Raw genomic sequence first — 72089 nt, 5'->3', positions numbered from 1 at the left:
TGTTATATCGGGTCGCGTTATAATGGGGTAGAGGTGTATTTTAGTCTATTCTATACAGTTTCTTATACCGCACTCATCACGGAAGTACCTGTGATCCACAGAAGAAAAGCTCTGGTGTCCAGTTACCAATCTCCCAACTGTTTTGTAAAAAGAATTATATGTGATCACACTTACCCCAAATGCAAGGCTAACATGTACATTACATATTAGCAGCTTTTTAAACAAGAATTGTCAAAGAATTCACAGCCAGATTCTGCTCCTCTTATCTATCTATCACACTTATATGGTCCTCATTACCATAGCACTGAAATAGCACCTCACATTCTTCAATGTATTTATTCTCACATTTTTGATTATCTCTATTTTGCAGTCACACAGGCAGTTTGTGGCAGAGCAGGGAACAGGTCTTCCAAGTCCTAGGCGAACACCCTACCCATTGGATTGTCCTTCCTCTCATTGAGTAGTACCTTGTTCCTTGAGTAGCCTCAGTAATGTCAATGGACATTCTCATTCAGCAAAATGTTTCTCAATCTGAGAAAGTGAACAGACCCTGAACTAAAGGCTGGGCTATAAATATACATTGTTGTCAGCAGAAAAGTGATCATCGATAATGATAATTATCAGATCATTTCTAAAAAAAAAAAAAAGTTACTTTGTCTCCCCTACGCTTTCCTTTCTCATTAGAGTAACTCCTCACTTAACCTCATCCCGGTTAACATTTTGTTTCATTATTACATTGCTGATCAATTAGAGAACATGTTCGTTTAAAGTTGCACAATCCTCCCTTATAACGTTGTTTGGCAGCCGCCTTCTTTTTCCACTGCTTGCAGGAAGAGCGGCCAGTTGGAGCTAGTGGGGGGGGCTTGGAACCAGGCTGGACCGGCAGCCCCCCATCAGCTCCCCTAAGTTCCCTGTGCGCAGCCGCTCAGCAGGCTCTCAATTGCTGGGCAGTTCAGCTGCCCCTCCCCCCACTGCGTGTGCTGCTCCTGCCCTCTGCCTTGGAGCTGCTCCCGGAAGCCTCCTGCTTGCTGTGCGGAGTGGGGGGAGGGGAGAGGGGTGCTAATGTCAGGGTGTCCCCCTCCCCCCGTTCCCTGTACCTTATCTCCACAGAGTAGGGGACAAACAGGGCTCAGGAGGGAGGGAGCTTCCTGGCAGCAGCCGCTGTCTCAACTTGCTGATCTACTTAAAAAAGGCAATGTACTTAGAGTGGGGTCAACATATTTAAAGGAGCGATGCACGTCTCTCTCTCTCTCTCTGACACACACGGTGTGTGACTCTGTCTCTCCCTCTCTCTCTCTTTCACACACACACATAAACACAGGTCCGTCCTTAGGCCGTACGCAGCCTACGCAGCTGCGTAGGCCACCCGAAAATTTGGGGCACCTCTGGGTCTTAGTGTCCACCCTCCCACTTCTCCCTATCCCTGTTCTGACCCTTCCTGCAGGCTCCCACAGCTAGCTGCTGCAGCCTGGTGAGTCTTCCTCCAGAGGGAATCTAGTAATTAAAAGTGAAAAAGTCTTCCAGCCTGCCAGACCTATTAGCACAGGGGTGGGCAAACTACGGCCCAGGGGCCGCATCCGGCCCTTCAGATGTTTTAATCTGGCCCTTGAGGTTCCGCCAGGGAGCGTGGTCCGAGGCTTGCCTTGCTCCGGCACTCCAGCCGGGAGTTTGCCCTGCTCCACACGTGTTGTGGCTCTGCGCAGCTCGAGGAAGCAGCGGCATGTCCCCACTCCAGCTCCTACGAGTAAGGGCAGCCAGGGGACTCTGCACGCTACCCCAACCCTGAGCACCGCCCCCGCAGCTCCCACTGGAACCACGGCCAACGGGAGCTGCAGGGGTGGTGCCTGCTGACGGGGCAGCATGCCAAGCTGCCTGGTTGCGCCTCTGCACAGGAGCCAGAGGGGGGACATGCCACTGCTTCTGGGAGCTGCTTGAGGTAAGCGCTACCTGGAGCCTGCACCCCTGGCCCCAAACTCCCTGCCCCAGCCCTGATCCCCCTCCCGCCCTCCAAACTCCTTGGTCCCAGCCCGGAGCACCCTCCTGCACTCCCAACCCCTCATTCCCAGCCCCAGCCCAGAGCCCGTACCCCCAGCTGGAGCCCTCACCCCCCTGCACTCCAACCCCCGCCCCAGCCCAGAGCCCCCCCCCCTCACCCTGAACTCCTCCTTTCTGGCCCCACCCCAGAGCCCGCACCCCCAGCCAGAGCCCGCACTTCCTCCCGCACCCCAGACCCCAATTGCATGAGCATTCATGACCCACCATACAATTTCCATACCCAGATGTGGCCCGCGGACCAAAAAGTTTGCCCACCCCTGTATTAGCACAACATTGAAACTGTTAAATCGCCATTTAAGTTAAAGAGATGTTCAAGTAATGAAGCCATTTAACAGGCATTTGCCAACCCCTAGGTATATACTGTCAGTTTCTGAATTTACTGACAAAAACAGTTGTGCATTACTGTAATATTTACTCAGGACATGTTAGTCTACAGGACCTTAGTTTAAAATTTGCTTTAAAAATATTTCATTAGAAGATTGCTGAAGATTATAAAATCATATCTCTAAAAAATCCTTGCACAGATTTTTAGATACACAATCTGAGTATTCATCTTTAGCCTTAAATGCTTGGATCTTCAGACATATCGTTTTTTAAATAAATCCTTCAAAAGACCACCCTTATCTAAAATACACATTTTAATTTTAATTGCTATAGTACAAAAAAACATGCTTCTAAAGTCTTCCTATCCTTTCTGTCCATCCCTTTCTCCCTTCACCCCCCTGTTGAAGAGAGCCCTTAAAGGGACAACACCCCTTTCCTTCCAGATATCTGGAATGGAATGAGTTTCCCTTTCTTTACTTCTGACTATTTGATGAAGTAGTTTTAAGAGAACCCTCTAGCAAAATCAGTACCTTAGTAAGATATAAAATCCTTTGTTATGCCTAAAATCTTTGGAAACATATTTTTTAAAGTTGGTGAAACTTCATAAACATGTCTATTTATTGTTATGGAGATCACACAAAGTAAATTAGTGTTCCCTTTTTCTAAAAGCAATGAATATTGTTATGAACACACTAAACCTCTGTGACTGATTAATTTAAAATAATGTCTTTGTTTCAATGAGTTAAATATGTAGTAATCTGGAATGATTACTTTATGAAGGCTTAAGAGTACATTTAAAATATAAAATCAACTTAGAAATACTGATTAAGAAAATGTAAAACAGGGAAGAGCTGCATCATGCATTCCATAATATTTAATACTGTATTCAGCAGGGGATGGTAATCATATGATTATACAGTAACTCCTTGCTTAATGTTGTAGTTATGTTCTTGAAAAATGCGACTTTAAGCAAAACAATGTTAAGCGAATCTAATTTTCCCATAAAAATTAATGTAAATGGGGGGGGGGGGGGGTTAGGTTCCAGGAAAAAAAAATTTGCCAGGCAAAAGACATTATATACATGTACAGTATACGTTTTAAACAATTTCAAACAAACAATATAATACTGTACTCAGCAATGATGATTGTTAAGCTTGGTTGAGATGGTGGAGTCAGAGGTGGAAGAGGGTAGATCGTCCGGCTGCTCCTCTTGCTGTTCTTCCTTAACCGTCACAACTCGAAAAAACATATCTAGAGATGGTTGTTTTGCTTTCCTTTTTTTTTCTTGGTAAATTTCTTTATAGCAAGTCATTAGATGACCAACTCCCCTAATCACTTTGGAGCTGCGTTCCCTGTCAGGATCGTCATCACTAAGGATCTGCAAGCCAGCTTCAATCATTTGGAAAGCTTCAGAAAGACGTTTGGCAGTCAAATTTTGATGGGTTGGTTCTTCTTTTACTTCTTGGCCCTCGTCTTCCATTGCTCTCATCATGTCTAGTTGCATCAGATCTTCATTGGTTAGCTCTTCTCCATGTGACTGCAGAAGTTGTGTAACGTCGGCTTCTTCCACCTCATCAAAACCCGCTTTCTTGGCCAAGCTGAGAATATCTTTCTTCATAGCAGGAACAACATCTTTAAATCCTTTTACGTCATTGACACATTCAGGCCACAACTTCCCCCACACACCGTTCATGCATGCCTGAGTAACTTCAGCCCAGGACTCACCAATGTTATTGATGCACTTGAGGATGTTGTAGTCACGCCAAAATTGCCGAATCGTAGGCTTGCCTTCTCCATCAGTGCCTCTGATGAGCTGGTCGAAAGTACGGCGTAAGTAATATGCCTTAAATGCAGAGATGGCTCCTTGGTCCATGGGTTGGATGAGTGATGTGGTGTTAGGTGGCAGAAAGACAATTGTGACGTTTTCGCACAGGTCGTCCAGATTGATTGGATGAGCTGGTGCATTATCAATAAGTAATAAAATCTTGAAATCAAGATTTTCGTTGGTACAGTATTCCTTCCATGCAGGGACGGCATAGAGAGTCAGCCATTCTGAAAAAATAGCTCCAGTTATCCATGCCTTCTTATTGGATCTCCAAATGACCGGAAGGTCTTCCTTTGAATATCCCTTGAGAGCTCGTGGTGTTTCAAATTGGTACACTGTCAGCGGTTTCATCTTCATGTCTCCAGCAGCATTACCACCTAGAAGTAAGGTTAGGCAGGCTTTAGCTGCTTTAAATCCAGGCGCTGTCTTCTCCTCTCGGGAAATGTAAGTCCGTTCAGGCATCCTCTTCCAGTAGAGGCTCGTTTCATTGACATTGAAGACTTGCTTAGGTGAATAGCCTCCTTCCTCAATTATTTTCTTGAGATACTCTGGGAATTTTTCAGCTGCTGCAGTATCGGCACTAGCCACCTCACCGGACATCTTCATGTTGTGCAGGTGGAAGCGCCTCTTGAACCGATCAAACCATCCCCGACTTGCCATGAACATCTCTGTCTGTGATCCTTCACCTTGGTCTCTCTTTAATTTGTCATACAAACTTTTTGCCTTAGCTTGTATCACAGGCAAACTTAGAGGTATGTTCCGCTGGTTTTGGTCCTCTATCCACACTGAGAGAAGACGCTCCATGTTTTCCATCAAACTACTTCTTGATCGACTTATTTTAGTAGCACTAAGCGGTGTTACACACCGAGCACTAGCCCTGATCTTGTTGGCATTACTCCGAATTGTTCTCACAGTGGTCGGAGTGAGACCTAGAGTGATGCCAATGTCTACCGCACGCTCACCTGCATCAAAATGCCTTAAAACATCTAATTTAGTACCCAAACTAATGGTTTTCCTGGTTTTCTTACTGCTAGTGGTACTGCTACTACTAGGCACTCCACTATGACTTGCTTGGCGTTTTTGACTCATGATGCTGGGTGATACTGTACAGTACAATCACAACAAGCCCTTCACCATTACATTTAAAACAGACTTGCACAGGGTCACTGGAACAATGTCCTATGTCAGCTCCTTGAGCCCCTTCTGTTTCTTGCTCACGCACGTTAGCAGCGGCTTCCCTTTCCCCAAATCTCCCTGCAGTCACTAATCAGCGGTTTGTCTGCGGATCTGCTCATGAACTTCTCCTAAAGCAGCGTGTCGATATCCGGTGGGATATTTCTTAGGGAATGCCTTGCTGCTAAATGATGAAATAGCACTTGGCTGAACCCTCAAGGGTTAACACGTTGTTGTTAATGTAGCCTCACACTCTACATAGCAGCACAGATGGAGGCAGGAGCGAGGAGACACAACAGACTCACGGCAGTGGCTGCAAACACTTCCCTGCAGAAACTGAAGTGATGATGAACCCACGCTATCCCGGCCTGCTGGAGCGCACCACTCCCTCCTTCGGACAGCGCATGCACTTGCTACTCTTCACTCCCTTCAGCCTGGAGTGGTTGGGGTCATGCAGCATCAATCAACTATTGAAAGGGAAAGAATTTGGAAAACCCATGTCATTCTCCATGGTAATCTGCTCCCCTACTGAAAGCCCTTTGGGTTTAGGCTAAGACTAGTAATGGAGTCAGTTTCACTTGCAGGTTCTGCTGGAGGACCAAAGGCCTGTCTTCCAGTGTGCCCTGGAAAAACCAGCCCTGCTGTACCTCCCATAGTAACCATGCACGCAACACCGGGGCAGCACTGCAGCCAATGTAGCTGTGACTGTTGTAAGAGGAGAAAAATAATGTTTGCTGCAGGGCTGTGCCCATCCCTGCTGTGTGCAGGCGGGGGCAGAGACATGCAGCTGGCATTGAAGTGAATGGCAAAGCTCCCATGGATTTCACAGACTTTCATGGGAGTAGGGCCAGGTTCTGTGCATCCCTACACCGCTTCTCCCCCTTGCTAGAATGAAGCAGGCGCTAGAATGCTATTAACTTGCTTTGGGCGGGCTGCCACTCCCTGTGTTCCTACCCCCCTCCCGCAAAGGGGGGGAGCGGATGGAACGTTGTGTCGGCAGACGCACGACAGTAAGGCGGGGCTACCACTGTGCAGCCCCTGCAACTGCTTTGCAGGTGGCCGGTAGCCTCGGGCGGAGCCTCCGCAAGCGCTCGGCATGGCGCCCTAGTCCCAAGCAGTTCCATCATGACTAAGGGAAACCATCCAGGGCCCATCCCTTTGGGATTTACCATGATGAGATGATGACCAAGGTACCAAGAACTGTTATTTGATGGCAAAAATCCTTTGGATTCTGCATGTCTCTCTTTACCCCATCTACCTTGTTACGTACTGCCTGGCTCGTAGAAATCCCACAGAGAAATCAGAACAGCCTAAAACACAGAAACATGAGTCCTGCAGTAACTGTCACTAATCCCATCAAGCTTGATTGTGCACAGCCCTCAGGAATGACTCAGAGTGTCACATGTGATGGCGGCTTTTATGATGTGAATTCCTGTTCCATAGCAACTGGACTAAAGCCACCCCTTGTTTCACATGGGCCACCAAACATGGTAACGCCAGCTATAACATGCTAAGACTTTTCAGTCACTGCCAGTCTGCACTAGATTTAAACTACACCTCTATCCCGATATAACGCTGTCCTCGGGAGCCAAAAAATCTTACTGTGTTATAGGTGAAACCGCGGTATATCGAACTTGCTTTGATCCGCCGGAGTGCGCAGCCCCGCCCCTCCGGAGCACTGCTTTACCGCGTTATATCCGAATTCGTGTTATATCGGGTCGCGTTATAATGGGGTAGAGGTGTATTTTAGTCTATTCTATACAGTTTCTTATACCGCACTCATCACGGAAGTACCTGTGATCCGCAGAAGAAAAGCTCTGGTGTCCAGTTACCAATCTCCCAACTGTTTTGTAAAAAGAATTATATGTGATCACACTTACCCCAAATGCAAGGCTAACATGTACATTACATATTAGCAGCATTTTAAACAAGAATTTTCAAAAAATCCACAGCCAGATTCTGCTCCTCTTATCTATCTATCACACTTATATGGTCCTCATTACCATAGCACTGAAATAGCACCTCACATTCTTCAATGACAGGTTTCAGAGTAGCAGCCGTGTTAGTCTGTATCCGCAAAAAGAACAGGAGTACTTGTGGCACCTTAGAGACTAACAAATTTTGTGTATATATATCTCCTCAATATATGTTTCACTCTATATGCATCCAAAGAAGTGGGTTGTAGCCCACGAAAGCTTATGCTCTAATAAATTTCTAAGGTGCCACAAGTACTCCTGTTCTTTTTTACATTCTTCAATGTATTTATTCTCACATTTTTGATGCAGAGAAGTGTTACGATCTCTATTTTGCAGTCACACAGGCAGTTTGTGGCAGAGCAGGGAACAGGTCTTCCAAGTCCTAGGCGAACACCCTATCCATTGGATTATCCTTCCTCTCATTGAGTAGTACCTTGTTCCTTGAGTAGCCTCAGTAATGTCAATGGACATTCTCATTCAGCAAAATGTTTCTCAATCTGAGAAAGTGAACAGACCCTGAACTAAAGGCTGGGCTATAAATATACATTGTTGTCAGCAGAAAAGTGATCATCGATAATGATAATTATCAGATCATTTCTAAAAAAAAAAAAAAAAAAAGTTACTTTGTCTCCCCTACGCTTTCCTTTCTCATTAGAGTAACTCCTCACTTAACCTCATCCCGGTTAACATTTTGTTTCATTATTACATTGCTGATCAATTAGAGAACATGTTCGTTTAAAGTTGCACAATCCTCCCTTATAACGTTGTTTGGCAGCCGCCTTCTTTTTCCACTGCTTGCAGGAAGAGCGGCCAGTTGGAGCTAGTGGTGGGGGGCTTGGAACCAGGCTGGACCAGCAGCCCCCCCATCAGCTCCCCTAAGTTCCCTGTGCGCAGCCGCTCAGCAGGCTCTCAATTGCCGGCAGTTCAGCTGCCCCTCCCCCCACTGCGTGTGCTGCTCCTGCCCTCTGCCTTGGAGCTGCTCCCGGAAGCCTCCTGCTTGCTAGTGGGGGGAGGGGGGTGCTAATGTCAGGGTGTCCCCCTCCTCCCGCTCCCGTACCTTATCTCCACAGAGAGGGGGGCTCAGGGCTCACCACACCACAGCACACCACACCACAGGGTTCAGGATGGAGGGAGCTTCCTGGCAGCAGCTGCTGTCTCAACTTGCTGATCTAATTAAAAAGGCAGAGTACTAAGAGTGGGGTCAGCGTACTTAAAGGGGAAATGCCCCTCTCTCTCTCTCTGACACACCACAAACAGGGTCGCCCTTAGGCATACGCAGCTGCGTAGGCCACCCGAAAATTTGGGGCACCCCTGGGTCTTAGTGTCCACCCTCCCACGTCTTCCTATCCCTGTTCTGACCCTTCCTGCAGGCTCCCACAGCTAGCTGCTGTAGCCTGGTGAGTCTTCCTCCAGAGGGGATCTAGTAACTTAAAAGTGAAAAAGCCTTCCAGCCTGCCAGACCTATTAGCACAGGGTGGGCAAACTATGGCCCACGGGCCGCATCCGGCCCTTCAGATGTTTTAATCTGGCCCTCAAGCTTCCACCAAGGAGCGGGGTCCGGGGCTTGCACCTCTCCAGCCAGGGGCTTGCCCCGCTCCACGCGTGCTGTGGCTCCGCATGCCTCCCGGAAGCAACGGCATGTCCCCACTCCGGGTCCTATGCGTAAGGGCAGCCAGGGGACTCCCCTGCAGCGCCGCCCCCGCAGCTCCCATTGGAACCACGGTGCCTGCTGACGGGGCAGCACGCCAAGCCGCCTGGCTGTGCCTCCGCACAGGAACCAGAGGGGGGACATGCCGCTGCTTACGGGAGCTGCTTGAGGTAAGCGCTGCCTGAAGCCTGCACCCCTGACCCCCTGCTGACCCCCAACTCCCTGCCCCAGCCCTGATCCCCCTCCCGCCCTCCAAACTCCTTGGTCCCAGCCCGGAGCACCCTCCTGCACCCCCAACCCCTCATTCCCAGCCCCACCCCAGAGCCCGTACCCCCACCTGGAGCCCTCACCCCCCTGCACTCCAACCCCTTGCCCCAGCCCAGAGCCCCCTCCCTCACCCTGAACTCCTCCTTTCTGGCCCCACCCCAGAGCCCGCACCCCCAGCCAGAGCCCGCACTTCCTCCCGCACCCCAGACCCCAATTGCATGAGCATTCATGACCCACCATACAATTTCCATACCCAGATGTGGCCCGCGGACCAAAAAGTTTGCCCACCCCGTATTAGCACAACATTGAAACTGTTAAAGAGCCATTTAAATTAAAGAGCCGTTCAAGTAATGAAGCCATGTAACAGGTATTTGACAACCCCTAGATATATACTGTCAGTTTCTGAATTTACTGACAAGAACAGTTGTGCATTACTTAATATTTACTCAGAACATGTTAGTCTACAGGACCTTAGTTTAAAATTTGCTTTAAAAATATTTCATTAGAAGATTGCTGAAGATTATAAAATCATATCTCTAAAAAATCCTTGCACAGATTTTTAGATACACAATCTGAGTATTCATCTTTAGCCTTAAATGCTTGGATCTTCAGACATATCGTTTTTTAAATAAATCCTTCAAAAGACCACCCTTATCTAAAATACACATTTTAATTTTAATTACTATAGTACAAAAAAACTTGCTTCCAAAGTCTTCCTGTCCTTTCTGTCCATCTCTTTCTCCCTTCATCCCCCCGTTGAAGAGAGCCATTAAAGGGACAACACCCCTTTCCTTCCAGATATCTGGACAAATGAGTTTCCCTTTCTTTACTTCTGACTATTTGATGAAGTAATTTTAAGAGAACCCTCTAGCAAAATCAGTACCTTAGTAAGATATAAAATCCTTTGTTATGCCTAAAATCTTTGGAAACATATTTTTTAAAGTTGGTGAAACTTCATAAACATGTCTATTTATTGTTATGGAGATCACACAAAGTAGATTAGTGTTCCCTTTTTCTAAAAGCAATGAATATTGTTATGAACACACTAAACCTCTGTGACTGATTAATTTAAAATAATGTCTTTGTTTCAATGAGTTAAATATGTAGTAATCTGGAATGATTACTTTATGAAGGCTTAAGAGTACATTTAAAATATAAAATCACCTTAGAAATACTGATTAAGAAAATGTAAAACAGAGAAGAGCTGCATCATGCATTCCATAACATTTAATGTTGTATTCAGCAGGACAGATGACTTGCTCTTACTGCAAATTTTTGCAAATAAATCTCTGACAAACTTCAGGGTATATCAAAATACCTGTGACTGACATTTTTTATTCCCAAATTTAGTGCTTTTAATTAGGTACCTTCTGCATGTTCAGTCTTCACCATCTGGCATGCAGTGGAAAACATGCTCCATTTTCTTTTGAAAAAAACACTCTTCTGCAATTTCTTTCTAATGTCATTTGGGTCAGGTATTTGTCTGGAAGGGGGTGAGCAGGGATGGGGAGGGAAGAGAGGAGGGAGATAGTGGGGAGAGGGTGGGGCCTGGGCAGAGTGGTGGCGTGGTCTGGGGCAGAGCAGGGGTGGAGTATGAACGGGGCCACAAGCAGAAGAGTTGGGCTGGGGAGCTAGCCTCCCCAAGCGGCAGCTTCACCCACCGCCTATGACAGCAGGTAAGAGCGGGTCGACTCCCACACACCCAGTGTGTGCTGCAGTGTCCTTAGGCAGGGGCCATATTCACAGAGCAGAATGCACTGGCACCGTGCATTCTGCGTGAGGGAGAGGGTACGGGGGTCTCTGCAGGGAACTGTGACTCTCCGCCACCGTGAGGCAGGCCAGGTGGTTTGGTATCCTTGCTGCTTCGTCCCTCCGCCCCTCCCCCCCCGGCTGCGAGCCCTGGCTGCCATCGTCGGGCACAGGGGCACCAGTGCGTAATAGTGCGTAGGGCCCCAGAAATCCTAAGGACAGTGTGCTCTCTCTCGCTCTCTCGCTCTCTCTCTCTCTCTCTCACACACACACACACACACACACACGGTGTGTGTCTCTGTCTCTCTCTGCCATGCTGTGTCTCCTCCCTCCATTCCTGATTCCTTGTAGAGTGTAAGGCTACATTAACGTGTTAACTCTTGAGGGCTCAGCCGAGTGCTAGTTCATCAATTAGCAGTAAGGCATCCCCTGGGAAATATCCCATCCTCTTCCACCCTCTGACTCCACCACCTCAACCAAGCTTCACAATCATCATTGCTGTGTACAATATTAAATTGTTTGTTTAAAACTTCCACTGTGTATATGTCTGTCTCTCTCTCTCTCTCTATATATATATATATATATGTAGTCTTTTGTCTGGCGAAAAAAATTTCCCTGGAACCTAATCCCCCTATTTACATTACTTCTTATAGGGAAATTGGATTCGTTTAACATTGTTTCGCTTAAAGTAGCATTTTTCAGGAACATAACTTCAATATTAAGCAAGAAGTTACTGTATGTGGTTTTGTGCCTCTTAACTGCTAACCAGTTAATAGAAACCATCTGTGATGTGTACAACTTGACAACTATAGCAATAAATAGCATGAGGAGCTCTGCACTGAAATACACAGAGTACTTTTAAATTTTATAACAGAGATGGGAGGTCCTGGAACAGACAAGACTATTGATTTTTGTCCATGTTAGTAACGTTAATGTGAGAAATGTATCATGATAATATTATAATTATTGTTCTACTCTCACTGACCATAGCTATCTAAAGAGTGCTGCTTGTTTGCCCATGGCTATCCCCAGATTCCCCTGCTTTATAATTACAATTGTCAGACATCTGGATCCAGCTGCCACCTGAAATAATTATAGTAAAGATGGATGAACAAATATCCCAGTATAATTTGTCTTTTACAAACTATAATGTAGATCAAACTCCACCATTAAACAGAACTTATGGCCTCATTGCTTCACAGGCGGAGGTATGCTGTGTGTACTGGATGAAGAGTACCAGTTAACCTCCACCACAGTCCCAGCATATGCAATTGTATGTGATGAGGGTAGCTACCTGATGCCCTTCAGCCCCAGACCCTGCCAAGCCTCCTCAACCTCAAGTCAGGAGGTTCACCAGATACAGTGAAACATGGAACCAGGTGAAAATAAATCTGACTCCATACTTGTTTACAATTTCTGCAAACAACTTGCAAAGGTAAGTAAACAAAGGTCCATAGAGTTTGCCTGCAGAACTGTAATGTTGAATATGAAAAATGATGATCTGGAAGAGGAATTGAGCAAATAGGTGGCAGCATTTGCAGAGGACTCTGGGAAAGTTCAGAGGGACCTAGCCACGCTAGGTGAATGGACAACATGATAGCAGATGCAATTAATGTTGGCAAAAGCAAGTCATTCACAGTGAAAGGGATTATTTGAACTACTCGCACATACCTTACTGGCTTCTTAATTAACTGTAACAATTCAGAAAAAGACCTGAGCATCACTGTGAACAGACCAATGGAGACCTCTAGTCAATGTGCAGCAGCAATCAAAAAAGCAAATGCCATGTTAGGATGCAAATAGTTGGAGAATAATACTGAAAATATTATAATGCCATTATCTGAATTAGTGGTACACTCCAACCTGAATCACGTGTTCATTTTCCTGGTCACCATATCTCAAAAAGGAGATAGCAGAAATACAGGACAGTCACAGATAATGATGAGAATAGTCCGAGGCAGAGGAAAACATTCCTTCATCAAACACTTAGAAATATCATTAAACCAATATCACATTACTGAGTCCTGTCTTTAGATACACGTATTCTTAATTGTTCCAAGCCAAGAGACCAGATCTAAAGACAGTATATCAATCCGATTTTACATATAAAAGGAATATGAGCATCAAGGAGAGGCAGATATATTCTCACTTATTAAAAAAAAGTCACCATGTTTTCATATGTTAACATTGTTTGCTCTAAGTTTTGTAATGCACTTAGTACCTGGGATAGGTGCAGGGAGAAAATTTAAATATATTTTTATTTTTAAAATTGCCCTTTAAAAATAAAGTATTACTTATTCTGCCTATATTTTTAAAGGAAGGACATTCTGCAGCCTGATTTGAACTTCAATTTTTTTTTAAATCAACCGTTTAAATCAATCACTCTAATTTTAAAGCATTACATCATATTGTGAAAGTGTATTTGCAGGGGATTGGGTGTGGAGTTAAAAACAAGGCATTGTAATGTTCATTGTACCAAACCGACCGCTCCACCATTAACACACCAGGGAACTAAGCATGTTGCTTTCAGCACATGGAGACGGGATGTCTGAAAAGGGTTTGACACCACTCCACGATGCAGGGCGGCAATTATACCAAGGTAGGAGTCCCTGCAAGGTCCTTTAATTGTACAATCCAACCACAGCTCCCTTTTTCATCCCCTGCAATATATATATATATATACACACACACCCCGACACACACAGAGTGTTCCGCAATGCCATGAGCCGAGCCGGTCGGTGGCAATCACACCCATGCAGTCTCCTCCAGCCGGAGCTGGTGCTTAACTAGAGCATCCTAAGAGGCAGCACCGCCCAGCTGGCTGCGTGCAGCACAGAGCGCTGCAAGACCCCTCCTGCGCCGCGCGGCAGCCGGGGCACTGCTTCTCCCGGGATGCGGGAAGGGCAGATGCTCAGCCAGGCAGAGCGCGCGGGGATGGACCGCACCAGTGCCTGTGTGTCTCTGCGGGAGGCTGGCGGAGACGCATCCCTGCCCGGGAGGGGGAGCGAGGCAGCGTGCCCGCGGCACTGGGCGGGGGGTCGCGGGCTTACCCTTCTGCAGTGTCTCTGCCTGCCTGTCTCCGGGTGTGCAGCCAGCCGCCCGGCCGTCAGTCCGTCTGCCCGAGCCACGGAGCCAGCCCTCCCCAAAACAGCGCTGTCAACAGGCAGGTCACTCCCCAGCTAGGCGGCTGCGCAACCTCAATCCGAGTGCTGAGCACGCTGGGACTCGTAGTTCGGGCATGGAGAGGGTGCTCCGAGAAGCCCAGGGGGTCCTAATACTAGGGGATCCCACCTCCAGCCTCCCAGCTCCTTTGAGCCCCAGGCAGCAGCATCCTCCCTCCACAGGACCGGGGACCATCTCCACCACCCCCATCTGTATCCTCCTTCCTCCACCACCACAGGACTAGGGACCCTCCCCACCACCCCCATGTGCATCCCCCCTCCCTCCACCACCACAGGACCAGGGTCTTTCCCCACCACCCCATGTGTATCCCCCTCCCTCCACCACCACAGGACTGGAGTCCTTCTCCACCACCCCCATGTGCATCCCCTCTCTCTCCACCACCACAGGACCAGGCACCATCCCCACCACCCCATGCTGCACCCCACTCCCCTCCTTCCCCAGATCAGGAGATCCGTCTCTCTTCCCCTTCCTCCTCTCCATTGTCCCCATGCAGTATCTTCCTCTTCTTTCAACAGCCAGGCTAGTCTCCGGGGTCCAATCTTCTATTATCCTCTCTGCAGAATCCCCTTCTCTGACAAAGATTTCAGACTAGGTAGTATGGATTGTATGGTCACACTTGCATGCGCATATTGCCCCTGTGTGGAAGCTGTAATTGCAAATGGCCAGTTATACACCTGGTTGTGCCGTCAGTGCATTTGCAAACACACAGTCCTGGCACTGTGCACAGAAATTCCAGGTGCAGTTAACAGCTGGCTTGACAAACACACATTTTATCAGAATTAAAATACCCTCCTACCCAGCTTCAAGAACAGTCTTTTTGGCTCACTAAACACCTGGCCACAGAGAGTGAATTCCAGAGGTGTGGGTGATCCACAGAGAAAGCTCAGCCTCTGCTCCTCCAGAGGTAAGTTTTAAAACCTGACTGCAAAATCGGTTTAGTAGACTGTAACCAGAAATGCAGAACACAGAGTGGAAGCAAAGCAACCTCGGAATGACTGGTTCCCATCCATTTAAGACTTCGTAGAGCATAAGGAACACCTTGAAATCAAATATTTTGGGTTTACCCTCCAAATTTTGGTTTACCCTCCAAAGGGATGTGTGCACTTGAGTAACTGGGCAGTTCCTTAGCTGAGCCTTCCTATGCAGAGCTGATCTCAGCATCTGTGTGTAGCTGCAGCTGGGTGTGTCCCTACCTGTATATGTGCTGGAGGAGGCTTGAGAGCCTGTCACAGCAGTACAGTATAAAGGGAGCCCAGGCGGGCTCAGTGGTACCCCAGTTCCAGGTAGCACCCTGGGGGGAACCCGTCATTGTATACTACATGGAAGCCGAGTGTAAGTCATAAAGTATAAAAAAGCTGAAAATGACTGAGAACTTAAAAACTGGACAGTAACTTACTGTGAATCCCAGCGATGATTGAACCTGGTGGTATTTTAAACAAAAAAGAGCTCTCAGCCACACTTGTAGCTGTTTCCATTGTTCCACAATGAGTCAGACATTCTAGGTTTCAGAGTGACACACGGAATAACAATCCTGGAATCTTATTATATAGATCTCTTATTTTAATATTATATATTACATTTAATAGTTTATATTATATTATACTGTTTTGACATTGTTTACAAAAGTCTCAATATTATTGAAACAAAACATTTTGATGTTTCCAAATTGATTATTTGTTTCAGAATTTCTGTTTTATTTTGACTCTTTGTTTTGATTAAACAGAAAAACAAATTTCAAAATGTTGTAATTTTCCATGGGAACAAAATTCTGTTCTCTGAGCGCAGACACTAGCACTTGCATTCATGAAAAAGTAAGATAGCCCTGGGTCTTCATATTGATAGCTTTGCAGACCAGAGGGCTTTGTTGTCTTCTCAATGGCTGTCTATGCACATTGAACAAGAGGGGTGATAGAATGAAACCCTGCAAGAACATGTGTATACAAGTTCTTGGGATGGAAAAGTAAATATTCATTAGTACCTTTTGGGAACTTTCAGAGAAAAAAAGAATGTACCAATTTGAAGGTTGCTCCATTCACTCTCACAACCAAACCAATTAAATCTCAATATCAAACTCAGCTCTTACAGTAAGTAAAATCAGAACAAACACTTTGCCAGTGCCCATTGCTAGAACATTGAACAAACCATAGACAACAAAGCTATCTCCACATGAGGATCACACCTAAAACAGACTGGTAAATATCAAGGATACCTGTGGAATCAACTTCCCTGGTATTTATGTGTAATAAGGCATGTATTCATTTACTTAAATAATGTGAATATTTACAGTGTAATGTTATGGATGTCTTAACTATGATGGGGATACTGGAAAGTGTCTTCACACAACCCATCCTTTCATCACTCATAAATATCAATGGTTATCAGAAGAATCAGCCATTGTGTACTTTCTATTTACAATGAACATAAAATTATAAATTACTCTGCGTTTAGTAAATAAATACAGATCTAACATAGTAACTAAACTATTTTGGAAGATCTTTGGTTAATGTCTAACTCTTATGAAGGCAGTTTTATTAATGGTTAGAACAAAGGACTAGGAGCAAGAGATCTCTGGGTTTTAATGAGACAAAGCCACTGGATACTGAGCTCTGTGTGCTGAGCAGCTCGGTATTGGACAGTGGGTGTTGATCAGACACCATTTGAGTGCTGAGCACTAGGTGGGGAGCCAGTAGGGGCAGAGAAGTTTGGGCCACTGGACCAATCATTAAGATGTCCATGTGTTTCATGACAATCTGGCTGGAAAGCTGGATAAAAAAGCAGGACCTGACTTCACCTCACTGAAAAGCAAATGCTGGATCTGAGCTTAATTTTCCTGTGGGAATAAAAAATGCAACTTTGAAATGTAACAGCGTTAGCTTCACTCCATACACTGTCAAAGGCTTCAGGAACAAGTGGCAGGACCTTTGGTAGGAAGAAAAGAGAAAACTCACTCATGACAGTGACAGAAGTGGGCCAACTTGGGCGCTTCAGTCACTCTGGTTGGGAAAATACTAGTATACACAATAACACAGTGTACAGAGACAGCCACCTCCTTGAAACGCCACATCCCCAAGCTTCAGATGACATGAGTCTCAGATCCATACCAAACCACTCCAACATTTCCCATAGGAAATGGGCCAAAACCAGAGCCATGTATCCAACATCTCTCCTTTCTCCTTGTCTTGAACAGCTTGGCTAAAATTGGAAGAAGATCTGAGCACTCTTAGTTTTGATTATCTGTGTACAGTACTAAAGCCAATGGGGGAAAGCAAATTCAAATTCCTTTGAAATGAACCACTCTATAAACAGTGCCTCAGATCTAAGATGATGTTTGTCAGTGAATTTTGGATTAGGTTTTGAGTTGATGCTGGATTGCAAGCATTTGCTGCCAAGAGTCATAGTTGGGGCCAGTTTAGGTGTATGGTTGGGGCCAGCTAGTGGGCTTTTGTTAGCCATAGGGTTGCGGCTGGATATTTTCACTATGGATAAGGTTTTCACAAGGATGAGTCTTGGGTCTGGAGGGACTGGGTGGAGAGAATTGTGAATATGCAGTGGTTAAGGACCTGGCTATAGGTTGGGAGCAAACTGGACACAGAACTCCAAAATCAAAGACTGGCCTTGCTAAATCCAGGATGACATCATGCTTATTCAAATACTGATAAGCGAAAATATGAAGTGTCAACAAAGAAGCAAAGTTAACTTTGTGCGTTTGTTCTCTGATAAACTGCTTGAAGTTTTCAACTCTGCCCAAAGTCTTTAGTCCCACCTTAAAATATTTTTGACAAGTTGAAACTGTATCTGTTCATTTGTACATAGAGATACCCTCCCATAGTGATTTTCCCTTTCCTTTTTGTTTTGTTTTTGCCAATAAATTACTTTCGTATCCTTCCTGTTACAAATCTGACAATCTAGGGCCTCTTTACAGTCTGTGTGAATTGGCTGGAAACAGTATTATTTTCCCCGCTTTGGCTATGATTTTTTTTTCAATTGTTTCTTTTTTCCTTTTACATCACAAACAGAATTTGCAATCAAACAATTAGAAACATGAAAACCAATCCTAATCTCAAAAATAAAATGATACACAAAAGAGTGTATTGAATCCGATCCATACACACAATAATATACATAATACAATAATACATAAAGATTTATACAATAATACATATGCAGGTATAACAATAAAACTACTCCCCCAAACCACAGTATATATACAAAGGCAAGTAGCACTGTATTTCTATATTTTCCTTTGTATATTTATATTGTATATTCTGCACTGCAAAATAATTCTTAGTTTTCCCAATATCACTAGGTTGCAATTCAAAGGTATCCAACACAGCCAACAAACCTGATAATTGTTGTGCCCCAGGTTCCCAAGATCTCTTTGCATCAAAGTTCTGAGACAGATTATTGATTGTATTTGTACTGCATGAGAATCCATACAGCACTTAACTCTCAAAAGTATGTCTAGAATGTACTAGGCTCTGTCTAAATCTCCAGATGGATTGTTTGGGGGATCACTCTATTCTTCTGTTGTACTGGAGGGGGTATTCCCAGGACATTTCAACAGCAGACTAAATCATTTATTTCTTTAAGGATAACCCCAAGCCAGATTAACCATCCACGCAATTTGCATAGGGATTGCTCATCTGCAAAAAAGAGATTCACCTCTAAGTGGGGCAACTTTAATGCTAACATGGGATTCTACAGCAGCCCCACTAACTCTGAATCAGGGCATTTCCTGCCCTCTCCTGGACCAATCCTACTTACTTTTGGGGATCCACAGGCTGGCTCCAAGTCCACAAGTGGAGCATGGATTATGAATAGCTAATGTTATTTCATCCCCATTTACGGAGGACTAGCTCAGGGGAGAACGGGTTCAAGCAGTACAATCTGGGTTGCAGCATCTTAAACCTCTGGATCATAAATGTGGGTGTCCAAAAAGAAAATATGGCTGTCACAACTATTTGTAGCCAAAATTTATATTTGTTTGTTTTAAACTTAATTGTTCCCTACTCCCCCACAGTTTTATAGATTATAAAGCCAGAAGGGACCATTGTGATCATCTAGTCCAGGGGTCGGAAACGTTTGGCACACGACTCGCCAGGGTAAGCACCCTGGCGGGCCGGGCCAGTTTATTTACCTGCTGACGCGGCAGGTTCGGCCGATCACGGTCCCCACTGGCCGCGGTTAACCGTCCCGGGCCAATGGGGGCGGCAGGAAGCGGCGCGGGCGAGGGATGTGCTGGCCGCGGCTTCCCACCGCCCCCATTGGCCCGGGATGGCAAACCGCGGCCAGGGTGCTTACCCTGGCGAGCCGTGTGCCAAACGTTGCCAACCCCTGATCTAGTCTGACCTCCTGCATAACACACACCATATGACTTCCCTGAATTAATTCCTGTTTGAACTAGAGCAGAGCTTTTATAAATATATCCAGTCTTGATTATTGTGATGTGCGCTGTGATCTCCTTCTTCAAGGACAAGCTATTGGTCAGGTGTGACCTGAATTTAAAAACCCTTGGTTCAGTGGCTGACCAGCAAGCATCCGTCCTGAGGCTGAAAATGAAATCTGACTTCCTGCCTCAGTTTCCATGGAAATAGCATTGAGCATCCATAATGCCCCACGTGATGCTAGGTGGATAGTACCAGTTTGTGTAATCCAACCTCAGATCATCTGAACCAGTTGGTCCAGATCTTTAAATGCTTGCCAGCAGCATATCCAGCAGGCAGAGAGTAAGTACATTTCACTTTGCCTGGACTGGTTGTATTTAGTTGCCAGGGTCTGCCAGATAATAGGATTTTTCCTGGCCTGTCTTGTAAGACAAATAATTAAAGTTCTACTATGATTTTAAATCAGTTTCTCAGCACCTAAAAACTGGCTTCTGTGATCAGAATGAGACCTTCCATGCCTGCATATTCCTATTTGGGCACTCTGAACTAGGTTGTGGTTTTTATAATAGAATGTACCTCTTATACAGCACTTTAAAAAGGAGGTATCATTTTCCCTATTTTATAGATGGGGAAACTGAGGCACGGAGTGGTGATGTGTCACCCAGCCCAGTGGCACAGCTGGGAATAGAATGCAGGTCTCCTGAGTCACAGTCCGGGCCTGCTTCTACAGTACTGCATAGGGAGCTGTGCTGAGTTGCTCCTTAGGCAGGCACAGCTTCCCCAGTCTGCTTGTGAGCATGGGGAGTGATCAATCTGATCCATCCATTGGGATGTCACAGGCTTTCCTCCACCCTGCACTACTGTATGAGCTGGTATGAGAGCAGGGGAGGCAAGGCCTCTACCTCTTTCTGCCCCCTTTATAGTGACCTGCTCAACAGCAGTGGTTCCTGTGCTTGCCAGAGTGCAGGGACTGCTAATGTGGGAGGGTTCATCTCCCCCTGCCCCCTGCCCCATGCATGGCTATGCAGGGCCATTCACTGTCTGGCCTTCATTTTTTACTTGATCAGTGAGCATCTGGCTGGACGCGGAAAATGAAATCTGGCTTTCTGCCTCAGGTACAATGTAAATAGCACTGAACTTGAAGAATCAGGGCCCCTAGTTCAGATAAGTGCCTTTGCAAGTCAACAACATATAACAAACATGCCTTCAGCTTTCTACACCAAGTACAAGGTGTATTGGGTCATTTTGGACGTATGCAAGTATTAACCATAGAATCATAGAAATGTTGGGCTGGAAGGGACCTCAAGACCTCAAGTACAACTAGGGTTGGCAACGTTTGGCATGCGGCTCGCCAGGGTAAGCACCCTGGCGGGCCGGGCCAGTTTATTTACCTGCTGACGCGGCAGGTTCGGCCGATCGCGGCCCCCACTGGCCGCGGTTCACTGTCCCAGGCCAATGGGGGCGGCGAGAAGCTGCAGCCAGCACATCGCTCGCCCGCGCCGCTTCCCGCCGCCCCCATTGGCCCGGGACGGCGAACCACGGCCAGTGGGGGCCGCGATCGGCTGAACCTGCCGCGTCAGCAGGTAAATAAAACTGGCCCGGCCCGCCAGGGTGCTTACCCTGGCGAGCCGCGTGCCAAACATTGCCAACCCCTGAAGTACAACCTTCTGTGCTGAGGCAGGACCAATTAAACTTAGATCATCCCTGACAGGTGTTTGTCCAACCTGCTCTTAGAAATCTCCAATAATGGGGATTCCACAACCTCCCTTGGAAGCCTATTTCAGAGCTTAACTACCCTTATAGTTAGGAAGTTTTTCCTAATATCTAATCTAAATCTCCCTTGCTGCAGATCAAGTTCACTACTTCTTGTTCTACCTTCAGTGGACATGGAGAACAATTGATCCCCGTCCTCTTTATAACAGCCCTTAACACATTTGAAGATGGTTATCAGGTCCCTCCCTCCCCACCCCCGTCGTCTTTTCTCAGGACTAAACATGCCCAGTTTTTTAAACTTTTCCTCATAGGTCAGGTTTCCTAAACCTTTTATCATTTTTGTTGCTGTCCTCTGGACTCTAGCCAACTTATCCACATCTTTCCTGAAGTGAGGCACCCAGAATTGGACACAGTACTCCAGCTGAGGCCTCACCAATGCCAAGTAGAGTGGGACAGTTACCACCCATGTCCTACATACAACACTCCTCTAAATACAGCCCAGACTGATATTAGCCTTTTTTGTAACTGTTGACTCCTATTCAATTTGTGATCCACTATAACCCCAGGATCCTTTTCAGCAGTACCATCTAGCCAGTTATTCCCTATTTTGTAGTTGCGCCTTTGATTTTTCCTTCCTAATTGTAGTATTTTGCACTTGTCTTTATTAAATTTTATTTTGTTTATTTCAGACTAATTCTCTAATTTGTCAAAGTTGTTTTGAATTCTAATCCTGACTTCCAAAGTGCTTGTAACCCCACCCAGCGTGGTGTCATCCGCAAATTTTATAAGCAGTCTGTCAACTCCATTATCCAAGTCCTTAATGAAAATATTGAGTAGTACTGGATCTCTGCAGGATCACGCTAGATACAGCTTCCCAGTTTGACAGTGAATCACTGGTAACCACTCTTTGAGTATAGTCTTTACCCATTTGTGCATCCACCTTACAGTAATTTCATCTAGATCTTATTTCCCTTGTTTGTGTTATGACCCACAGGTCTCAAACGTGGGTCTGGAGAGTTTCTAGGAGCAGGCAGCAGTGATACTCCAACTCTCCATCTGGAAGCCTGCTGACACTTGCTTACCTGGGACCCACGAAGCCGAACACCAGTTTGATGCTCTGCCGCTGCAGTCCTATTGGCGGAGTCCCAGAGCAACTGATTGGCCTGTTGGCCCAACTTAAGCCAGCAGCAGGAACAGGAAGCTGTCTGTACAAGTGAGCTTCACCCTTTCCTGGGCTGAATGACTTCCTGCTCCTCTGGCTTGATTTCCTGGCATCTGATTTGTGGTTCTGATCTCCCGGTATGCTGACTCCTGTCTTGTGACTGTGGACTCTGTTTCTGACTACTAGGTCTGGCTACCCATGATCTGTGATAGTTTGCTCATGAGAATGTCACATGGAACTGTGTTGAAAGCTTTACTAAAATCAAGATATCACATCTACTGCCTCTTCTCTATCCACTAGGCCAGTAACCCTGTCAAAGAAGGAAATTAAATTGGCTTGGCATGATGTGTTCTTGACAAAACCATGCTGGTTATTTCTTATAACCCTATCATCCTCTAAGTGCTTACAAATTGATTGCTAAATAGTTTGTTACAGTATCTTTCCAGGTACTGAAGTTTGACTGATCTATAATTCCCTGGGTCCTTTTTCTCCCCCTAACTTTTAAAGATAAGTACTAAGTTTTCTCTTCTCTAGTTCTCTGGGACCTAACCTGTCCTCCAGGACTTCTTGAACTTAATTGCTAATGGTTTCAAGATTGCTTCAGCCAGTTCCTTAAGTATCCCTAAATATCAAACATAACATTCTGAGAGAATATGGATTGTATATCAAGGGAGCCAGGGCTAAACTGTTTTCAATAGCAGATTCTTCACTAACACATGAAACTGATCTCAGCCTGAGCTTAGCACCTTTCAGAAAAGGCACGTCTATTTATCCAGCTCTTCTTTCTACGGATACCTAGTCTACTGACGATATTCTTCCTATCTCTATCCTTTTAAAGCCATGATGCTTACGGGAGTCATTGTGTATTAGTTCCCTATAAATGGAAATTGGTTTCGCCTTAGTCTCAACTATATACATTGAACCCAGATACTACAGTCAGTTCCACACAAACGCCTGTAATAAATAAATAACATATTTAGCTCAGGCTTTGCATATTCCTTTTATTTCTATAGGCTGTAAAATGCTATGAATGAAAGTGTGCTTGTATTGTACAGTATCTGCTGTTTGTCTTTGTGTGCATACAAATCATTTCAGAGAGGGTACAAATCCCAGTACTGCACAGACCTCCCCTGTGCTATGCTTTCCCCACAGACAGATAATAGTCTTTAAAATATTGTTTATTTCAATCATTGAAAAGAAATTACACAAATCCCTTTGTGGGCATTATATTTGACCTCTGACACATGCATTAGGCTGTCAGCTTGGAAGAGGCCCGCATTCTAAGGATTGAAGGATTATAATCTATTGCTAAGTATTTGTGGGAGTACTCTTGTGATTATAAAAGTCTCTTCACTCACTCTTAGGCTGGGTGCCAGAACTACTGAGCTTTGCTTTGTGGGTCTCTCAGCCTGAGCATTCACAAGTGAAACTCACAGCTATTATAAAACCCAGTCAGCTCGCTAGCTGAACACTCTTAACCTCATAGTTGTCTACACAAAGGGTGTTTCATACTGTGAAACAAAGCACTCTTAGATTGTTCCATTTTACATATTCGACTGTTCCATGTTAAGTTCACACCAAAAGGAAGAAACATTCTTAATTTTAATAAAATACAATGGGTAAAATTCAGCTCTTATTAAAGTCCATGTGAGTTTTGACATTGATTTCAACAGATCTAGGATTCCATCCACTATCTCACATTAATTTAATAGTTATTTTAGCTATTTAAAGTCAAGTAATTTATAATAGACATATTACATATGCCCCTTTACACTGGATATGTCTTATGAGGCTGGAAGATCAGGGGTTAATCCTGGCCCTATTGAAGTCAATAGCAAAACTCCCATTAACTTCGGTAAGGCCAGGATTTCACCCCTTGTTTCTATTCCTGGAATTGCAACAAATTTCCTATGGCAACTTGTGCAAGTCACGTAAGAACTTGGTTCCTCAGTCTCCTCATCTGTAAAATGGAGATAATACTGCTGTATCCTCTAGACAGAAAAGAAGACAAATAATTTTGTTAGAAAGATTATCAGAGAGAAGTCAGTATTGCTGTCAGAAATCAACCATGTCCAAGGAAATTAGAAAGATAAATTCAGGGCCTTAACATGTCACTTGCCAGTCTAGTATACACCAGGCCTTCAGGACAATAAATAAACAGAATAAGATCAGCATCTATAATCACCCTATACAAAACACCTTTATACCAGAATAAGACTTGGTCTATGCCTAAAAAAAATTCGCCCTCAACCAATATAACCATACCAGCAAAACCATCAGGATAGATGCAGTTATACTGACAACACAGTCCTTTTGCCATCAGAGCTTACTTTATTCAGGGAACTGGTATAAGGTATGCTGGCAAGAAGGCTCTTTTGCAGTAGGGTTGCTGATATTGGTTGGACATATTCCTGCAGGTTTCATCACATGACATAACCTTTAATTCCTGGAGACCCCAGGACTATCCTGGAAGGTTGGCAAACCTAATTTTGCAGGTATGTGCAGCATCTCCACTGTGAAAGTTTCCGGGTATGGCTATACTAGGAAACCCTTTTTAGTGTAGACAAGGCCTGAGCGTCTCCACACAGAGGGGGCTGCACCGCTTTAACTGTATCAATAGAATTAAAACGGGAGAACTGCTGGGTATCCCGCAAAGCTATTCCGCTCACCTAGGACTACAACTTCCATGATGCCTGTGGCTGCCTTGGGCTCAGAGAGAGGGTGCGCAGGCGCAGTGACGGGGGGGGGAGAGGAACAGTTTCGCTGAGGAGAGGTGGAGGACGCTGGGTGCCTGCCGGTGCCGGGGTGAGTCTGTGGGGGCAGGTGGTGGCGGGCGCGCGGGCTGTCTCTGGGCTGGGCCCGGCCCGGGTGCAGCCCGCGGTGGGGAGAGGCCCGGCTGGGGGCAGCGGGCAGAGCCTCCCCGGACACAGGGCGTGGGGCGGGGTGCGCTGAGCCGAGCCGCCGGTGCGGGTCTCGGGGAGGCGCCGCGCGCCCCGCAAGCCGGGCACGAGGCTCCCTGCTGGGCGCGAGGCTGCTCTACTCGGGGTGTCCCTAGGAGCAGGGGAAGGTTTGGTCCAAGGGGCTCTGGCAGCGTCACGGCTCCACGCCCCGGGAAACTTCCTCCTTCCTTTGTCGCTGCGCTCAGCGCCCCCGCCCCCGGGATTCCCTGCCGCGCTGCTTTATCTGCCTCCTGACTTGAAAGGCTCATTAGCGTCCCACCAAGGGAACCCCCCCATCCTCCTGAAACTCGCTGTCCTCGGGCTCTGGGAACAGCAACTTTCCCACTCTCTCCTCCCACCCCTACCCATTGCTCTGCGGCTTGCATTGTAATTTGCCCTGTTAGAACATGCAGCCTTCAAGAGCCTTGGGGTGGTTTCTCGTTTCTTAAGCCATTCTGTCCATCTCCCCGCCCCTGATAGGTTCTGGCCTGGGGCCTTGGTCTGTTGCTTTGAGATCTCCAGCCGAGTTTTGTTAACTATCGGAAAATAAATGCCCTGTCTGAAAACTTTCTTCATTCATGTTGATGTTGATTAAGTATTCGGTAATAAATCAAGATATTTGCAAACAAAGGTTTGGTGTTACAGGAATCATGATCACGTCTCACCCACACCTGCATTCTAAATCAACAGATTGGAAGTGTACTGCTTTTCTGTGTTAGTCTTGGAAGCATATGTTTGTAAAACAGCTTTACTTAAAAATGTAATAGAATAATCATCACAGGTCACCTGCAGAAGGGAGAAAAAAATAGGCTAGTACCCTGTTTAGCATTTTTCTGAGGTATAAAGAAGAACTTGAAATGGCTTTTGGCAAAAAAAAAAAAGTCTGTGGGGTGACTTTTTTTTTTTTAATGTGTGTGGGTTTTTTTTTTACATTAGAAGTGTCTGACTCTTTCTTTCATTATATTCTAAAATTCTTGGTGTTTTAAAATAACATCTATTTAGCTTAGTAACAGTTTGGCGAAAGGAAGCCTTTGTTAAAAATTCAGCTTCCCCCTACCCCCTTCCTCAATCCCTTCAAGTGAAGTATGCAAGCTAACAATGTATGTTTTCTGAGACCCCGAGCCACTCCTCCACCAAAACCATGGAAAGGGCACATCACAATTTTTTAATCTTCTTCAGATCATCTTTAATATATGTGAGTATCAGTATTGCACTTAGCTTTCTTATTGTTTTGAAGACATGAATTCAAACATTTATTTTTCTATCTTCCCAAGTAGCAGCTATGTGTTAACCTTTCTATATCAGCAGTCTGACTGATCATATAAAATAGCTACAATTTATACTTTAAAAAGTTGGCCTGCAGAATCAGAGCTCTCTCTTTCTCTCCTCAGGTTTGACACAACTCTCTAAATTGTTTTGTACGTGTTCTGTAACTTAAAAACTGTGCTTATAAATAATTTTTAGAAGGCTACTTGCCAAGGAATGCTTTTCTGGCATACCTATGTTTAACAAAATGATATGTACTATATGGAGTGTTAATGTAGAAATCTTCCGGTAATGAAAACTGCATGTCTCATGAGGCTGTGTTCAAACAGGAAATAGGCCCATTATAAAGATATGTTTACGTCAAGGCATGTAACTTGAATGACAAGGTTCAGTGGGCCCCTTTGCAGTGTAAATGTGCATATACTTGTCTGTTTCCGTGTGCTCTGAGATTCTCATGAACAAGCTTGCTGTGTTGGCCTCTGAAAGGTAAACTGTGACCTAATGTATTCTAAAACATGGTGTTAAGTTCTTTAAGCTAGAAAAAATAACTCTAGAGGAAGGCAGAAACAAATATTTTAAAAATATATATTTTTAAATAATTGCCATGTTATCAGCAGTGGCAAAGTTAGAAGATAGTTGGGTAATCACGAAATGTAATTTAAAACAGGAAAATAGCGAGTAGGCTATTTCAGTAAAAAATTCAGATCATAGATATTCAAACAGCTGTGTTTACAATACCCTGTTGCAGTAGAGACAAGAAAAGAAATAGTATCTGGGGAAACAACAATTATTCTAGCTGGGGTAATTTCACGTTAATATGCCTTAACGCAAATTTACTTTAACACAGTTAATGTATCCTATACAATTACATTTTGCTAACTGATTGTGTATATAGATTTTTGATACACAGAAGCTTTAATGGGATGAATGATTTGGCATGGACTAGTCCTTCAGAACTTGGAAGGCTTGGTCTTTTGCTTTTCTTTCCATTGTTAGACTACCAAGTATGTGGGATGAATTTAAAATAGTTTGGTAACTGCTAAAACTTGTTTTGATATTCTAGATGAAAAGATAAAAGGGGAGCATCTTAAAGTGAATTTTTCCTTTCCCCTTTTTGTTTCAGGCCATGAGTGGGTTGTCACTGCTAAATAAGCAAAAATGGGAGAAATTATGTTGCATTCTATCTGGAAAATTAAAACTAAAGCATACTTTGTCTCTTCTGTTTTTGTTAGAGGATAAACAAATCACTTTTGAAAATGCTACATGTGTGCAGTGTATGCGCAGGAAGTCCTTAAGTGTACACACACCTGTAACCTTAGCAAGTGATTTCTGCCACAGGCGCTCTTACCTCCCCAGGGCAGTTGATAACTGCAGGATTGTAGCTAGTTTGAATTAGTGTGTGTTAAGGCTTTTTTATTATTCTGGTATGCTTATCTTTCTGTTCTCCAGTTCAAGGTCTGGCATTTATCTACGATCGTAATACCTGCCCTTCGGCTAGCAAGGCTTACAAATCTGGAAATGCCTTTAAGCTGGTTGTGCTGAAGAGCACAGCTCATTCACCTGCTGTTCCCAGAAGCTCTGTGTCATTGCTACAGTGCTTTCAGCCCAATAAATGAAAAACCCAGTGTTCTTGAATCAGTCTCCTGTGGGAAATTTCATAATGTTATCTACTTGGTTATTTTGCTGTTCAGTCCTATTTGTATGATTCTATGGAATGGGTGATTGCATTTTTAAGAAATAAGCATCCAGGTATAGGATCTTATTGGACAAGATTATCTGGAATAATGTAGCCATCTCTTAAAACAACCCAGTACTGTGCTCACTCTGCATCTTTGTTAATGCTATGTATTTATGGACTAAAAGTATAAGCACAAAAAGTAAACACTGCTAAGCTGAAAAGAGTCAGTAGCTCTTACTGATGTAGAGGGAAAAAATAGCAGGTATTGGGCAATATAGATTCTTCCAAATGTAATCTTTGATGGAAACATTTTTTCTTTGCAGGTATATGGAGGTGCAAAACTGTAACATCTGAGTTTGTGATTATGTATTAGGGATTCCAATTGCCCACAAAGGCATCTGTTAGTTTGACCAGAAAAGTGCTCTTGGTTGATTGCGGTCATTTGACAGGACAATTGGCATAATGTATATAAGTTTCATTATAAGGTGAACTGCATTTTCTCCAACTATATCAAAATTTACAGTGAGAAAAATCTACAACTTGCACTGTAGAAAAACTAGAGTGGTATAACCCAAGATGGGAATCCATCTAATGTAATGGTCCTCAGTGCGGTGCCTGCGGGTGCCATGGTGCCCGCCGGGGCATTTATGTGCGCCCGCCTAGTGCCCAGCAGGGGAGAGAAGCTGCGGTCCCGCGCCTGATGGGGACAGAGAACTCCGGGGCTTCAAGCTGCGGGCGCCGGTGTTCTCGGTCCCTGGCAGGCACGGGGCCGGGGCTGAAGCCGCGGCCCCGCACCTGCCAGGGACAGAGAACTCCGGGGCTGCAGGCTGCGGGCACCGGTGTTCTCTGTCCCCAGCAGGCGCGGGGCCCGCCTAATGCCCAGCAGGGAAGAGAAGCCGGGGCCCCGCGCCTGCTGGGGACAGAGTACTCCGGGGCTGCGGGCGCCGGTGTTCTCTGTCCTCGCGGCTTCTCTCTGGCTTTTCTCTTCTCTCTGGATTCGTATATTATGTAATATTATATATGATGTTTTTCGTATTATTTAATGTACCACTACAGAATAAGCCTTGAAAAATTGTTGGCGCCCGCCACACTCTTCTGAAAACATGAATGTGCTACTGGCCACAAAAAGGTTGGGGACCACTGATCTAATGGATATATAACTCTTTAGGACTGGATTGGTTATGAAGAGAAAATGATTGCCATTTCGGGGCCAAGCACATGAAACCATTTGGTGGTGTCAGCTTAGTTCTTAGTAGTAGGTGGCCCTATCACAAAATTACCATAACTCTCCAAAAATGGTACTCTGATTGGATGATTCAGCAGAAATGCCAAGGTTTGAATGGCTGTAAATCAGTGGTCACCAACTGGTACATCATGATCGACTGGTCGATCCTGGAGCCTCTGCCAGTCGATCGCAATCTCTGTCTGCTAAAAGTCCAGCGGGGCTAAGGCAGGGGCCCCACGCTGCTCTGGGAAGCAGCCAGCACACCCCTGAGGTCCTGGGGGAGGGGCAGGCATCTCTGCACACTGCTCCTGCCTGCAAGCACCGCCCTCACAGCTCCCGTTGGCCAGGAACGGGGAACTGGGGCCAATGGGAGCTCTGGGGATGGTACCTGCAGAGAGGGGCAGTGGGCGGAGCCATGTGCACCTCATCCCCTCCTTCCCCCCCACCCCCCCAGGGGCTGCAGGGGTGTGCTGGCCGCTTCTAGGAGCGGTGTGGGGCCGGGGCAGGCAGGGAGCTTGCCTTAGCTCTGCTGTGCTGCCGCCCGAGCTAAGCACCAACTGGTGGAAACCCGCATCCCGCCCGCACCCCGCCCCGAGCCCCATCCTGGAGCCAGCACCCCAAATCCCCTCCTGCTCCTCAGCCCTCTCCCGAGCCCCCTCCTGGAGCCAGCACCCTGTACCTCTCCTGCACCCCAACACTCTGCCCCAGCCTGGAGCCCCCTCCTGCACCCCAACATTCTGCCCCAGTCCGAGGCCCTCACCCCCTCCTGCACCCATGCCCCAGGCTCAGCCCAGAGCCTCCATCCACACGCCGAACCCCTCAACCCCAGCCCAGAGCCCCTCCTGGAGCCAGCACCCCGTACCCCCTGCACCCCAACACTCTGTCCCAGCCTGGAGCCCCCTCCTGCACCCCAACACTCTGCCCCAGCCCGAAGCCCTAACCCCCTCCTGCATCCATGCCCCAGGCTCAGCCCAGAGCCCCCTTCCACATGCCGAACCCCTCAGCCGCAGCCTGGAGCCCACAGCCCTTCCTGCACCATAACCACCTGCCCCAGCCTGGTGAAAGTGATTGAGGGTGGGGGAGGGTGAGCGATGGAGGGAGGGGATCAGGGCCTCAGGGAAGGGATGAGGTAAATCCTGAGTTGCACTTAAATTCAAAAAGTGATCTTGTGCCTAAAAAAGGTTGGAGATCACTGCTCTAAGTAGTAGTGCGTAGTACTATTAATGAGGGATCCCACAATGAGAATCTAAAACTAAGAATGTGCTGGTATTCATATTGCCTTTATGTCACTTTAAAATAGACTTCTTATTTCTTCTAGTTTTGGTAAATGAAGATAAGTTGTTAAGTCTTGTTTAAAGAGAATGTGGGGTTCATAAATGGTTACATGTATTCTTGTACATTGAGAGTTAAAGTTGCTGGCATTGTAAGACTTCCTTTGGGGAAAACTTTAGATTAGGCTCCATTAAACAGCTGGAACTGTTTCAGTCTCTGATTGATGGTGGAATGCTGATAAAATCTGCCCGTAGACCCTCCTCTCCCTGCCAATTTAGATTCATCCGGGGGCTGATTGGAAGAAGACTCTGGAGTAACAAATGAGGGTAAAGTGAACTCTATAAGCTTGCTGGCAAAAAACAGCTCCATTTGTTTTTATGATGTCACTTCTATTTTAAAATCTGAGCTAAAAAAAAAAAACCAGTTTAGTGACTTCAGTAAAGCTTAAGATTTCAGTTTCAACTCTCCCCCACAAAACTATGATTAGAGAAGTATTAAGGCCCTGAGAAACTGTCCTTAAAGGTACTGGAGGTAAATTTCTCAGGGATGTCTTTGAAGGAAAAATAAAAAAATTAGGTCTTGTTAAGCATTCAGTTCCAATCCACACTTTAAGAGAACACACTTACAGAATAATTCAGGTGTTGAGGTGAGATGTATGAAAGTAGCTGAACCGTCCTTCAGAGATTGATGACTCAGCTAATATAAGCAGTATAACATAAGAATATTTCTCTCCAGTGCTTTTATTTCTGTTGTTGCTCATCATTTTCCCAGGCAGCAGCAGAGTGACCTGATTCCTGTTTTTTTCACTCCTGTCCATAGTGTTCTAACCAGTCTCATGTTTTAACTCTCCTGATGCTTAATAAACCTAGGACCAGCAGAGGAGACATTGGCGTTGTCTGAATGCTGACTGGGACAGCACTGCATTAATTCATATTTGGAATGTAATACTTTTAGTGATGACTGCTAAAAACTATTTTTAAATGAAAGGTCAAATTTATCAAAAAATCATGGCTTTGTCCTCCTCCCTCCCTTGCACCCCCCCCCCTTAATAAAGTTTTCTGTTTGACTGGCAAATGGGAGAATAAATTCCTCAAGTCCAGCTATATTGTTCTAGTATCTTAGTTATATATACTCTGAGGATAGTGACCTTTCATACTTCTACGTGCAAAGTTTAAGCTGTAAACTATAAAGTTAGATCAGTGGAAAACACTGGATCCTAGATTGACAGGGGAACTTTGAGATGTGGTTTGGAATGATTAATTCAAATAACAATGGCATTAACATGGCTGTAGCGAAAGCTTTTGTGAAAATGAATTGTTTAGTGTAGTAAATTGGATGCTGCTTTGCAGAAAAGGGCACTATGCGCCCCAAAGAGCTTACAATCTAAATACTTCTTTCTGCCTCCTATGATGGAGTGGGAATTTTCTGTAATATTTTGCATGAATATTGTGTGTACCTAAGGCCTTGCCTACACTGGCGCTGTATAGCGCTGCAACTTGCTGCGCTCAGGGGTGTGAAAACGTCCCCCCCGAGCGCAGCGAGTGCAGCGCTGTACAGTGCCAGTGTGATCAGAGCCTGCAGCGCTGCACGCTCGCTCGCAGCACTGCAAGCTGCTCCCCTTGGAGAGGTGGAGTACATACAGCGCTGTGAATTCCCGAGTGTAGCCAAGGCCTCAGTTTCCCCTATATGCTATATTGTTAACTAGGTAGCGGGAAAAGATTGTTTACTCTCTGCAGAGACCCAGAGATACAGGTGTGATCCACGCCTACTGTCTGGGGCCTGGGCCCCATGTGACAATGGTTGCCTGGGAACAAGAACAAAGGACTGGGGAGGGACACGGTTGGGGGTTGTTAAGTGTAAGCTGCTGGAAGCAGGACACTCTCCTGAACTAGCACAAAAGAGCGGCTTTGGGCTGACCCAGATGGACCATGCTGTAACTTTCTGTTCTATATGCTAACCAAGGACTTTCTATGCTGTGTTCCAGACAGCTAATAAACCCTACTGCTTTTACGATGCTAGCTGAGAGTCACTGCAGTGGCTGAAGTTGAGGGTGCATTGCTCCTTTGGGTGTTCAGTTCTCTCTCAGCTGGATTAGCTGAAGGGAACTCATGGTGTGAAGCAGGGGCGCTGAAGGCTCCAAGGTTCGGTCTAAGAAGGCGGTGAAGCCAAGTGTCTTATCCTAGTGAAAGAGTGAGACCCTAAGGGGCCTGGCACATTGAAGGGGTTCTCCAGGGACTGTTCCAGAGCACTGGACCTATGGATCTGTGACACCAATATTTTGTAGTGAATCAAATAGCGCACAAGCACATTTTTGAAACTAGTTGTTTGTATTGAATGATGGAAAGCAAATAAGTGCCAAATTTAACAGTAAATTATAGCACCTTAGTATAGTTAATGGGAGGTGAAGGGTTCTAGCTTAGCAGGAATAACTGCGTAGAACTGCTGTTTGCCCTGTACGCTTTTTGGAGCTGAGTATGTTTTATATAGATCTTAATCTTCTTTTGCAGACCACATTCTGCAGATAGTCGTCATGGTCAGGGACTCTTTTTGTACAGCGCCTAACACAGTGGAGTTCTGTTTCATGGGTAGGGCTCCTAGACATTACAGTAGTACATATACTTGTCACAACAATCAGTGTTACATGGTAATCTTTTTTGGAAGATGCTTTTTATTAAAAATGAAAAGTGTACTTTTAAAACTAGTCTAATACTGATCCATAGGTATTTACACAGTGAACCCCAGAATGATTTTAAATGGTAGGTTCATCCCAAATCTTGAAAGGTGACTCTCACTTGTTTTAAGTAAGCGTATGTGTCAGGGGACGCTTAACTTGCTAAGGAGAAGATTCAGGATATTACTCAAGTGTTCTGTTATAGTTTCCGATTTTATTTTAATAAGCTTAAAAAAACCCAAACCACGTATTCTATCCCACATCCTGTACACCCGCAATTGCACCTGTGTCACTAAGTCTGCAGTGGGTAGGGCTGGTGGTCTCCCACTGTATTCTCTAACAGGTGTCTGTAGGTTTTGCAAATGGATGGGAAGCTTAAAATTTCTTCCATACCCTGGAAACCTGTAGCCTCTCAGATGACCTAATCACTTGGGAGCCTTGATTGGTTTATGATGCGCCATCAATAGAACCATCAGGCCAGCTAGAACAGCTTCTGAGATCAATATAGTGACTATATGGCATCATATACAAGACAAATGAGGTCCGTGGACTGCAAGTGGAATCTTAATATATTACCAATATTTATCTTGTGTAACTTCCAGATTACTTTCTCAAGGCGGAAGTGCTAAAGACAGTAAGTGGAAGGGAGTTGTGGGAGACTGTGTTGTTTGAGAAGTAGCACAAAGCCTGGTAGAAGAAGGCATATGGTACTGAAGTTGATCATATTGTTTTGGTGGAGGGGTTAGTTACTGAGCCACATCAGGACATTTTTTTAATAGATTCGAATCACTGACAGCATTGCAAATTGTTTCAAATTATAAATCGCTTTGTGATATTTGAATGCAAACACTCTCATAAAGTTGAAAAACAGCTTAACTTGGCACAAAGAGTATGCAGCTTAGTGGCTGACAATGCTGTGTAATTAGCTGCAGGAAATGTTTTCCTTTGAGATACTATACTGAATGGCTTAAATTAAAAGGAAGGGGAAAAACTTTTCTGTTCTAGAGTCAGAAGTTAGTTTGTATACATATTGTGTGGGATGCACTGTAGTTACATTAATTACTCTGCAGATACTGTGAATCCTTAACAAAACATTTCAGAAATACACCTCTACCTCGATATAATGCTGTCCTCAGGAGCCAAAAAATCTTACCGCGTTATAGGTGAAACCGCGTTATATCGAAATTGCTTTGATCTGCCGGAGTGCGCAGCCCCGCCCCTCCGGAATACTGCTTTACCGCGTTATATCCGAATTCATGTTATATCGGGTCGCGTTATATCGGGGTCGAGGTGTACCATAAGGCTATGGCAACTGTAGCAGTCTGTGCTAGACTATAAGGTACAGAATTTAAGTTGATGGTGTCATTTGTTAATTTTGAGTCACCACTTTTATGCACCTTCTTACATAAATCTGTACGTTCATAGAAATGTAGGGCTGGAAGAGACCTCAAGAAATCAAGTCCACCCCCCTGCTCTGAGGCAGGACCAAGTAAACTTAGATCATCCCTGACAGGTGTTTGTCCAACCTGCTCTTAAAAACACTCCACAACCTCCATTGGAAGCCTATTGCAGAGTTTAACTACCCTTATAGTTAGAAATTTTTTCCTAATATATAGCCTAAATTTCCTTTGCAGTAGATTAAGCCCATTTCTTCTTGACCTACCTTCAGTGGACATGGAAAACAATTGATCACAGTCCTCTTTAGAGCAGCCCTTAATGCAGGGGTGGGCAAACTTTTTGGCCTGAGGGCTACATCGGGATATGGAAATATGAATGCTCACAAAATTGGGAGTAGGGGTGCGGGCTCCGACTGGAGGTGCAGGCTCTGGAGTGGGGCAGAAATGAGTTTAGGGTGCAGGAAGGGGCTCCAGGTTGGGGTGCGGGGGGGGGGTGTGAGGGCTCTGGGGTGGGGCTGGTGTACAGGAGAGGGCTCCAGGTTGGGTCCGAGGGGTTCAGAGGGCGGGGAGGGGGATCAGGTCTGGGACAGGGGTTTGGGGTATGGGGGAGAGGTGTGAGGGCTCCAGCTGGGGGTGTGGGTTCTGAGGTGGAGCTGGTGATGCTGGAATGGGGTAAACCCCCGATACCACTCCCCAGTGGGAGCTGAGGGCTGGATTAAATGGTCTAATGGCCCGGATGTGGTCCATGGGCTGTAGTTTGCCCACCCCTGCCTTAATGCATTTGAAGACTGTTATCAGGTTCTCTCCCCCCGCTCCTCAGTCATCTTTTCTCAAGACTAAACATTCCCAGGTTTTTTAACCTTTCCTCGTAGGTCAGAATTTCTAAACCCTTTATTGTTGCTGCTCTCCTGTTTGTGCACACCTTTTCTGAAGTTTGGCACCCAGAATTGGGTACAGTATTCCAGCTGTTACCTTACCAGTACCAAGTAGAATGGGACAGTTACCTCCTGTATCTTACATCCAGCAGTCCTATTAATACACCTTAGAACAGTGGTTCTCAAAGCCGGTCCACCGCTTGTTCAGGGACAGCCCCTGGCGAGCCGGACCAGTTTGTTTACCTGCCCGTCCGTAGGTCCTGCCGATCGCGGCTCCCACTGGCCGCGGTTCGCCGCTCCAGGCCAATGGGGGCTGCGGGAAGGGCGGCCAGCACATCCCTTGGCCCGCACCACTTCCCGCAGCCCCCATTGGCCTGGAGCGGTGAACCGCGGCCAGTGGGAGCCGCAATCGGCCAAACCTGCGGACGCAGCAGGTAAACAAACCGGCCCGGCCCGCCAGGGGCTTTCCCTACACAAGCGGCGGCCCGGCTTTGAGAACCACTGTCCTAGAACATTAGCCTTTTTCGCAGCTGCATCACATGGGTGAATCATACCCAATTTGTGATCCACTATAACCCCCCAGATCCTTTTCAGCAGTACTACCACCTCCGCAGTTATTCCCTATTTTGTAGTTGTACATTTGAGTTTTTTCTTCCCAAGTGAAGTACTTTGCACTTGTCTTTTTTGAATTTCATCTTGTTGAATTCAGACCAGTTCACTGATTTGTGATGACTGTTTTGAATTCTAATCCTGTCTTCCAAAGTGCTTGCAACCCCTCCCAGTTTGGTGTCATCTGCAGATTTTTATAAGCATACTCTTCATTCCATTATCCAAGTCATTAATGAAAATATTTCCCTGTCTAGTCCATCTGTTTCCTAGTGTTTTCACAGAATATTAAAACAAGTGCTTTTTTTTTTTTTTAGAGATATCCTATCTCCTAGAACTGGAAGGGACCTTGAAAGGTCATTGCGTCCAAACCCCTGCCTTCACTAGCAGGACCAAGTACTGATTTTGCCCCAGATCCCTAAGTGGCCCCCTCAAGGATTGAACTCACAACCCTGGGTTTAGCAGGCCAATGCTCAAACCACTGAGCTATCCCTCCCCCTAACATTTCTCTCTCCTCCCCCCCCCCACCCCCCCGGCCAACTGTCAGACCAAGGCTGTTCTTTTAAGCTAGTGGGAGATCTGGCAGAAGCCACTTAATTTAACTTTACTGACACTGATTCTGTGACATTTTTGAAGTCTCTTGAGAATTTAGCCTGTGTTTGGTCATAGTAGCTCAGCATCTGGATGTCCTAGTAATACCAAACATGCAATCACAGAAGTAACCGTGTTTCAACTAGTAATAGTTTTCTTTAGTAAAATACTAAGTTTTAATATAGTGAGATCATCCTGTCAATAGTTGTAACTATTTGAAGCAGTATGTACCTGTACGCTTTGTTAGTCTCTTCTAGGTTGGCAGACATCAAAAACTGTCATTCTTGTTAGAGAAATTGAAAAGAAAATCTGGCTTAACAGAACTTGCTTGTAGTACTGTTGTGGACTGTTATCTATAACAGTGGTTCTCAACCAGGGGTCTGGGGTCCCATGGGGGGCTGCGAGCAGGTTTCAGGGGGTTAGACTCGTTACATCCCAGGGCAGAAAGCCAAAGCCCTGCAGCGCAGGACTGCAGCCTGGGGTCCTGAGCCCTACCATCTGGGGCTGAAGCGAAGCCTGAGCATGGGACCCTGGGCAATTGCTCTGCTTGCTACCCCTTAATGCCGGCCTTGGCTTTTACATGGAGAAAAACAGTTGTGGCACAGCTGGGCCATGGAGCTTTTATAGCATGTTGTGGAGTCCTCAGAAAGAAAATGGTTGAGAGCCTCTTATCTATAAAAAGAACAGGAGTACTTGTGGCACCTTAGAGACTAACAAATTTATTAGAGCATAAGCATAAGCTTATAGAGCATATATGCATCCAAAGAAGTGGGTTGTAGCCCACGAAAGCTTATGCTCTAATAAATTTGTTAGTCTCTAAGGTGCCACAAGTACTCCTGTTCTTTTTACGGATACAGACTAACACGGCTGCTACTCTGAAACCTGTCTTATCTATAAAGTATATGAAGTGTGCGCCATAGAAATCTTAGCCTACATTCCCACTGCTCAGTCTCTGAGTGCAAAACAGCATGCTGACTAACAGTGACACATTCAGTGATCAAATAATCACCATGAAACTTCCCTTACTGTACACAAATGAGATGAAGGAATTCAGTAAACAGAGCTGTAGACTAGCCAGGAGATAGGGTTGTGTTTTCTAATTTATTTTTAATTTTGTTTGGTATGTGTGGGGGGAAACAATGACATATTTGACCTGCCAAAGATCATGTGGCCTGGAATCAACTATAATTGCAGAAATGAAAAAATGAATGCAGTGTGTTATGTAAGCACCTGCAATGGCACTTTGTGCATGCCTTGGACAAATAAAACCAACATTGACAAGTTGACTCTGGCTTCATGCACAGCCTCTCAGTAGATTATTCCTGCCGGAAGCAGCAGTGGGGTTCAAGTCAGGCCAGTAGTCTTGGCCCTGTTCCCAAAGTCTACTATGGGATACATCTCCATGACTTTACTCTTTTGGGAAAAATCAAGTACAATGTCCTTCTCTCCTTCCACCTTCAGCTGTGGTGTTTTGCATATATGTATGTGCACAGCTTGAGCCAAGAATTTGGCCAAAAGACAGCAACCTCCCAGGCCATCCAATTTTTTTTTTTTTTAAAGGGAGGGAAATAAATGAACCTGTCCCCTTTTATATTCCTTAATGCACTAAAAAAAGTGGTCACTAGAATGTGTGAGTATGTCTACTTTACAATGCTACAGGGACGTAGCTGCTGCACTGCTATAATATAGACACTTGCTACAGGCCTGGTCTACACTACAGCTGCCAGTCGATCTAAGCTACGCAATTTGAGATATGTTAGGAGCATAACTCAAGCCGACGTAGCTAAGATCTACTTACCGCGGGGCCCACGCTACGCTATGTTGGCGGGAGATGCTCTCCCGCCAACATTGCTTCTGCCGCTCGTTGAGGGGGAGTACAGAAATCGATGGGAGAGTGCTCTCCCATCAATTGAGCGTGTCTTCAGTACACCTGCTATATCAATGCCGCTGCAGCGCCAATTTAGCCCCGTAGTGAAGACAAGCCCACAGTAGTGGAAGAGGGTCTTCTGTCACTGTAGTAAATCCACCTCTGCAAAAGGCAGTAGCTCCCACCCAACCTAGCAGTGTCTTCACTGGGGATTAGGTTGGCTTTATATTGCTCAGGGCATGAAATTTTCACAGCCCTGAGCGATATAGTTAAGCTGACCTAACTTTGTCATGTAGACCAGTCCTGTATCTCATACCCAAGATTTGTTTATATTTCATAACAAACGATAGCTCCTTATTGTATGAGGTAGTAAGTAACTCTCGCTAGTTATAATGGAAAGTTCTGTAGCTTGCTCAAAAAATCTCATGTTTTCAGTGTATGAAATTGAGAATAAATTCTGTCTGTGGTATGCAATTTGTTCAACTGTCAGATTATGTAGTATATTCCTGAACATTTTAACTGCTGTGCTGGGCAGATGCTTTTTTATAACTACCTGCTCTATTTAAACCTTTTACATTAATTTTGAAGTAGGGCTTGTTGTATTAAATCAGTCCATGGGATTTTTTAAATTCACAACTAACGCATACTTGAGTCAAAATGAAGTGAGAGATATTGCAATGTTAGGGCTGGTCTACACGGGGGGGGGGGGGGATCGATCTAAGATACGCAACTTCAGCTACGTGAATAGCGGTTAGATCGATTTACCTTGGGTCCTCACGGCACGGGATCGATGGCCACGGCTCCCCCGTCAACTCCGCTACCGCCGCTCGCTCCGGTGGAGTTCCGGAGTCGACGGGGAGTGCGTTCGGGGATCGATATATCGCGTCTGTTAACGAGATGCAATATATCGATCCCCGATAAATTGATCGCTACCCGCTGATACGGCGGGTAGTCTGGATGTACCCTTAGTCACTGGGCGTAAATTGGCCTCTTTCAAGTTATAGGAAGGAAAAAGGCTGACCTGGAGAATGCTTAATTCCTGATTCTCTATATATTTGGCCTCCAGCAAGCATCCAGGAAGTAAAAATTGAATAGGCATCTCTTGATCATCTGGCTACTGGTATTTAGGAAACTTAAAAAGAAAAAGTTGCTAAGCATTTTGACTATGTGTTCGTCTTTAATTTGAGAGAGTCAAATGTTACTTATCAGTATATAACTCACTCAGCAGAAGTAGATGGCTAACTTCCTTTGCCGTTATTGCTGACTCATGTCCTTGTTTATTACCTAATTAGTTTGTCTCTTTACTGTGCCTCTTCTAATCAAGCTGTAAACATGACCTCGAACAAGAAAAATATAAAAGATAATTCTCAACTACCTACGGAACACTTTTGACGTCTGTTGCTTGCAAAAACTAATGGCAATAGGAGGGCTTAGACTAGAGAAATACTGTTCATAACTATTTTTGCTTTTTTCCAATCCTTTAATATTGTAGCTTTGAGCGTCCTATTGATATCAATAGAATAAGTAAAATTGGCACTATCGACATTATAAGCCAAAACTTGACTTTTTCGTGATGCAGAGTGATTTGGTCTGGGGGGTTGGAGATTCTTTTAAATTGCTACTAGGAGCGTAGCAGTGCTTAGATAGCATGGTGATGGGCATTTTATAAAAAACAGAAGGCACTTACGATATGTGCCACTGTAGAACAGCAAAAATTGATGTGTACATGTGATGGAGGGGAAAACTTTTCCGGGGGAAATGTACTTGTACACTTGGAAGCTTGAAAACAGTGATTTTGAGAAAATGTCCTTAATTGTGCTCCTTTTTAATTCTTTCTAGAGCTTCATTTAAGAACAGAAATCAGTCTCTATTAGAAGTTTGAAAAGCTTAGTGACTTTCTGCTACTCAAGACATGACGCTTCCATTCCGAAAAGATTTGGACAAGTACAAGGATCTTGATGAGGATGAAATTCTTGACAAGCTATCAGAAGAAGAACTGAAACAACTGGAAACTGTTCTGGATGACCTTGACCCTGAGGTGGGAATTGGGCAGCAAACAGCTTTTTTTGGTGGCACTGGTTTAGAAACTATGCTGACAAACTTGTGCAGCTCTCTTTAATTCATTTTATATGCACAGAACAGGTATTCTAATCTGCTAAAGAAACAATACAAAAAATAAAAAAAACTCGTATCTCAAAGCTGTTTATTTCCTGTTTGCAACATGAAAACAACCAATGTAACGCGAAATGACCATGAAGACCTTTTTGGGAATGATTTATAATTAGAGAAAGGAAAAATTACAGTTGGTGCTGTTCCTGAAGGAAATTTTTTGTTTGAAAATGTTTCTAGCTTTATTATCCTGTTTCCAACATGTATTGATCACCCTTTTTTTACCCCTGGTGGCCTTCTCTGTTGCATGTACTAATGTAGTATGACGAGGGGAAGGGTAGACTTCTTCTGCCTCTCTGTTCTTTAGCTAGATTTGGGTTCTAGTCCCAGCTGTCAATTTAGACTTAAATTTGATATAATCTCTGTAGATTTGTGACCTTGTCAGTCGTATTGTAATACATTATTCAGTGCTGAATAACTTGATCTGTAGCAGAGTATTCTTGTGGGATACCATTAGTTACGTATGGTTGCTTACTTCTCATGTTGGTGACATGCATAATTCTTAACTGTGTGAAAACTGTCAAAATCCATTTTTTAAAAAGACCATCAGAAATCTTCCCCCCCTTTCTTATGTACTGCTCCCTCTTTTCTATCCACATTTCTTCCTCCATTTTTTCTATGACTTTATCCTTTAATTCACATTATACCAGCAGTTGCAGAAGACCTTGAGTAAGATGAAGTGTTCTGCACAAAAGTGCTTCCCCATGTTGTTGGTTGCTGACTGAGTTGGCTAGAATAGACAGTTTTCTTGTGAATTTGGAAAGGTGTAGATAGCCTCCTGACTGAGCATCCAATGTGCAAATGGGCTGAGTGTTTTTATTCACTCCTCCCCATGCAAGTGAAGGGGGCATTCATATTGAAAAGGAAATGTGAAATAACTACTGTGTGAGTTAAGAAGCTCTGGTACTCTTCAAGCTTATCTGTATCGGTTTTTTTAAAACACTAATAATGCACAATATGCAATCCATTGTATGTAGACCTGGCCTCCAAAAAAATATTGGAGGGAGGTTCAAGATTTTCTGAAAAGTAGAATAGAATGAATTTGATTTTCAAAAAGACTGAATTGAAGCTGACAACTTGTATACCAGGACTTTTTAAGCTTTGTATTAATTCTTTCTTTTGTTTTGTAGAATGCACTTTTGCCAGCAGGCTTCCGACAGAAAGACCAGACTACTAAAAAGGCCTCAGGCGCTTTTGACAGAGAGGGACTCCTTGCTTATTTGGAGAAGGAAGCACTGGAACAGGAAGACAGGGAGGAATTTGTTCCTTTTACAGGGGAAAAGAAAGGTAAGAATGTCCTTAGCCAGCATGTTGATACTCATTCAGGAATGCACTTTACTGGTGTGATGCGTGGGCTGTTTTGACATCCCTCTTTGGGCGGAATAGCCAGCAACTCCCCTCAGCCAGTTCATTAGAAGTGTCATTCTCCCTGTCAGTAGTTGGAGACTCCTGTAGCTTGCACCACCAGTGCTCCAGAGAATTGCTTATGGATGATTCCATTAATAATTTGATATTACATTAAAATATATCAAGAAAATTCCATTGAAACAACATGATCTAGAGGACTAACCACAGTGTCAGGAGCCAGGAAGTCCTGAATTCAGGTTCTAGGTCTCCCACTGATCTGTTGGGAACTGTTCTCTGCTTCCCCTATCTCTAAAACAGGAATGCTTACCAACCTTAGAAGGGTGTCATTATCATTAGTTATTGTTTTATAGTGGTTTGAAAGTATACATGTATTGTAGAGTATAAAACAAACTGTATATATTACAAATAAAGCCACCCTTATAAAACTGGAGAAGTAGTAGAGGGGCCCAACATGGTGGTGGGGAAAGAAAAGAAAGGCTGTAAATAGGAGTAGTGGTCTTATTAAAAGCCACTTGGCATTGAAGAGATTGGATAGTAATAAAAATGAGGGATGGCTGTGACTGATTTAAAAGGCAAAGCTTTTCTACAGCTTGGGGCCCAGTACAGCAAAAGGCATTATTGCCTGCCAACCCCAGATGAGATGGTAGGATTCCTAGGAGAAAAATGGCCCAGAGCACATTTAAATTTGTTACCCATGAAATTACATTATGAGAAGCTTCATGTCTCATTTGTGCTTTATTAGTGATTCAGTTTTCTGGTTTAAAAATATGTTTAATGCTTGCTGTTACTCTGCATTTTAGGAAAGTGTGTTGGGTTGGAATTTTATTGGGAATGCTTTAAAAAAAGACACAACACAGAAGACATGCTTTCACCCCAAAGAAAATGTTGAAGATGAAAACACGTATCTGGAGTGTGTATAATAAGAGTGTATATGATTATATATATGAATACACATGCTCAGAGTTGATTCTGGTATCTAACAATTCCTATTGGCATAATTATGTGTGTACAGCTCAAATAGGATATAGCACTTGGAGATAGTGACGAAAATTTCACTATACATCAACTCTGCTTCCCAATAATTTAAGAAAATGTCCAAGTGTCCTTGTCCTGGAGTATGATTTAGAATCAAAGTAAGTCTTCAAGTGTTTCTGACACTTCTAAAGCTTGGCTACAAATCACTATTGTCAAACAAATGTAAGTGTAGAAAAAACATAATGGCTAATGTGAAAGTATATTCAGAAATGCTACTAACTCATAAAGCCTCTGGAACTGAAATAATTAAGATTTATTTTTTTTAAAACAAGATTTTGATTAACAGCTCTGTGGTTCTGTCCTTATGGAACAGTTTCTTCCCTGACCCAGATTTAAAATTGAGCCTGTCAATCTGTCCTCATTCACCCCATTATAAATTATGATTATGTTGGAAGGAATCAATGGACTTCAATGAATTAAATATTTTCCTTTTATGGGGGAAAAAAGTTCCCGTCTTCTTACTATTTGGTGTCTTCAGGCTCTGCTTTTCAACTGTACCTTGTACTCATTGGTGCAAAACACTAGATTCTAGCTTATCTATTGATGAGAGAACACCTGGTTCTGGATTTTCAGACTTTTGTGTACGTTAGCCTGCTTAATTTGCATATGCAATTATTGATTGCGCATAGCAATTAGATGCAGAAGTTTGGGTGAATATTTTCATATATAATGCTTACAACTACAACAACCACAACCTCTTCTGCTTCTTCTGACTTGTATTTGGCTCTTTAATATGCTATTTAACCTCTCTTGTTCTGTGTTTCTAATCTTGGTCAGATTTCCCAGCATATAGTGTAAACAGCTTAAGGGTAAAAGGTGACTGTGAGAGAAGTCCTCTGGATTTCCTCACCTTTAAAGGCCTTGTTTCTAGTCTAGCCAAGAAAGGTTAGACATGGCTCCCTTTGGTCCTCGCGGAAGCAGTCCTTAGATTGGCTGGAAGGATCTAAGAGAGTAATAAAAGTAATGCTTGATTCTCTTTACTCCACTTACCACCCAGCCTGATAACTCTGCTGCCTCAGATTTCCCAGCTCTTGCCGGCCTGGAAAAGGAGAAGATGTTTTTAATATGGTTTCACTCAGCTAGGGGAATGCCTTCTAAAGTTCCTCCGGCTTTCTTGTTATCAGCTTTGTAGACCAAAGCCATGGTCATTAATTCTGGAAAATAGAAGGATCCAGCTGTAGTATAAATCATAGTGAATAAAGATCAAATGTCACTTCCTTTATGTAATGAAGTATTACTAATGGCAACAAGCTGTTGAGATATAGCAGTGTTATGCCAGCGTAGCCATTAAAGATCCCTTCTCTCCTAAAAAAGAGGGTTCTTATTTAATAACCTTCCTTATCTTTTTCCTTCAGTACTAAAGGCAAAGATAAGTTTAATTTTAAAAAAGGAGTAAATGTAAATAATATATTAAAAATATTGTAAAAAGCGAAACTAGGCACTCTTCAAATGAGAGCTATGAAAACAGAATTTTTGCAGTGTATAGTAGTGAGGAATTTCATGCACATCTTAGCATAATTCTTCGTTACTCCTTTCTCCAGCCCCCACCGTCCGGCTCTGGTTTTATGATAGGGCCAAAAAAAAAATCACCTTTCATTGGATTTAGTTTTTTTTTTTTTTTTTTTTTTTCTTGCATGGGAGAGTGATGCTGACTGTCAAAACTCAACCTTAGCTGGCTGCCACAATTAGATTAAGATTTGCGAAAAGTTGACTGACTTTAGATACTTTAATTTTTGGGTGCACAGCCTGAGACTTTAAGGGGATCTGATCTTCAGAAAGTTCTGAAACCTCTAAAAAATCAAGCCCCTCAGGGGCACTCTAGCCCTACACTAAGTTTGACCCATTATATTGCATCCTGTGTGCTGTAGAATCATAGAATAAAGTCAGTGAAGGTATTCAGTATTTGAGACTCCTGGGTTTAGAAAAAAGGATTTACTGTACTTTTGGGTTGAATATAAACTTTCTTTCACTTTCTAAAGTTCCTCTCTTTAACAATAAAACCTGATCAGAGAACTTCAGCACATATTCATCATTCTGAGGAATTTCCATTATAACTTTCCAGTACTCACTTTGATAGAGAATAGTGATGTAAATCAAACTAACATCTTGTGCCTTGCCATTCTGTGCTTAGTCTGAACATTTTATTGTTGTGTGGGCAATTGTTAGGGAAAGTAGGGAATTTAGTTTATTTTTGTGTCTGGATAATTTTGTATGCTGGGGGTTGCTGCTTTTGACTTTTTTGTAAGTATTTGTTAGACATGCCTATAGTGTCAGGTGCTTCTTGTTTCAGAAATAAAAATAATTTTTTAAAATTATCTCACTAGTTCAGGAGAAGCTAGAGAAATGACATTCAATATAAAAATTGTGTGATAGAGGATGGGCCTACACAGAGCCTGAGCGTGCTTTTAATTTATTCATAGCTTTTTGTTCTAAGCTCCACTAATACAGTTCAGTCCAATTCATTCATTTACCTTTTACCCAGGGAAATAATTTGATTGTTTTAGTGTCATGCCATGATTTGTTTTGGTTTTAGTACTATCTCTTCTATTATAGATGCCAAAAAGGCCGTGAATGGGAAGTAGTGACTGCATTTCTGAATTAACAAGTCTGACCTAGCTACAAACAATAGACACATAAACAGCATAGTACTTCACACTTGCTCTTAGTGCTTTTCATCCCTAGGTATCTCAGGGCTAGTCTACACTGGCAACGCCAAAGCGCTGCCACGGCAGTGCTTTAACATGCCTTGTGTGGTCGTGGCGCAGCTCTGGGAGAGAGCTTTCCCAGCGCTCTAAAAAAATTAGGTGCGGCTCCCAGCGCTGGGGCACTGTTTACACTGGCGCTTTAGAGCGCTGCAACTTGCTGCGCTCGGGGGTGTTTTTTCACCTCCCTGAGTGAGAAAGTTGCAGCGCTGTTAATTGCCAGTGTAGACAAGCCCTCAGGCTTGGCCTCCTAATTTATGTCAGTATAACTACATTGCTTGGGGGGGTGGAAAAATCCATACCCCTGAGCCACGTAGTTGTATCAGCCTAATTCTCGGTGTGGACAGCTCTCCTGTCTTCATTATGTGCACTGTAAGTGTAGACAAGCCCTCAGAGTAACAGACAAACTTAAAACTTCAGTGAACTCAATCTGAATAAATGGAAATGAGATGTGGGCTGGTGAGGAATGGGAATCTTGCTTTGGGGTTCAGTTAACCTAGCTTGACAATGTTTCCCACTCATCTTGTGACAAACCATTCTTGTCTAATGTGAGTTCATGCTTATATTTTTACCAGGCAGCTAAACTAGCTAGAATAAATTCTGATCTGGGCTGCTTCTCCTTCCCTATGTGCTGTTTTGTTGGGACAGAGACTTTACTACCAAATGCAACAGAATAGAAACCGGTCTGAGTCTTATGTCTAACTCTTTAAATTTTTACTTAATTAGGTGGGAAGTCTACCCAGTTCTCTCTCCTCCCAAAAATACAAACCACATCTATCCTATTTTACATAAATCTCCTTTACCTTCGCCAATAAGCTATCTTGATCATAGGAAGCTTTACAAAAAGCCTATTTTCTATGGGATGCTTATTTTAATGATCCCACCTTGTGCTGTAATCCTAGTGGATCTTGTAGGCTAAGCAGGACTGGGCAGGGAACGTGTGTGCACTCAATTAAATGGTATTGGTGAACCAATCTTGAGTCAGTTCTGAACTGATGTTCAGCATGATGTTAGGGGCTTCTGTGGTGGTCCTGAGCACTTGAGATTATTCAAGTAGTACATGATGGGAGATGTTAAATGCAATGTCCTGGCCATGCACAGACTCTGGTAACTTACACTTTTCCTGCCTAAATTCCCCTGCTGTTTGAATTGAATATGGTGTCCTCCTTCACTTGTGTCTGAAATAATTTAGGGTTGACGTGCACTGTTAAACAACTGCATGATTAACCCTAGGGTTGTTACATGTCACTAGCATCATGATTCCTTTACATCTTAGGACCTTTAGTTACTCACTGTCTTGTGAAACTTGATTAGCTTGAAATCGTATTGTAAAGCACTTTGAGGTAATGGGAGAAACAGGACTATAGAAGTGTGAAGCATAACAAATCATATGTAAAATGAGTAGAGTATACTCTTTCCAGTGCTTGGCTTTGTTTCTAAGAGCATACTATCAAACACCCACCCCTTCTAAAAACAACAACTTTGTTTTCAACCAGTTTTAAGAACTTGAAAGTCACATACTGTTCTGATTAAGTTTTGAAACATACAATAAGCCATTGTTGCCTGAAGAAATAATTCAGGCAAAAGATTGATGTAACACATTTTTCTTCCATGAAGTGTCACTTTAAAAAGCTGCAGTAACTTCAGAACAAGTAGCTGTGTGTCTCGGGTCTGTGTCTCCCTGCAAAAAGGGTCTTTTGGCAAAAGCACAAGGCTGGGAGTGAGGAGTTCTGGGTTTTGTTCCTGGCTGTGAAACCAGTGTGTCTTTTGGGCAAGTCACTTAACCTCTCATTGCCTGCTTCCCTAACTGTGAAATGTAATACTTGCTTACCTCATGGGGTGATGTGAAGATTAATTTATTAATGCTTGTATCCCCTCTGAAATCATCATGTGGAAGGTGCTATGGTCTTACAAAATATTAGCTAAATATTAAGTAAATTTGGCTTTGCATCTCAAAGCTTTACACTTTTCTAGTCCTTCCCTCCCAGCACCTCCCCGCACACTGCAGTCTTACTATGGCTTCTTCACCTCATGGATTGGCTGGTCATAAAACATTGTTTCTGTTTTATCATAACAGTAAACAGGTTGGACTAAAAACTCTAACGGTATGTATTATTTATCTGGATTGATCCCGGTCACTTGGCTTAAGTTGATGTAAATTAACTGTTGGCCTTTTTAGCATCAAGAATTATTCTGCAGGAAAATCAATTGCAATTATACCCAATTTTGTCTTTCAGACAAATGGCTGGTCTTTAAAGGAAATTTTAGGGAATTATTATGTGAAATGATAGAGAGATTAAAGGGGGATGGTGGGGGACAGTGGTGAGGTGAGGTGAAGTTACATGCCTAAAGATTCTTTGAGTTTACGAGGAGGTGAAAGTTTAACAAACTGACACTTGGTTAAGTGCTGTTGTACAGCAAGACACCTTTACATGAAAGCTAGCATGAGAAAATGGGTTTATATAGTTGTGAATTGAAAAACTACATAAGTGCCTTTCAGAATTTTATTCTAATGAAGAATAAGTAGTAAATATTGTTTCTGAATGCCCCATGGCTCTGTCAGGAAGAGATTTGTCACCTGTATTTTATGAAGCTGGCATTAATTTGTGTTCAAAAGATGAGTACAAGAGAGGGTTGACGAGCCAAAGCTTTTCTCCATTATGGAAATAAAGGAAAATGGTGGAATCAGTCTTGAATGTTGATTTGATGAAATATTTAGTCTTGAAGGGCATGAAGATATGTTCAGTGTTATTGCCCTTATTTTTGTTTGTTCTGCAAGGACTCATTAGGGCAGAGAGTAAATACTATTCAGTTGTCTTCAGTTCCCAACAGATGCTTTGGTCCCAGGATTAGTATACAATGAAATTGATTTGGAGCCCAGTCTTCTTGAAGTGCAGTTTATTGTCAATTACCACTAACTTCAATGAGTTGATGGTGTTCGGGGCCTTGCAGGATTGGCCCTTAATGAGTGCACAAATGGTAACAATGGTATAAACTGCTTTAATATGGCAGACACATGTTAGTACTGATCAATACACTACTGTATTTTTTAAAAGCCAGAGGAAGTATAACATGTCTGTTGAAACCTAGACTAGTTGCCATCATGCATAGAATCATAGTACATAAAATGAGATTAGAAGGCTTGGGGAAGTCGAAGTATATTCTGTAGCCTGGAAAGTTTGGGTTACAACTGATCCTAAATGCAACAGTAGGAAGCAAACAAAATAGATTGATAAAGATAAATAACTATTTCAGTGGTGTTCAAATACTAACCATTTGTATAATCTGCCTTTTTTTATATCATGTTGTTTATTAAATACTGAAGTATCCCGTGGTTTCCAAATAAGCAAAGTTGTCATATTTCGTCATGTGATCAAAACTTTAAAAAATGGAATGTTCCCAGATAGTCAAAGAAATGGTTTTCATAGCCCTCGTGGGCTGATGTGCAGATGTGTCTTTTTAAAAGTGCTTGTGTTAGAGTGTGTGTGTGTGTGTGTGTGTGTGTGTGTGTGTGTGTGTGTGTGTGTGTGTGTGTGTGTGTGTGTGTAAAGAAAAAAATATCCCCAAAGCTCTCTTGGCAGCGGTCCTCTAGTTAGATCATTGTTTCCTAAGACACAGAGGTCTTATCCTTGAAGTAACTGAACAACACACTAAATCATCTTGAAGTATTTGCTCATTACCTGAAAAAAAATTAAGCTGCTTTATGTGCAGTGTATATGTGAACAGACATGATTACTGGTTTTAGCTAGATGAGGTTTGTTGGAAATATTCTTACAAAGGCTCTGTCTACACAAGGCCTTTACCTGGTTCACACCCAAAACTGCTTCTAGCACTTAAGCCAGATGGATTGGACTGGGCCTAACAATGTTAGAACTGCTTTAAAAAACTGTTCCCTGCTGCCTCAGCAAGTGCTGAAGAGTAAGGAAGAAGCCTGCGGCTGCAAGTAAACGGCACGTGCAGTAGTCCTCACTCTCTGACCTCTTAATTTTTGTATTTTTTTTTTTTATTAGACCAACCAGGCACATTTTAATTTATAAGAACAGATTTTGTTTTTCACAAAAATTTCTCTACTTTTCTATTCCTCTCCCACTATTATTGCAGGTTACCCTAAAGGGCTCAAGTGAGGCACAGGAGGCATAGAGGGTCTTCAGCAGGCCCTCTGCTAGAGTGAATTTCATCCTGAGAGACACAAAACCATCTTATTCCTTCCTCTCTGACATTCGCCTTCTCTTAAACCAGGGGTTCCTAGACTGTGGTCCACAAAGTACTTCCAGGGGATCTTCCAGGAAAGGTAGCTGGTCACCTGGTGCTGGACCCCCCCCTCCTCCTCTACCTCTAGCTATGAGAAGCAGAAGGGGAGATGAAATGAAGAGCCAAAGCTTGGGAGTCAGGGGTGTGGGAGCAGGAATCACACCACTTACTGCATTAAAGGCAGCTAAACATCCATTCCTTATATTCCTTTCCATGGCAACGTTTGCTGTAGTTGCCACAGGGATGTTATGCATTCATGAATGCGCCATAAAACCAGCTCTGTTAAGAAGAGGGCTAAACTATGTAAGTTTGAGAAACTGTGACTTAAATGATAAACTAACCAAAGGTTGATCACACACAGGCAGGGGCACTGAAACAGGGGGATCAGGAGGCTATGACCCTCCCACTTTTTACCGGCCATAAGGGCGAGTGACGGGGGAAGGGCAGCCCAGGAATGGGGCGTCAGGGGAGAGGCAGAGCGGATAGAGGGGAAGGGGCAGGGCGGGGGCGGGGCCATGGTTTGGGCACATGTGGGCTCTCCCTTCCCTTTTATGGTGCTTCCACTGCTCCTGCACATGGGTACAATTTCTAGCTTTGCTCTTAAGACCTACTAACAAAAATATATCCAGCAGAAGCCAATGTTTGACACCTTCATTTAAAAACTTTATTAAAGCACACTTTCTGAACTTACTAGACAGAGAAATGTACACTCATCCCTGCAAAGCTGCACCATCTCACAAACCTCTGCTGACCTTTCTTCCATTTAGCTCAAATCCCTGCCTCCTTATCTTAAAAAGTAGATGAGAGTGTTGACTTCGAGAGTCTTGTGATAGAGTCCAATGGGAAGACTGTCAGAGGAACAGTCTGTACTGGCAGTTTCAGAATATGCAGAATTAAAACTTAAATAGTCCTATAAGCTTGTTTCATATCACCTGTTATATCTATACAAATATGGACTTTCGTGCTGATAAAACCGGTTCAAAAATTGCATGAAGTCCGGAGATACCCTGGGGATTGTGGGTTTTTAGCAGGAAGTCGTACAGTTCACAGGATAATATTGAGTGTGTTCATCCTATTTGTATGAATGTATCATTCTTGTATCTAAAACTAGAAATATGAAATATAACGCTGAGGGCCTATTGTAATTATGCAAAGTGTGGGCTATTAATGGTGGTTTGGAATCTTGATGGCTCCCATCAGCCAGGAAAATTGACTGTGGATGGCTCTGTTTGCAGGCAGGCTTTCCTGTGAGTCAGGCTGGGAGGAATGAAGGCTTGGGGTCTTACCGTGACATGTGGTCATGTCACCTGAACTGGAATCCATCTTTAACCTGGTACTTTTCCATTGAGAAGGAGGGTTGGGAACCCAGAGGGACAAAGGATTCCCGCCTTATGCAAAAGGTATATAAATGGGAGGAACAGAATAAGGGGGCAGCCATCATGAGAAATCCCCTAGCCACCACGTGAGCTGGAACAAGGGCTGTACCTGGGGAAAGGATTGTGCCCAGACTAGGAAGGCGTCCAGTCTGTGAAAGAAACTTATTGAAACATCTGAGGGTGAGATTTTATCTGTATTCCGTTTTCTTACTGTATTAGGCATAGACTTGCAGGTTTTATTTTATTTTGCTTGGTAATTCACTTTGTTCTGTCTGTTACTACTTGGAACCACTTAAATCCTACTTTCTGTATTTAATAAGATCACTTTTTACTCAGTATTTAACCCAGAGTATGTATTAATACCTGGGGATGGGGGGTAGGAGGGGCAAACAGCTGTGCATATCTCTCTGTGTTCTAGAGGGCGAACAATTTATGAGTTTACTCTGTATAAGCTTTATACAGGGTAAAATGGATTTATTTGGGGTTTGCACTTCAATGGGAGTTGGGCATCTAGTGTTAAGGACAGGAACACTTCTTAAGCTGCTTTCAATTAAGCCTACCGCTGTTAGGGGACGTGGTTCAGACCTGGGTCTGGGTTTGCAGCAGGCTAGCGGGTCTGGCTCAAACCAGGCAGGGCACTGAGGTCCCAAGCTGGGAGGGCAGGGGAAGCAGGGGCAGAAGTAGCCTTGGCACATCAGTTGGCAGCCCCAAGGGGGTTTCTGTGATCCAACCCGTCACATTCCCCTTCTGTGTTCTGACGTTCTGAGGCTTATTTGCTAATCTGTAAATGTTATCAAGTTCCTCATCTTAATTAAAATTATTTATACAAAATAACTGCAACAATAGATATCAAATACTCTATAAAATCCTGCATATCCTGCCCTGGATGATTCAGAGGTTACTTAAAACGTGACCAAGTAAAAAGTGACACGTTTTCCCATATATTAACATTTATTAGTAGATAGGGTATTAACAATCATTTTGGTTCTCAGCATGTGATGCTGACAAAAATCAAATCAATGCTTTTACAACATCAGATATCACTTAATCCCCCAAATCTCCCATTCATTCAAAGGTTCTGTTCAGCATGAATCAGGAATGTAACATCACTTTTTCTTGATTGCTCTGTGGTCATCAAGGATCACATGGCCTGTGTGAAGGAGCCCCGAGGAGTGCATTACCAACTACTATATCATGACTATATTCAGTACAGTGATGTAAGAAAATAGGTTTGCTTTCTACTTTCAGATGTGCACAGAACATCCCCTGAGTTAATGTGCCCTGTTGTACAGCTCCCCAAAATGAGAATACTTAGAAATGAAAATGCTTCATGATGCTGGCACTGGTTTGTTTGTGGGTTAGGGTGCCTTGTTATACCAACTATATGTATGTGGAGGAAAACCAAAAATCAATAGACTGCTCTTTAATCTGTTGCTGTGGTGCTGCATCAATGCATTATAGAGAGCACAACAAACAACCATAATCGTTTGTGGGGGTTTTATTGCTGCCTGTGTTCACTGTAGCATGTGGATTGTCTTCACTGTAGCAATGTCTTCATGCATTAGATTCTGAATTTTAAAACCAAAGTTGTTTAAACATCCCAAAATTCAAAGCAAAAACACACCAATAAAGTCCCATGTCACTGAGATATTTAAAAATTCTAAACTTAGTCTCAATCCAAACAGCAAGTTACAAATATTTATATTCAAAATGAGGAAAATATCTCAGATGATTGGCTTGTGACCTAGCTAGCCTGCCCCTGGTGCATGATGGTCTGTCGCAGTGGAGCTTGGACTAGCTAGCATGGCTGAGGAATCTGAAAAAAGAATGTTTTAGACGAGAATACTGAATTAGGCACATATTGCTAATGTGGAATTGAGATTTTTTATGGTGGGTTTACCTAAAACAATATTGAAATGGTCATAATTAAGTTCTAAATTTGGATGTTAATGTGAATAGTATTGTAGCAGTTGCAAAGGACCTAATGTCCTTTGCAATAAGAGTGACTAGAAAATTAGCAGCTGTGAGTTTTTATTTAGTAGAGGACTAGTGTTTTGGACACCACAGAGCTACATAATCACTCTGTTTTCAGAAGGGGGATTTAGAGTGTGCAGAATCATAAAATACTTTGCTTTTGCACTTTGCATCCTGAAGAATCCCTAAAGCAATGTAGATAAACCTTCTAGGGTGGAAGATGGCAACTGTTGAACGCAGCATAGCAACCTCACACAAGAGTTTAAGACTCAGGATTAAATACTATTATTCTTCACATCAGCAAAGGACATTTAGGTGCAGTAGGCAGAATTTAGTAACCTAAACAGCAGTGTGGCCAGGACATCAGAGTTTTCTCTTTCTTCTTTCTGTGATGTGAGGAAAATTCCATAGTCATGATTTCTGTTTTATGTCTTTTCTGGAAAAACTACAATATTAGCAGCACACTGTCCCCGTTCATTCCGCTGAGACACTAAAGAGTGCCACCTGCTCAATTACTTACACTACAATATTAGCACATACCTACTAGTTCATATAGATACAGAACCACAGGCCTAAATTCATAACTTTGCTGGACACTAAAAGTCATGGACTGAATACACACACTAGATTTATGGCATATTACAGCAATCTGTAACCCACTAACACAGGGGTGGGCAAACTGCAGCCCGTGGGCCACATTCAGCCTGCCAGCCGATTTAATCCAGCCCGTCAGCTCCTGCTGGGGAGCGGGGTCTGGGGCTCCAGCCGAGGGTCGGGGGCCGCTCCACATGCACATGCCGCAACTCCGCATGGCTCCCGGAAGCAGTGGCATGTCCCCCCTCTGGCTCCTACGTTAAGGGGCAGCCGGGGGCTCCGTGCGCTGCCCCCGCCCCAAGCACAGCTCTCGCAGCTCCCATTGACCGGGAGTTGCTGCCAATGGGAGCTGCGGGGGCGGTGTCTGCAGAGCCGCTTGGCCGCGCCTCTGCATAGGAGCCGGAGAGGAGACATGCCGCTGCTTCCGGGAGCTGCTTGAGGTAAGCACCGCCCAGAGCCTGCCCCCCGACCTCCTCCCGTGCCCCAACCCCCTGCCCCAGCCCTGATCCCCCTCCTGCCCTCCGAACCTCTTGATCCCAGCCTGGAGCAGCTTCCTGCACCCCAAACCCCTCATCCCCAGCCCCACCCCAGAGCCTGCACCCCCAGCCAGAGCCCTCCCCCTCCCCCCGCACCCCAGCCCCCTGCCCCAGCCTGGAGCCCCCTCCCGCACCCTGAACTCCTAATTTCTGGCCCCATCCTAGACCCCGCACTCCCAGCCAGAGTCCTCATTCGCTTCGCACCCCAACCTCAATTTTGTGAGCATTTATGGCCCGCCATACAATTTCAATACCCAGATGTGGCCCTTGGGCCAAAAGTTTGCCCACCCCTGCACTACCAACTCCTCCTTCCCCAAACTGCTTTTTTCCTCTCCCCCTCCCCTTCCTTTTCTGCCTGTGACTGGTGGTGATAATGGGCCACTTCACCTTGAATGGTCCCTTGAAATATGTGTTAACTACTTCTGCTAAACAATCTGTTCCACCTTGTAGTTAGCAGTGATTAAGGGCTAGTCTAAGCGCTTTAATGTGGCTTGTGTGGTCCCAGCAGAGCGAACTCTCTCCCAGCGCTCTTAAAAAAAAAAAAAAACCCACCTGCACCGGGGCGTAGTTACCAGCTACACTGGCGCTTTACAGCACTGAAACTTGCTGCGCTCAGGGGGGCGTTTTTTCACACCCCTGAGCGAGAAAGTTGCAGCGCTGTAAATTGCCAGTGTAGACAAGCCCGAAGGTTAAGATTTTTTCAGTTATTTTTAGTAAAAGTCAGGGACAGGTCACGGCTCTGTGAATTTTTGTTTATTGCCTGTCCCTGACTTTTACTAAATATACCGGGGGGGAGGAGGAGGAAGGAATGACAGCCCGAGGAGGGGACTGACAGCCCCAACCCCACTGCGGGGGTGCAGGATGGGTATGAACAGCTCCTGCCAAAGTGGCAAGGAGGGGGCACACAGCCACTGGGCTGGCTGAAGCTGTGGGGCGAGGGTGCACAGCCCAGCTCTGGCTGAAGCTGTGGGGCAGGGGACAGGCAGGGGGGCACATGGCTCTGGCCTCTGGCCAAAGCCATGGGGACAGGGTGCACAGCCCCGGCATCGCTGCACCTGCTGACAGCTGAAGCCGAAGTCACGGAGGCCCGGTAAAGTCACAGAATCCATGTCCTCCATGACTAAATCGTGTACTTAACCATAAATAAGCGGTCCCACACAATGAAACCCTCCTTTGGGCTGAAAGGAGGGGAATGGATGGTCAGAACTTGCCATATTCTACCAATATTAATTGCCTTCATGTTTTTTCCATAATTGTTTCAGTAGTAAGGAAATATGATCTTGTTAAGTTTTAAAAGTAAAGTTATATAAATTTTAGCGATATCTACTCTAGTACTAGTTTTTAATAGTGATTTCAGGTTTGTTAGAAGGGGGAAAATGTCACTGAAGGCACGTAACAAATCACTATTATGTTTTAAAGTATGTTTGTTTACTTTTTCACTTAACTCCAGGAAATTAAATGAATGTCTATATTAAATAGTGGTGAGTCGAATTAGGCATATTAATGAGAGCTTTAGCCTCTGCAGCCTCAAATGTCATGTTCCCAAGGCTCTCATTGCCTTTGGGTGTGTATTTTTTTTTCTTGCTCAGTGATCTGAAACTGATTCATTCAGTGAAAAACAATTCAGGCTTAACTTAAAGAATGAGCAGGTTAATTTGTTTTTGTTTGTGTTTTGGTAAAAGGTAAAAACAAACATCTCCAACATTTTAAGGAACATTTTGTTTTAACTCTGTGAAAGTATTAAGCTGTGTAACTGGCCTCTAGAGATGTACAGTGACCATTAGTCTTTCCTGGCATATTTGTAGGTGGGAGCCAACTTTCTGACAGCCAAAAAAGGCTTTTAGTTATCTTAGCTAATACAAATGAAAGCTTCAAGTTGCAGGTAACTTTGTTCAGCACAATCCCATCTTATTTTTCTTCTCTCTTGCTTTGTGAAAGACCCATGTATACAGGAAACAGTGGGAATTGACCATACTCTGCTGTTGACTGTACAAAGTAAACAAACTGAAAAAATGATTTCAGTCTCTAGTCCCTTTTGCAATTAGTCATTTTAGGTGTAACTTGAAACAGGAGTAGAGAAGTTCAAATAGAAATTCCTTTTTTATTTAAAGTTGACTGCCTCTTTAAGCTTGAACTCTTAGCATACATTGTGCTTTTGCAACAATGGGGTATTCATCACTTACACAGTAAATAAACTTTATGGCTGTTGCTAAGGAATATCAACTTTTGCTTACAATATCCATTTGTACCTAGCGGCCTAGTTTTCCAGGGAATTGAGCCTCCACAGCTCTCATTAACTTCATTTGGAGTTATGGGTACTCAGTGCTTCTGAAAAATCAAGCCCTAAATCTTTGAAGTCTGAAGTTTCTCCAAGATAAATGCTAGAATAAGAGTTGCTGTATTCTTTGATTTCTTAGATTGACTTGTCAACTACTGATGTTTGCAAAGTACTATGTGAACTACCCAGGGTACTATTTTTACTGCATGTCCTCTAAAAATAACTTCTCCCATCTTCTGTCTGCAATAATTGAGAAACTTAGTGTGCTATCAGTAGTTGCTTATTCTAACTCCAGTGTATTTTCATTGACCCTGCTACCAGGCCTACTCAGTTTAGAAAAGAGCATCCTTGGGTATGAAAATATCTAACAAATTTAGTTTGCCTTTTCGGTTTCTTCAGATGCTATTCACGTACGTTGCCCTTGGTTTGGACTGCTCAGGTAGGGGCTTTTTTCATTTTAAAGCCCTTACGCATTCTGCTTCTGATTTTGGGTGTATCACTAAAAATAAAATGAATACATTTTAATCTGAAACATCAGACAAGGTTTGGTATCTCTCCTACCTGATGAGTCTAAGTTAAAACTCTTCCAGGTAGTGGTCTCTCCTGGTGCAGTTAGTGATATCAGTCACTGTAAATCCTGAAGCACTACTAGAGAAGTGCATGTAGAGAAAACTTAATATAAATGGAAAACAACATATTTAGCAAATATTTATCTTGCTTTAAAAGATGAATATTGAGGGTTGGGATACCACATTACTTACAATGCGAGATCTTCATGCTTGTATTCCCATCGTCACACCCTCTTTCTCATCACCACCTCTCCAAAAACAAATTAGGCAGAAATTAATTCCAGCATACTTGACAAAATCAGCCCCTTTGCCATTAGCATTGTTGGGTTTGGTGGGCTGATTTCAGTCTTCTAGCTAGTGACCGTTCATGCTTGTTTTTATAAGGCAGTAGTTCAGGCTGGCGAGCTAAACTTGTGTGTGTGTCTGTGTCTGTGTCTGTGTGTGTCTGTGTGTGTCTGTGTCTGTGTGTGTCTGTGTGTGTGTGTGTGTGTGTGTGTGTGTGTGTGTGTGTGTGTGTGTGTGTGTGTGTGTGTGTGTGTGTGTGTGTGTGTGTGTGTGAGATGTAGTGAGATGAGTAAAACTGAATAACCATATAATACAAAGGGATTTCAGACTATTTGTTTCTCCCCTACACACAGGGAAAATATTTATCCCCAAGCAGAAGCCTGTACAGTCTTTCATGGAAGAAAAAGTGTTTCTTGATCCAGAACTGGAGGAAGCTTTGACAAGTGCCACAGATACAGAACTGTGTGACCTTGCAGGTTAGTTTTTAAAGCCTGGGTGTGTTTGTGCATATTCATAAAAGCCTGATCCTCTGTAGTAAATATTACTGTATCTTTGTCACCTGAAACCTGGCAAAGACTGAAGGTCTTTACTGCTTCATGAAGTCTAGTTGTCTTAGAAACTGAACCATGTCATGTTACAGGTTGTTGGAGGTTTGTAGAAAAAGCATTGCACAAATTATCTCCCCCCATACAAAATATTTCTCCATTTTATTGTTTTGGGGTCTGAAGAAGTAAGAAATGGGTTAAGCAAGATCTCCCCCAAACTGGCAGCTTTTTTTGAGTAAATGTGTGCTACATCCCTTCCACGTTCCCTCATTTGAGGAAGGGATGTAGCACACATTTACTCAAAAAAAGCTGCCCCTTCCTCAAATGTGGGAACGTGGTGCTATATGCCTTGTAAAACTAGCTTTAGACTGATAAAGCAGCAAACAATGTAATTATGTGCATCTGTTATATGTGGGTTGAACTGCACACTTGACTGTGGTGTATGATGTCTATTGGTGGGATTTTGATGGCTGTTTTGAAAAGGGGCAGGCCAAATAGAAGTAAGAAAGCTCTTAATGGCTTTAAATTATTAGAATTAGTAAGAAAATGGTAAACACTTTTCATTGAACAGCTGATATTTTCCAACCAGATGCAATTATTAATCTCTCAAATATTCTTCAGCTTCTGAACTTAAACAGCAGGGAACACTAAAAATTCTTCTCTTACAGCTATCCTGGGAATGCACAACTTGATAACAAACACTCAGTTCTGTGACATAGTAGGAAGTAGTAATGGTGTCAGCAATGAAAGCTTCACAGGTGAGTATTTATAGTCAAGATCTAAATAAAAACCTGTGTGCAATCCCAAGTATCCAGTCATTTTGCTACTGCAGCATAAGCTATGTAATACGTTACGCTTATATTCTTGATACAGAAAAAGCATTTCATTTCCAAGTAAGCTTGTACATAAAATATTAAATTGTTAGATGAGCTGTGGAAAGGGTAGAAATTAATAAAAAGAGATAAAATATACTCACCTTTTGTAAAAGTGGAATGAATGAACATGTATTTTATTTGCGATTGAGTCTGGGTTTTAATATTTTCTTTTGTAATCCAATTCCTATCTGTTTTTCAAAAAACTGTTGTGGATATGACGCAAGGACTTATTTAAAAAAAAAAAAAAAAGTTACTGTGTGAAAGTATGGCCAAAAGAGGACAGCGTGGTGTGATGTTGCTTGGTTTTTGGCAGGATGGGCAGAGGATAAAAGTTTTTGGCAGATGACTAGTTGACTAGATGTAATAACTAGTATGTGTACCGTTTATTACACTTAATGTGTCCGATTCATGTTCCTTGTCTTACATTTCAGACATAGTAAAAGGTGAAAGGACGATACCATTTTTAGATGAACCACCAAATTCCACACATGTAGAGGAGAGTTTGCAAAGGATTAAAGATAATGACTCTCGTCTTGTTGAAGTTAATTTGAACAATATAAAGGTAATTGTTGGGAGGCTACAATAACTGCATTGTTTTTCTCACCTAAAAATAACTTTTCAATGTGGCTTTTATAGGTACATAGATTCCAAGGCCATTGTGATCAGCTTGACTGACCTCCTGTGTAACACAAGCCATAGGGCTTCCCCAAAATAATTTCTTTTGATCTAGAGCAGTGGTCCACCAACAGGTCGATCGCAATCGACTGGTCGATCCTGGAGCCTCTGCTAGTTGATCGTGATCGCTGGCTGCTAAAAGTCTGGCAACGCAGTGGGGCTCAGGCAGGCTGCCTGCCTGCCTGCCCTGGCCCCACGCCGCTCCCAGAAGCAGCTGGCTGCTGGCACGTCTCTGCCCCCAGCACTGTCCCCGTAGCTCCCATTGGCTGGGAAATGGCCAATGGGGGCTGCAGGGGCGGCGTGGGCAGTGCACGGAGACCTGCTGCCACCCCCCGACTCCCCAGGGCCCGCAGAGACGTGCCAGCAGCTAGCCACTTCCGGGAGTGGCGTGGGGCCAGGGCAGGCAGGCAGGCAGCCTGCCTGAGCCCTGCTGCGCTGCTGTCCGGGAGCCGCCTGTGGTAAGTGCCTCCCAGCCGGAGCCTGCACCTTTCACCCCAGCCCGGAGCCCACTCCTGCACCCAAACTCCCTCCCAGAGCTTTCACCCCTCACTCCTGCACCCCAACCCCTGCCGCAGCCTGGAGCCTCCTCCCACAGTCTGAACCCCTCAACCCCAGCCCAGATCCTTCAGGCCCTCCTGCACCCCAACCCCGTGTCCCAGCCCAGTGAAAGTGAGTGAGGGTGGGGGAGAGCGAGCAACAGAGGGAGGGGGGAATGCAGTGAGCGGGGCGGGGCCTTGGGGAAAGGGCAGGGTAGATCCTGGGTTGATCTTAAATTCAAAAAGTGATCTTGTGCGTAAAAAGATTGGAGACCACTGCTCTAGACCATCTCTCTAAAAATAAATAATCCAATCTTTGTCTTGAGTTGTGTACTTCTAAAACCGTCTTTGATAGGCTAATTTGTAAATGCAGCAACTTTTCCAAGAAACGTGTGGTGTATGTGATCTCAAATCAGAAACTTTGAATTAAATTTTGTATTTAATTCTGTTCATGGAGGAGTGTTATCAATTATGGTTATTAGAAACAGAGTGATGTTTGTATATAGAATCTTACTGTGTTGTCATATAAAAGATGCTGGTGGTAGTTATGGTTATTTCTAGTCATAAATGTGGCTGTCAAACTTTTAAAGAAGATTAAAATAGAATCGGTTTTGGTTTTTTTCACTTGTTCAGATAAATCAGAACGGAATCATAACATTTTTGGCGAGCAATAAATAACCCAGGTTTCTTATTGCTTCCACTAAGAGCAGAAAATTGGATGAGGGAATTTTGTACACTATATCAGACATAACCCCCTGGCATTATACACACCTGTAAAATGTACAAATGTATTGTACACAAAATGAGTTTCAAATTTCTTAGCAGTGTCAGACCAAAATCATTCCCTTCAGTTTTAGTACACCAAACCATACTCCTAACTCTATATTAGCAGTTGTTCCTGAATTAGTATAACAGAACAGAGTTAACTACACTTCAGTAATTGGATCTACCCTAGTGTTCAGAAGTAATTTCCATTTATTAATTCCATTTTCTCATTAGTGTTTCTCAGATTGTGAAATATGAAGAATTTAATGAGATACTGATTAATATGCAGACAGACATGTAGTAGAATATTCAATTTGTACACTTTTTCTTGTTCTGGTAGCTTTTACAGATCAAGGTATTCTAGTCTAATTCTAATGTGGTACAGGCTTGAGTACAGTAAAGATAGCGTATAGGTGATTTTAAAAGGCAAAGAGTTGAGCTTATGATTTTTGCCCTTCATCCACATCCAATCCTGTGCTGTGGGACTTGGTTATTGATACCAGTAAGGGAGAACTGGTAGCCCAGTATATTTCTCTGTAGAAAAATGACAATAATGGGGAGGAGCTGAGTAGAAAAAATTCATTGTAATGGATATAATGTAATGTACAAAACATGTATATTTATTTTTAATTCAAGAACATCCCAATTCCAACATTGAAAGAATTTGCTAAGGCTTTGGAAAACAACACCCATGTGAAGAGTTTCAGCCTTGCAGCCACTCGAAGCAATGACCCTGTTGCTGTTGTAAGTAGGCTCCTTTTGTGGGTTGGGAAGTGGGGTTGATTTGAACTGAAAGCTGTTTAAACATCCTGGTAATCTAGAGGATGAAAACAATTTTTTCTCCTTACACCCTGAAGTTAAAGAAGCTTTCTGAAAGCACCTACTAGAGACACAAGGTGGGTGAGATAATATATTTTATTGGACCAACTTCTCCAGTAAAAGATACTGCCTCACCCACCTTGTCTCTCTGAAATCCTGGGACTGACACGGCTACAGCAACACTGCGTTAAAACTACTAGGTGAATGGAAGTGGTTCTTCAACTCTTTCATTCTAGACCACTTTGTGAGAGAGCCTCATGCGGACCTCCTCCCCTCCCAACAACCAGTCCACCACTGCTTAGTTGTCAATTTCATTCCCTGGACCTGTGGTGTATGCAGGCCTCAGTTTGAAGAACCATTGTGTTAAGATGTCACAATTCAGGGCAGCTACACCTGTATTCCTCCTCTTTGGTCCAGCAAAAGGCTCCACTCTAGGCTTCAGGCTCCCCTGGCTGTCATCTCTCTTGAGAGGAGACACACATTGTACTCCTTTTTAACCATAGTATTTCCAAGCTGCGTATACATCTGACTATACTGGGATATCCCAGCAAGAGACTCTGGCTAAGCAGGCCTGCTTACTTTCTCTTCAGGGACTAATAACAGTAATTTCCCACAGTTATAAGTACCATACAGCACTTCCAATGCAAGCCTATTTTATCCTTAAGGTAAAAGCACTACAGAGAAAACGTATTAAAAACAAATAAAGAATCTACATGCATGCTAATAAGCTTACCAAGATCACCCCTTCCAACATGGACTATTGCAGGAGCAGTTCTTCAGAACTTCACCCAAGTGGTTTCCTTGTGGTTTCAACATTCATCACAGCTTCAACTCAGAACAAGCACACAGTCTTATGGGGCCTCAGTAGGACCAGTCCTGCCAACTCTTCACTAAGGATTTGGGACCCCCATGGGCCAGCAGTCCTGTCCATTTGCTGGATCAGGAAAAAGGCCTGTCCATGCTACTTGTCCAAAAAAACATTTATTTGTCTGTCTGGTCCCTGGAGAATCCAGTTTGATCTAGTATATGCCTACTTCTGGGGGGAGGTGGCTTCCAAGGGCTGATAACTGGAGGAATTACATTAGCATCCCCCTCTTCCTAGAGGACTTGCATACAATTCCACAATAACACATACACAACTGCATTTTTAATACAATGTACCCTGAAGGTCCTAATTCACTACGATTTAACTTAATGTAATAAAATGTTTGGACCCTATTGAAATTCTGTTTCAATTTTTTCTACTTGAAATTTTGTCAAAATAAATGCATTCCCGTGGAATGCATTTATGTTAAATGTTAAAAAAAAAAGTTTAATTTTGACAAAATTGCATTTTCTAGCCAGTTCTAATTACATGTATTTTATTGGGTATTGGTGACTAAAAGCAGGTCTCTTGTATTTTATATGATCAAATGGGCAGAGATTATTAGTATTTTGGAAATCAAATCTCCTGGCTCTACATCACTCAAATCTAATTCACCTGCTAGCAAACAAGAAGTCAGTTAATTTTTAGCATTGTGTGCCGTGAAGGGTTTTCTGCAAAGGCTTATAAAGTGGATTTGGGCCAATGTGCTAATTAGAGACAATTTATATTCTGTGAAGGTTTTTAGTTTGCAACAAGTGTAAGATGCAGGCTCTTTCCTAATTGTGTACTACTATACAAATGAAAACTTGTTTGCATTGGAAAAGGGTGATTAAAGATTCTCTCCCCAGTCTCAAATGAACGATAAAAGGCTGTGAAATTACATTAAGAACCTATAAAGTGTTGCCGATTTTGGGCCACGTCCACAGATGGTGTAAATTGGTATAGCTCCAGCTGGTCCTGTATGTTACGTTTACTGTAGTACAATTTGCTGTTTAATTTTCATTACTTTTTCCTGCTTTTCAAGGCTTTTGCAGATATGCTGAGAGTGAACAAAAAATTGAAAAGTCTAAATATAGAATCAAATTTCATCACTGGGGTTGGCATTATGGCACTGATTGATGCACTAAAAGAGAATGAAACCCTGGCAGAGATCAGAATCGATAACCAGGTAAGTGAAGCTATAATAGGATTATAGCTGAATTACTTGTGCTCTCACTCTATTTACTCTAACTGACCCACCTTGGAGAAAACAGCTGCTGATTCATGACATTTTCAAAAATATTTTAATTAAAAACAAAACAGTTTTGTACCTATGTAAATGTTAGTCTCTTCCTACGCTTTTCTCTACCGGACACTTCCATCCATTGAAGAAGGCAGACTAAATACCTCTTGGGAAACGACGGGCTGCTTGTTTCATCACTTTATTCATTAATTTTTATCATTCAAATTGTTTCCCGAGCAAGCAGTGGGGATATTGAAAATGAAGAATTAGCATTTAAAATAGAGCAGGAAGAGATGAACCCATGAAAAATAAATGTTCTATTTCTATGTAGTTTATATGGTGATTAAGGATGGGGGAAGATAAAAATAGTATGTATACATTAATTTATGTACAATATTTTAAAAACCTTAACTGTCTGGTGGAGATCACAGCTGGCTAGGTGGAAATCCCCCTGACCACCCAAAATAAAAAGATTAAAGGGAGGGGGGGGAAATCAGCAATATTTAAAGTAGCTGAGAGATGCCTTTAAAACACAGGATGAAATGGAAGAAGGCTGGGCTGGACAGGCATTATCATGTCACACAGCTTCCCTCTCTACCTTCCAGTGGGGTGGGTCAGGATACTTTAGAGAGCCATCCCACTGCACGGGATGTAGAGCGCACGGGTCAAAGCCTGTTTTTAACATGTGCTAGCTCAGCTGGTCAGGGTGAACACTAGGGGGAGGGGAGAGGAAATCTGTGGTTCACTCTGACCAGCTAAGACATGTTAAAATACAACATGCCACGTCTATACTAGGGTTTTTAAATGTTTGCTAACGTGTTTTAAAACCAGACCTTTTTATCCTCGTCTAGAGAGATCCTCAGATGTCAGAGCAAGAGATGGGGCTTATTCCCGTTCTGAGGGAGAATTCCCAAGGGACTCTTAAGCCTCTCCAAAACGGGTTACCTAAGGAGGTTCTGGAATCCCTATCATTTGAGGTTTTTTAAGAACAGGTTAGACAAGCTCCTGTCAGGGATGGTCTGTGTATGGCGGGGGCATTGGACTAGATGACCTGTTGAGGTCCCTTCCAGCCCTACATTTCTATGATTTCTATATAGTTATATTCATTTAAGAATAGACTTCCCTTTTGGGTAACTGCTGGGTTTGACATTCTCAAGTGAGGAGCATGGAAAATTTAGGTTAACTGCCCTGTAGATTCCATTGCTTGGAATAAAAAGAACGAAATATTCTTAAATATTCAGTTTAAGATGCTGCTGATGTACTTTAAAATGAGTAAAATAGCTTGTTTAACTAATAAGCAATATAAAGACTTTAACTGTAGAGTATATTCTGCAGTTTCTGTGTGAAAAGAGTTTTAGCCCACAACGGTCCATGTACCTAGGCAGTCTTGTAATTGAAACATGTTACTACAACAGAAAAACATAATTTGATATGTGCGACCTCTTTTTTGCATCTTAATGGAAGTAGTCAGTCTTTTTTGCTTCTTAAAATTTTGTTGACATACTTTCTTGCCAGATTCACTTAGTGTTCTAACTAAACACTGAGAGATTCTGGTTATTTCACAGAATTTGTTAAACAACTGATTGCTCTTACTCTGTGGTGGCAGAGGGGGAAAACTTGCTTTTAATGGGTGAGTCTACATAAACCCCTTTAACTGAACTCTCATGCTGGGTTGAGTAATTTTTTTTCTGCTCCATTTTACCTTTACAATGTTAGTCTAGCAGGTCCAGAAATGTGTCTCTAGCTACTAGAATCTTACTAGATGCTACAGACTTGAAAGCCCCAGAATGCTACCCAGTTTGCTGTGCTCCAGGATGCACAGTACCTTTTAGGAAACCCAAGAGTGTGGAGAAACTTGCAAGAGTGCCATCATTAGGGCCAGCAGCTAGGCCTCAGACAATAAAATATAGAGGGAGCCAACAATTGGAAGGAGAAGAAAGGCGTATAACTAACTGAGGGGTATGAGGATGGGGAGCTTCATAAGTTTGATTTAAAATTCAAATAGGTATCCACTTGAAATTGGTGCCAAGTTAATTTGGTGATTGGTGCTTAAAATAGAGAGAGACCAGTAGTCTGAACTTGTCATGTCTTTCAAATCAGTAGATGTGAAGAGGACTACTTGTCACCTAAGTATACTAAAAATATTCTAGGTTTTTGTAGGAAATGAATATGAATATATTGAAGTTGTAATGTTTGTTAACAGAGGCAGCAGTTGGGACAACCTGTAGAAATGGAAATTGCCAAAATGCTTGAGGAGAACACAAATATCCTTAAATTTGGATACCATTTCACACAACAGGGACCGCGAACCAGGGCAGCTGCAGCTATCACAAAAAATAATGATTTGGGTAAGACCTCTCTGGTGGACTGTTGAATGAACTAATGGCACAGATAGTGTTTTTGCTTTGTGTTTTAATTATGACATGCCCCTGATACACACATAACTCTATTCCAGTTTTCTCCTTTACTTTGAGTCCTACTCTCCTACTTTTTTTCCTCTCTTAATTTCCCCCTTTTATTCAGTTTTCACAGGCTCCCAGACTAGAGTCCAGAATTCTTCAGTATTCTCTAAAACTAGAAAAAATAAGAATTCCAGACAAGACATAAGCAGAACATGCCTTATAGTTTCATATACATTTGGCTTTGCCCTGGATAAGATTCAGTATTTCTTTAAAGGATACATTGAAATTACTAATTTTTAAAAAAATCAACTTTCCTTGTCTCTTCTGGAAGGTGTTAGCGCCTGGATTCCAAAAGGATGAAGAATACTTCTGATGGTGGCTTTGTTCTGACATGCAAAATAGGAAAAATGAACAAGAACTGTTACTTGATCATCCAAACCCATTGACTTGGGATAGTGGATAGTTGCCTAATTTCAAGTAAAGGGCATATCCCTTATCTTGCAGCCACTGTGAACTGGGAGGCCAGTGGAGAGACTAAATTAATCCCTGTTGCCAGGGTGCCAGGACTCATCACCACAGATGTGGCCAACTGAATGAGGCAGCTTAGTTATGAACATAATATAAGAACTCAGGTAATGCATTATATATACCTACACTAAAGCCTCCAGCTAAATAACTAAATTCCCCACATTAAATAGAATTACCTTTTTTACTTTTTCCCCCTTACTAAGTGGTTCCTCTTTCTGGTTAAGCACCCACACACCCCATGGTTCAGGAGGGGTATCTCTTCAGGACAGGAAGTGGGGCAGGTGCTTGCCAGAATAGTTTCCAAGGGTCCAAAGAAGCTTAGTGGGGGACCTGTTGAGAGCAGAGGCCTGAGGTTTGAGAGGCTGGTGATAGGGTCCAGGGGCTCCCATTGAGGAAAGCTGTCTGTGGGGAAGATGAGCAGCTGTGAAAGGCCAGGGTGAGAGGAAGAGGAGGAAAGATATCATTTGACGGGAGCATGAAGGCACCTGACATACTATATAGCTACCTCTGAAATGGCCTACATTTGAGAACAATTGATTTGATCTTTTCTCTTGTATCATCATATTTCAAGTGCTTCTCTGCTAGTTGTGAACTTTCCTGTTTTTCACCAGTTCTGATTTTAGCATTTAATTGCTGAAAATCTATTTCTATGTTTTCTATTGATATCTTGCCTTTTTTTTCTTGCTTTCTTAGTCTGGAGTATACGAGTAAAATTTTCTGCAAAAGCCTTTTCATCTCTCCAGCCCTGAAGCTACAGAGACAGGTTATTGTGAATACCCAGTTGGGTATTGAGCACTGAAACTGAAATGTTTAGTCTCACATCACTGTCTTTGTACGTTTCTTCTGACAAATTGTCTACATCTTTTCTCCCCATGTTTCTCTCATGCTGCCCTGCACCCCTGTTCTTGTTTGCCTGAGACCCTGTGCCAATTTATTTCTAACTGCATGATTGGACTACAGTGAGAAGGCCCAGCAGTATGAACCACTTCATCTACTTTTGCGATCAAACTAAAAAAATGGAGAAGAGTGTAAGAGAGAGCCTAAGAATGCAACAGTTTAAATATTTATAGGTTACTTTTTAAATTAGTACATTTTAGACTTTAATGGTAGGTCTCTCTCTGTAAGTACTAAAACTTGTAAACTCCATATTCGAGCATCAGTGGAGTATCTTTTCTAGCAGTGAAAAATGATTATCCCACTCTGATTTTACAATATAGCATTAAAACTTTTCAGTTCATTAATTTGAACCAAAGCTGAAGACAGACAACTTGGTTTATATAAAAATGTAACAGGTACATTTATATTTTTTATTAATATATCATGTGATTAAGTATTTAAACCACTGTTAATATTTGGTTGGTTTTCTGCAAATATATAGTAACTTCTAATTTAAAAAAATAATGTGGAAACATCCTATCTAACCTGAGGCTTTTAAAACTCTTAATCCACTTTCAAATCCACTATATCTACTCAAAAAAGAAGTTAATTTGATCAGGAAAGAGAAAATGCAAGACAAACTGATTATTTCACTTATACGCTACGTAGAACATCAGGGTTTTACTTTAAACATTAAGCGTACTCCAATCATTCAGTCAATACTGCATATTCTTTAACTGTAAATAGCATGTGAGTTTTAGTAACTTTATTCACAAATCTTTTGTTCGTCCCTTGTGTAATTTATTGTTTTAAGAGATCTGAAAATTTATTCACTCTGATAATGGACTGAAGATTATCAGATTACTGAACATGTGTTAATATTGTAAAGTTTTTTTTACCAAGTCTTAGAGTGTTCTGAAGTTTTTGTATATTCCTAATTAGAGCTATAATTAAGCACAGTGCTAGAGAATGGTACATATGAAGTCAAGAATAACTGTTAAATCTGCTCACCAAATTTCAAGTGATATGACATTATTATACTCTAATTCTTACCATATAAATCTTAAATTGTTCATGAGTATCGAAATAAGGTACTCAGAGTTGCTAATAAGCAAATTTGAAATGATGAATAGTGCTAAATGTTAATTAACTGTTTGGAATGAAATTTTACATAGCTGAAAGAATTGTGGTTTAAAAGGTTAACAACTACACCTCTACCCCAATATAACACGACCCGATATAACACGAATTCGGATATAACGCGGTAAAGCAGTGCTCCAGGAGGGCGGGGCTGCGCACTCCGGCAGATCAAAGCAAGTTCAATATAACGCGGTTTCACCTCTAACGCGGTAAGATTTTTTGGCTCCCGAGAACAGCGTTATATCGAGGTAGAGGTGTACTAATTGTCCTGTTAGCTGTTGAGATATTGTGGAGATCCTTAGACAGTTATTACAGATTTTATAATTGTATTTTCTCTTTTCTTATGGACACAGTTCGCAAGAGAAGGGTTGAAGGAGACAACCAGTAAACCTTGCTGCTGCTAGACTTGCATTGTGTGGAGATTTCAAAGGTCCTCAAGGCGCATCTGCTCATCATGGGTGTTGGCAATCTCAGATTTCATTTACTTGGGTAGAAGGGAAAAGACTGGAAACCCCATTCCTTTTTAGTAAAGTTATATTTAGATCTGTGTGGAATGCATCACATATTTCAATTTGAGACATAGTAACTGCACCAGACTTTGCAAGATCAGTTTTTTGAGAACGTTTTTGTATTCAAGACTTTAGCTATACTTTCCACTAAAATAATGTAAATTTTGAAATCAGTGGAGTAGTTGTCTGTATTCAAAGGATGATACATGAAGGGATCAATGGGCAAACAATGGAGTATGTTTCTGATAGGAAAGCTGGGGATGGATATTTAAATGGAGGGATTTGTATATTTTTGAGAACAATGTTTTGAGAAAAGGGATTCTTCACACAGAACAATTGGACTCTTATTTTGTAGCTATTACTTCAGCCTTCTTGTTCATATACACTGAACATAAATCTTTCACAGCTGTCACAGTTGCAGTTCTTCCTTTTTATCTTGATTGGCTAATATGCTTTCTTGATACTTTGATAAAGCTCAAAAGTCATCCCTTTTCTGATGAAAACGTGAATTGAATAAGGGCTGTTTCTGCCCTCCAATACATTTGGAGGAGAACTAATTACAAGACGAGGATGGGTGTCTTGAAAAATCAACATCTGTACTAAACCAAAAAAGCCTCCAAAGTAGCTTACATTTCTGAATATTCTAAAAGACTGTACTTTGTTCTGATGTGTTTAAACTGGACATCTTTAGAGTGATTTAGTATGTTCATCAGCATTGTTTTAGATTATATTCTTGTATAAAAATGTATATCTAAATACCTTAAATGACATAGGAGTTTTCTAGCAGTAGTGAACATGCATTCTTTAAGAAATGCTGGTAGTGTGTATAGGAAAAGCAGTCTTGTGCAGCTCTGAAATCATATACGTAATCTTCTGTGGCAGGTTGCAACTGAGAAATTCTGTTAAACTAAAAACAGCAGTCAACCATACTTCCTGTGAAATAGTGACCACTGTACTAGACGGATCTTTACCTTCCACTCAGACAAAGGGTCCTCTTGTTCCATCATCACAACATGTTATGCAGAAACTTAACAAATGTAGTGTCTAATCTGCATTGGGTAGTAGATTCATGCTGTTATTCCATGCCATTTATTTTAAAGATAAATATTTAGAGTTCTGTAGCTAGGAAAACAAATTAGCGAACAAAAGTCACTTCAGTTTCTGTACATAACAGCTGTGGACTCTTTTGTAATATTGCAAAACTTAGGTTTTATTTTCATTGTGCTATTTTTGAATTGCACTATACTTGATTGCACAGTGTTGACCATTAGATCATAACATAAGTAAAAGCATGTTCTAAGGAATTGGACAGTCTATTTACAGTGACTTATATAATTCAACTGACTTAACTGTCCAGTATCCATAAAATGAACATAAATATAGTAAGTTTTTTTTAAAAGCCATATATAGGTGATGTGGAGAAAAATGAGATTTTTGCATCATGTTGTAGAGTTTTACAATGTACAAATTTTTCTTTAGAATAATCCCCTATTATTGTGCCCACTTCTACGCTACCACAAATCATGTTTTAGGTCTTTAAAAAATCCAGACTTCAATCTTAAAATGAATTAAAATTTTATGGCAAGTACACAACAACTTTTAAACTATAGTACCATCAATGAAGATATAAATAATTAGGTTTTACAAGGGTGGAAAGATGAATTATCATTTCAAAATTGGGAATGTTATGGTTAATTCTGAATAAACATCAGTGTGTTATGGTCTAAAAGACATGGATGTAACCATGTAAAAATGAAAGGAAGTTGGAATTAATTCTGTTGAAAAACCAAAGATTTCCTGCACTGCACATTTTTGAATGAACAGAAATATGATATTGTTGGTCATAAAAAAAGACTCCTTTTGCCTTTGGTTTACAATATTTAAATTTTTTACATAATTTAAGCAGACTTTGTTGTGAGAATGCTATCCTAAAGTTTAAGTTCTTATACATTTGCATGCAAATGTATATATTAAAAGCTAAGTGTCTTTTCAAGAGATGGTGCTATACCGGTGTGGCCAAAGCATGGTATACATGCATTAAGGTGTCTGAATCTATTTTACGGTGCCTAATGTTTAAAACACCAAGGAATCATTTTGTGTCAAATAAGCAGGCTGTAAAACCTTCTCTTCCTTCTGTTGTCAAAGGGTTGCATATTTATAAAATCTAATTTTTGTCATGTCTGTTTGATCAGCCTCTAGGCAAATTAGCCAGTTACTTTATATTTGTTATTGAAGATAAAGGAGGGAAATGAAAGGCAGTGAGGTAGGGGGAGAATTGATAAGGAAAAGCATTTTTTCTTCTCTACGCTATTTGTTTGAATTGTATCTGGCTCATCAGTGGCATAAGTG

The 72089-nt window shown here is 42.9% G+C and overlaps 2 protein-coding genes across 2 annotated transcripts; one reads left to right on the top strand and one right to left on the bottom strand.

Moving 5' to 3' along the window:
* Window positions 1-3511: 3511 nt before the first annotated feature.
* On the bottom strand, window positions 3512-5293 carry LOC135885082 (tigger transposable element-derived protein 1-like). Its single transcript, XM_065412712.1, has one exon. The coding sequence runs from the start codon at window positions 5291-5293 to the stop codon at window positions 3512-3514; it is 1782 nt and encodes a 593-aa protein (XP_065268784.1).
* A 19905-nt stretch (window positions 5294-25198) lies between these two features.
* LOC135884465 (tropomodulin-3-like) lies at window positions 25199-69663 on the top strand. Its single transcript, XM_065411847.1, has 10 exons — window positions 25199-25264; window positions 40686-40884; window positions 42146-42302; window positions 58337-58459; window positions 59197-59286; window positions 59835-59965; window positions 62016-62123; window positions 64088-64231; window positions 66489-66633; window positions 69585-69663. Exons 2-10 carry the CDS (start codon window positions 40759-40761, stop codon window positions 69617-69619), a joined length of 1059 nt encoding a protein of 352 aa, XP_065267919.1. The 5' UTR covers window positions 25199-25264; window positions 40686-40758; the 3' UTR covers window positions 69620-69663.
* The last annotated feature ends 2426 nt before the right edge of the window (window positions 69664-72089 follow it).

This window comes from Emys orbicularis, chromosome 10 (genome assembly GCF_028017835.1).
Source record: "Emys orbicularis isolate rEmyOrb1 chromosome 10, rEmyOrb1.hap1, whole genome shotgun sequence".
Taxonomy (NCBI): Eukaryota; Metazoa; Chordata; order Testudines; family Emydidae; genus Emys; species Emys orbicularis.
The sequence above is the reverse complement of the archived record's forward strand: the minus strand, read 5'-3'. Positions and strand labels throughout refer to the sequence as shown.

What these genes read in the sequence shown, in the direction of transcription:
- LOC135885082 (XM_065412712.1), bottom strand. Translation starts at nt 5,293, where the DNA reads ATGAGTCAAAAACGCCAAGCAAGTCATAGTGGAGTGCCTAGTAGTAGC.
- LOC135884465 (XM_065411847.1), top strand. Translation starts at nt 40,759, where the DNA reads ATGACGCTTCCATTCCGAAAAGATTTGGACAAGTACAAGGATCTTGAT. An exon ending in TTTTACAGGGGAAAAGAAAG is followed by an intron (nt 42,303 to 58,336) that starts GTAAGAATGTCC and finishes CCCTACACACAG; the next exon opens with GGAAAATATTTATCCCCAAG. An exon ending in GCAATGACCCTGTTGCTGTT is followed by an intron (nt 62,124 to 64,087) that starts GTAAGTAGGCTC and finishes CTGCTTTTCAAG; the next exon opens with GCTTTTGCAGATATGCTGAG.